The 70,619-nt window shown below is 44.1% G+C and overlaps 2 protein-coding genes across 4 annotated transcripts in view; both read left to right on the forward strand.

Moving 5' to 3' along the window:
• The first annotated feature begins 2,920 nt into the window (after nucleotides 1–2,920).
• On the forward strand, nucleotides 2,921–36,772 carry TTL (tubulin tyrosine ligase). 2 transcript variants are annotated; one of them, XM_059079099.2, is made up of 7 exons: nucleotides 2,921–3,264; nucleotides 6,602–6,680; nucleotides 12,609–12,841; nucleotides 18,338–18,473; nucleotides 19,510–19,779; nucleotides 26,477–26,620; nucleotides 33,311–36,772. In XM_059079099.2, the coding sequence occupies exons 1-7, from the start codon at nucleotides 3,108–3,110 to the stop codon at nucleotides 33,423–33,425; spliced, it is 1,134 nt and encodes a 377-aa protein (XP_058935082.1). In that variant the 5' UTR covers nucleotides 2,921–3,107; the 3' UTR covers nucleotides 33,426–36,772. The 2 variants fall into 2 exon arrangements, with proteins under 2 accessions (XP_058935082.1, XP_066863338.1); XM_067007237.1 differs by lacking the exon at nucleotides 2,921–3,264 and adding an exon at nucleotides 5,304–5,368.
• Nucleotides 36,773–45,088: 8,316 nt separating this feature from the next.
• The window catches only part of POLR1B (RNA polymerase I subunit B), a 25,961-nt gene continuing 430 nt past the window's right edge, over nucleotides 45,089–70,619 (forward strand). Inside the window, exons 1-15 of one of the 2 annotated variants that reach the window (XM_059079077.2) lie at nucleotides 45,089–45,381; nucleotides 49,026–49,193; nucleotides 49,448–49,594; nucleotides 51,041–51,173; nucleotides 53,927–54,063; nucleotides 54,971–55,194; nucleotides 55,770–55,941; nucleotides 59,223–59,394; nucleotides 60,151–60,432; nucleotides 61,577–61,710; nucleotides 64,711–64,881; nucleotides 65,459–65,615; nucleotides 67,696–67,892; nucleotides 68,518–68,771; nucleotides 69,596–70,619. The exon at nucleotides 69,596–70,619 is cut by the window's right edge and continues 430 nt beyond it. In XM_059079077.2, the coding sequence (XP_058935060.1) occupies nucleotides 45,151–45,381; nucleotides 49,026–49,193; nucleotides 49,448–49,594; nucleotides 51,041–51,173; nucleotides 53,927–54,063; nucleotides 54,971–55,194; nucleotides 55,770–55,941; nucleotides 59,223–59,394; nucleotides 60,151–60,432; nucleotides 61,577–61,710; nucleotides 64,711–64,881; nucleotides 65,459–65,615; nucleotides 67,696–67,892; nucleotides 68,518–68,771; nucleotides 69,596–70,478 (3,462 nt within the window). In that variant the 5' untranslated portion in view covers nucleotides 45,089–45,150 and the 3' untranslated portion in view covers nucleotides 70,479–70,619. Of the gene's footprint in view, nucleotides 45,382–49,025; nucleotides 49,194–49,447; nucleotides 49,595–51,040; nucleotides 51,174–53,184; nucleotides 53,300–53,926; nucleotides 54,064–54,970; nucleotides 55,195–55,769; nucleotides 55,942–59,222; nucleotides 59,395–60,150; nucleotides 60,433–61,576; nucleotides 61,711–64,710; nucleotides 64,882–65,458; nucleotides 65,616–67,695; nucleotides 67,893–68,517; nucleotides 68,772–69,595 lie in introns of those variants that run through there. The other variant, XM_059079079.2, reaches the window with a different exon arrangement.

The following is a 70,619-nucleotide window of genomic DNA, read 5'->3' on the forward strand; positions in this document are numbered from 1 at the left end:
TGCAATGTTGCCTTTGTTCTAAACAAAGTGACTATATATGCATAGGCTCTTTCCATTGGTCTATTTGTTTCTCCTTGTACCAAAATCATACTTTTATAATTACTAGAGCTTTGTACTTAAACATTATTTTACAGTTCTTGATATCTGGTAGTGTTAAGTCCTCCAACTTTCTTGGTCAAGATTGTCTTTGCTATTCTCGGTCTTTTGCATTACCGTGTAAATTTTAGAATTCCTTGTCAATTCTCAAAAATTGTTCTGTTTTCTATTTCCTTGGCTTCTTCCCTTACTGTTTCTTCCTTTCCACTTACTTTGGATTTGATTTGATATTCTTCTCTAGTTTCATACAGATGACAATAGAGATGAAAGCTTAGATAATTGATTTTTTTCAGTCTTTCTTTTTCTAACATATGTACTGGAGGATGTAAATTTCCATTTAAGCACAGCTTTAGTCTGTGTTCTACCAGTTTTGATACACCATATCTTTATTACCATTCAGTTAAAAAATTTTTTTTCATACTGTTGCGATTTCTTCATTGCCTCATGGGCTATTGAAGGGTTTTACTTGATGTCCAAGCAGCTTGATTCCACTGCAGTCAGAGAAAGTGCTCAGAATTATATCAGTCCTTTGAAATTTGTTGAGGCTTACCTTATAACGCAGCATATAATGAGTTTTGGTAAATGTCTTACAACGTTTTGCCCCACTATTGTTATTGACTGTGTATCCTGCCTCCAAGAGAAGGAGAAGGCAAGTGCAAATTCTAAGGTCCAGACTAGGAAGAAATGCACAGTACTTCATTTACATGTAGTAAATGCAGATATTCATATATCCACATGGCTAGGCCTAATGCAAAGGAGGATGGGAAGCTGAATTCTCAGACAGGGTGTTCCCTCTGTAAGATATAGCAAGAGAGCTGCACGCTGTCCCACACAATCTTCCAGCTAAGCAACTCCAGTTGGGGGAAAAAAAGAGAGTCTTTCTCCATAGCTCAGGTAGAGAAATCCCGGAGAGAATCAGACTCGCCAAATCTGGATCACTCTCCTATGTTTTACCAATCACAATGGCAAAAGGGGTGGAGTAGTCTGTTGGACCAAGCCTGGATATTCATCTTCCTGTGCCCAGAATGGACAGCGTCAATCCCAACAGAATCACATAAAATGCACTCCAAGGGGAAAGATGGATTCTATTCTTAAGGGGTGCTGTACAAGAACTAAAACAAACAAAAAAGATGTTCACTACAAAGTGTAGGTGAGAAAAAGGAGAAAAGTACTACTGGATTTGGAAATTCAGAGGTCGCTGATGTTCCTAATGACATCCGTGGCTGTGGAGTGGCAGAGAGAGAAGCCAGCTTGCCGGGGTGAGTGGGTGATGCAGGAGGAGTGAGTGAGTGAAGAGGAAGGGGGCACGATGAAAGTGGGTGTCACTTCCGAGATGACTGGCTGTGAAGAGAAGCAGCTACAATGTCTGGGCCTGAGCTCCCCCAAAATGTGGCCCTGGTACAGGGGTTTGAGAGCAAGTAGTTTATTTGGGAAGTGATCCCAAGAGAGGCGGGATAGTAGACCAGGAAAGGAAGGACTCCGACAAGAGAAGGTGCGTGAATGAGCAGGTTACAAGCTGTGGACAACTGGAACGCTTCTGCAGACGACCTCAAAGTAGAGGGCAGGATATATGCCTCCCTGCCGGTTCGTTCACTGGAGGGGTGAGGAAGCTGGAGGACTGTCTACCAACTCTTATTACTCCTGGATGTCTGACTGCTGGGGGCGGGGTTGGGGGGGGGGGAATGTAACCAACCCGGCACTCCTGAGTCTGCCCCATTCCTCCTCTGAGCGAGCTTCCCACCGACAGTGAACGCCTCCAGGCGGTTGCCGAGCTGGAGGCTTGGGCGTAGAACAGGCGAGTACTCGCCGCTGGGAACGTGGGCAAAATGGGAGAGAGGAGAGCGCCTTTACGATATGCTAATTAGACACCATGAGCACAGGGAGAGCAGGACGGGGAGACGTCCCAGGATGTTCTTTCTCTAAAGGAGAGTAAAAGATATGAGGCGCATGGCTGATGCGGCTATCTTATGGGTAAGTGTAGGAAGTTTACGGGAAATCTGACAGAGTCCTTTCGCTGTCCCTCAAATGCACCCAAAATCGTTTCCTAAAAGGAAGTCAGAGTGAGATCAGGACCGAAGGGGCTTTGAAGAACCCCGCCACGCACACACTCGGAAGGGGAAATCGTTCCGGAGAAGAGAAAGCGAGTGACCCAACGCCGGTAAATCGCAGGGCGGAGTCCAGGGCTCCCCAGGGGCCTGTGTGCCAGCGCCCGGCGGAATCTGAAGTCACCCCCTGGCTGTGTGCCACGCAGGAGGTCTCAGCAGGTGAAAGGAGCATTCGACCCAAAGGGAAACCAACAGCCACCGGAACTCTTCTGGTTCTCCGCCGTCTTTAAGCAGGAAAGCCAAAGAGGCGCATCTTGGACGCAGGATGGGGCAGTAGAACTTTCTGGTTTTATCCATAAAACGTCCCTTTGAAACCGTAGGTGGGAAGCTACCGGAGCAAGCCCCCTAGAAAGGGATCTTCCGCTGGCACCGCCGTCCCCCTCCGCCCCCCTCCGTCCCCCTCCGTCCCCCTCCGTCCCCCTCCGTCCCCGGCAGTGACCCTGGGCTCGGGAGGACTGCCCCACTCTCCGGACCCTCTGGGGACCGGCTCCCGAGGCTGCGGCTCCAGCTGCGCGCCCCTCCTCCAGCCCCCGCGTCCTCCGCCGCCGGCAGCCGGCTCAGGGAGGGTGCGGGGCGCGCCCCGGGCGCACAGGCTCCCCCCGCCCACCCGCCGCCGGGCTGGCCGCGCGGAATCACGGGCCGGAGGCGGGGCTGCGCCGGCGGTGGGCGCGGCGTCCGGGCTGCGCTCGCCGCTCGGGCCGACGCGCAGGCACCCGGGCGCGGGCCGCCAGGGGAACCCTAGCTGCGCGGGGGCCGCGCGCGCGGCGGCGCGACCGGAGCGTGCGGGGCGGGGTTGGCGGGGCCGGATCCTGGCTGGCGCCCGGGCGGGTCCTAAGGTGACCCGCCGCCTGGCCGGCTGGTTCCTGCGGCGGTTGCCAGGGCGGCCCGGTCGCGCGGTCCTTCGCCATGTACACCTTCGTGGTGCGCGACGAGAACAGCAGCGTCTACGCCGAGGTCTCCCGGCTGCTGCTCGCCACCGGCCACTGGAAGAGGCTGCGGCGGGACAACCCCAGGTTCAACCTGATGCTGGGAGAAAGGAACCGGCTGCCCTTCGGGAGACTGGGTGAGCTTCCCCGTTTCGCGCCCTCCCGCTCCTCCCGGTAGAACGAGCGCTTTTGTCCTAAGGTCAGAAACCTTCCCCTCTGTCGTTCCTCGGGCGGATTAAAAAAATGCATCCCTAAAGGGCCAAGCCCGTCGTTTTTCATGCCTTCTCGGGTCCCAAATCGAATTCGGGGCGGGAGTGGCGGTGCGGGCCGCCGGGACGGCGGCTGCCTCCTGACAATGACCCGGCCCTGCAGCCCCGGGGGCGTCGGCCTCGGGAGCGGGGAGCCAATGCCGCGCGTTCCCCGGATTCCACGGTCCCGACGCCCCCAAATCGGGCAGGTCGGCTGGGCAGATCGCCGGGCGGGGCGAGGCTCCGCGGAGCCGGCAGCTGACATCAGGCTGGAGTCATCTTGCAAATTTTCTCCACCTGGGATTCCGCCCTGCCTGTGTTGGCTCGGGAGGGGAGCTTGTGCGTGTTGAAAACCCTGAGGATTCAGCTTCCCGAAGGCTCAGATAAAGAAAGCGTCAGGGGATTTGGAAAAGACCTCTGGATTCCGAAAACGGGAGCTTCAGCAGTGAGCCCAGCCCGGGGAAGGGCGGAAGGGTGTCTGATTTTAGACCTTCTCTTAGTTTCACCAAAGAACACGTTTTCACAGTTGGCGCATTGAATGCAGATTTTACGTGACTCAGGTTTCTCTGCCCTACTCTCTCCGAGGGAGTTCCCTTCATTCACACGGTTGAAGCTGGCACCCCCATGTCTGCATCTTCCCCTGTAGGAAGAGGCAGGGGGAAGGAGAGGACCAACGGCTCCTTTTTAGATGACGTAATCCAGAAGTTGTGCAGATCACTGCCATTTACATCCCATCGACCTACACATAGTCTCACGGCCTCTCCCCCCTGCAGTCATCCGGAATTATAGCCTCACTCGGGGTCGCTGTGTGCCCTGCCAAAATTCCCCTGGGGTGGGCACCCCATCGTACTGCCAAAGATAGAAGGGGAGAAAATAATGAGGAAAAGTCATCTCTGCCTTGGAGGGCATCCCAGAGAGAACAGTGTTCTGTGTCCAGGAGAGGAGACAGTTTTTAGAAATAGGTGTGGTCAGCGGGTTGGACAGGTTGAATAGGCAAAGACTGAAAATAGCCATTTGGAACTGACTAGCCCTTGGTGAGCTGACAGAGCACAGTTGGGTGGGAGCCTGTAGACTTGTAATGACTTGAGGAATGAAGGGGGTTTCGGCCTAGCCTTCCTGATATTTTTTTCTTTGAAATGAGACCTTGGACAACTTTTTATTGTTACACAAATTTATGATGTATGATGGGGACTCCATGGAAGGGCTGCTTCCGACCCCCAGATATCTTCGAATACAGAGAATGTGCCTGGAGATTGATTGCCTTTTGTTAAACTGTCTCCCCAGGAAGCCCTCAGCGAGAAGAATACCTTCCCTGAAAGAAGAAAACCTGCTTATAGTTGAGAACGTTTATTTCCTCCTTGCTCTGTGTGCTTCTCTGCCTGCCTGACTTTCCTCTTTGGACTGGTCAGTGCCTGGCTGAAAGAGCTTAGGTGGAATCCTAAAATTAAAAACTGACAAAAATGGCTCTTTGCAGGGGTGTTGGGCATTTCTGTGGGGCTCAGGACTAGGGTGTAGGAGCAGAATCCTAGAACGTCCAAATCCTAAACAGGTACCGTGAAGTCAGCAACTGCTCAGGAAACATTTGGTTTTTATGGGAAAGAAAACAGCATCCGATGGGGAGTTTGGGATTAGCAGATGCAAACTATTACATATGTATAACCGGATCGCTTTGCAGTATACCAGAAACTAACACAACAGTGTAACTCAACTATAGTCCGATATAAAATTTTAAAAAAGAAAAATTCTAAAAAGAATGTCAGCCAAAATAACCCCTCATACTTCAATAAAATAAACATTTTTTTAAAGGTTAGCATCTTTAAAAAAAAAAAAAAGAAGAAGAAAAAGAAAAACAAAACAAAAAAACCAGCATCTCACAACCAGATGGTTATAATATGCCTTCATTGTTAAGGATATTTACCTTTCACACAGTTTGAAACCCAAGGAGGCCCAGCGGATAAAGGCCAAGGAATGCTGCTGCCTTGGTGATGTGAAGGTGGGTAGTTCAGATGTGAACTAGTCCATCTGTCCAGGGAGATGGTGAGAACTAGTTAGCGCCTGAAACTTTTTATTTGATTATATGCTGTTCTCGGATGAATTAGTCTTTACCTCTGGCATCTTCAATTCCAACTCCCATTGTTGGGTTCTACTTTTGTGTTGCTGAAAACTGCGTTTTGTTAAGATGTTAAACATAAATTGAGGCTTTTGTAGAAATTATCATACTCAGTGAAGTAAGTCAGACAGAGAAAGATAAATATTATATGATATCACTTACATGTTGAATCTAAAAAATAGTACGAATTAATTTATTTACAAAATAGAAACAGACACACACATAGAAAACAAACTTCTGGTTACCAAAGGGGAAGAGGGGGGAGGGATAAATTAAGGGTATGAGACTAACAGATGCACACTACTACATAAAAAATAAACAAAAAGGATTTACTGGATAGCACAGGGAACTATATTCAATATCTTGTGATAACCTATAATGGAAAAGAATCTGAAATATATATGTGTATAACTGAATCACTTTGCTGTACATCTGAAACTAACAGTATTGTAAGGCAACTATATTATAATAAAATTTTTTTTTTATTGAGGCTTTTGTTTTTATTTGTATCCTTTTGCCCTAATTTTAAAGAGGAGGGGGCACGCAGTACAGTCCATTGAAAATGGGTTTCCCTGTGAGAGGACACACAGAACTACCTCCCCTCAGCTTCTAGTGGCCCCCCTAAAAGCTTGCACAGGGAGACATGCTTGAGAACAGCAGGATCTTAGTTCTGCTGCCTTCCTTGATGACTGTAGAAAGCAAGGGTAGCAACATCAAAAGCCTAACTGTTTAAGTCCTCACTGTACAGAGATGACTAAATCCACATGTGTTAAGACAAGTGTGCGACACAGTGGGGATCCAGGAGAGGTGGAATAGAAAATACTCTCCCACCTAAAGAAGAAAAAACAGAGGCAGCAGTGGTCTTTGGCAGACTTACGATGGCGGTATCCCAGTAGCCACTCTGGGGAGGGTGAGAATTGCCCGCGAGATGCTGAGCAAAGGGGCGTAGAGGGGCTGGGCGACTGAATCGCTCCCTTTCCAGCACCTGGTCCTGAAAGGGGAGAAAGACAGGCTAAGCATGACCGTGCTCTCCCTCCTGCGTGCTGGTGCTGACATTGTCATGTCCCTCGTGAGAAATTGTCTGTTTCCCTTCTCAGCCTCTTCTTCTCTTCACAGGTCATGAGCCTGGCCTGATGCAGTTGGTGAATTACTACAGGGGAGCTGACAAACTGTGTCGCAAAGCTTCTTTAGTGAAGTAAGTGTTCCTTAAAACCCGTGTTTTCCATTTTCCACCTGAACCTTTTGAGCTTTCATCCTGAAGCACTTAAGCCAACGTGTGAGATCGTCTTTAAAGGGAGAAAACACTTACTTAAAAAGCCAGCAAAGATCAGCTTTTCGTCACAGTCCAAACTCGGCTGTACGTGCCTGGTGAAGCCTGTCTGTCCCTGAAGTTGAGGCTGCCTAGAAGCAGAGCCTGAGACAGGGCTTCTGGCATAAGTGATTTATGAGGGGAGGGCTTGCAGGAGAAACGCGCTCAGAACCAAGGGCAGGGCATCTGGGGAAGACGCGAAGCAAGGAGGTGGTTTCAGCTGAAGTCTCGCCTCAGCCTGACTCCGTGGAGCTGGAACAGCAGTGAACAGCCCCTCGACGTTCTCTACTCTGAGGTCGCCCAGCCACCGGCTGCGGGCGGGACACAGCTTCCCCGGCGCTTCTAGGCACGGGCTGGTCCCTGGAGAAGAGGCGCGCCTAAGCCCTTGGCAGCCAAAGCTCAGCAGCCAGGGGTCCCTCAGAAGGGACACCTGGGCAGAATATACCGGTGTCTACTGCACCACCCATCTCTGAGCAGTGGGTTTACAGCCAGGTGCCGAAAGAACCGTGTCATAAGGTGGAAGGAAGCAGCCTTATACAGTGATTAAGATCTCGGATCAGCAGCTTGGGTTTTAATTTCGGCTCTTAGCAGCTTGGGCAAATTTTCTGATCCCTCTAAGCCTCGGTGCTTCCCTCATAAAGAGGTTGTGGTGCATGTAAAGCGTGTAACACAGTGACACAGAGTGGGCATTTGACGCTATGCCTTAGTGTCCTTTTCTGTGAAACGAGGATAATAGTAGCAGCTACCTCAGGACTGTTGCGAGGGTTAGTTGAGTTACTTTCCACGCAGGCTCGGAATAAGGCGTGTGTCAGAGTTCACACTGTATAAATGAAAGGTGGGTGTGGCCCGTAAAATCAGGTCTCTAGCATTCCCTCCACAGTGGCTAGTGAACGTGTGTGTGGTAGCCAAACGAATCATTTAGGTAAGAAGACACTAGAAGACCTGACCCAAAGCAAATGCTCTTTTCCCCAGTCACACAGCTTTCCGGGCTCTAACTCTTTACTAGTTTGAGTGCTCATAGGAACATTTCCACCTTTTTGTTCAGACTCACTGCCCCCACTAACTTATTTATCCACTTCTTCCTGTGATGGATTTTCATGATTTACCAGCTATCCTGAAGGAGAACGAGGCTTTCTGAAGTCTTCTTAACATATTTACACATTTAGAGTGCAAACAGTTGTTTCAGCAGAACTAGAACACGATTATTTATCCAGATTGTCCATTTAGAAATTTTTATAAAATGCTTACTCATTCTTTATTCTGTGATGATTTTTTTTCCTAAAGATAGAGGTTGAATTCTGGTTTTGAAGTAGAAAGCAGAGGGTGCTGTTAAAAGTAATGTTCTCTATATTTGCATACTTGGCAGCTATGATAGGGTGAAGAGAGCACAGAGCTGGAGTCATGAGCAGGTCTGAATAGGTATCCGGACCTCCGTGACCTTGGACGGTGCCACTCAGAATCTGTGGGGACGGAGGTGATCACAGCTGCTCTTTGCCGTTCTGCAGCATGTGGCGTGGTCTGTCATGGCACCTTATAAATGACGACATGACCTAGGCAGACTAGGGGTTGTCATTCTCATAAGCTTCCTTCGTTCTCTCAGGTGTCCTGCAAGGGACTGTAGTAATTCCGGGAGGGGATGGTTACCTTTGTCATTTTATCTCTCTCCCATAGTTTGTATGTCTCAGAAGAGCCCCAGAAAGTTAAAAATGTCATCTCAGGTGGCCGTGGGAGAAGACAGCCAGGTTGCCCACGGCCGTAGCAGGACGTGTTGAGCCAGGACGGTTCTCATCTGTACAAATGGGCCCCGTGGGCAGTGTGCTTGGTCATCCCTGGAGGCTTCCCAGGACCTTGATGGGGTTCCATGCTGGACCCTGTACAGCAAGCGCCTGTCACTTTGGAGAGCTTTAGAAATTCATCAGGGCCCCATGGCCATAGTCTCAGAGCACTCAAGGGCCGGCCTCCTGGCCCTGGTTGGAGCTTTCTTTTCCTCTTGTGAGCGTTTCTCACACCTCACGTGAGATGTGACTAAACCTCCATTTGTGGCTGCTTCCCAAATGGGCCTTTTTCGGAAAGGGAACAAATGCTAGAGACTTCCGGTAGAAACTGAACTGGCTTCTGTACAGGAAGTGAGGGCTTCAGATGAAGGGCCTTCTCCAGACCAGCGCTGGCGAACAGAAATAGAATGCTGGCCACATGTGTCATTTTAAATTGCTGAGTAGCCCCATTAAAATGAGTGCAAAGAAACCGGTGCAATTTATTTTAATAATATATTTTATTTAACCAAATAAATCCAAAATGTCATGTAATTAATATTAAAAACAACTAATGAGATACATTCTTTTTTTTTTTCCGAGTCTTCAAAATCTGGTGTGTATATTTTACATGTATAGCACAACTAAGCTCAGATATTAAATTTTCATTGGAAGTCCTATGTTTAGATTTCATAAAAATGTATGGTTGAAAAGGTAGATTTACTTAACGCAAGTCATTCTGACATATGTAAAAGTTTTTCAATAACTGTATTAAATACCAAAATATAATTTTCCTTTAATATTCACATGTACATTGACAAAGCAGGTTCATAACATTAGAAGAGTTGATTTGACTTTGAAGCAAAAGCATATCATTTTTAAAACTATGTCCAAGTTAAGTAAATTCACCAACTCATGTGTCAACTCAGTATTAATATTGAGTTCAGAGGAGGTATTGAATAAATTGAAAAGACACTCTAAATTTATCATTATCAACAAAGTGTTCTTCAAATTTTTCTTTAGTTTTTGCAGCCAGTTTGCATAATGATGTCTATTACAAGGAAAATCTTATGCATACTGAGTCATAAAACTATGTAAAATCATTATTATTGGCTTATATTACGAAGTTGGAACATAAATTCTCACACCTGTTGGGCTACATCATAAGTAAGATCTTTTTTCCCAACTTCCTTGGAGCTTTAAATTTAGCTTGTGCATATGCAGCGGGGTTATAGGTGAAAAAAATGTAAACCACACTGCATTTTTTATCTTTGATTATTGAATGAAGTAATAATTGCATGAAAAGAATGATTGGACAGGCATTCCTCTTATTTTAAGAAAATGTGAATTGGAGTTTACAGTACAGGGAAACCTTGTAAAACTCTTCCATCTCTCAGTCAGTGAGCATTGGCAAAGAACACAGGGTCATTAAATTCATCATCTTGTGGTTCTTTCATGGTTCTATACCTGCGAACCATTGTAGCGTTTGCCAGCATATACGGAACCATTTTAACAACTGTATCCATACTGAGTGCAAATGTCTTTAACATGTATCATGCAATGAAGCAAATGTTTCCAATACGTATGGTACAACAAAATAAAGCAATAAAGCAAACGCCAGTCTATTAAAATCCCAGTAAATCCAGATTTTAACCCAACCTAGCTGAAGTAATGTCTGTCATGATAGAAGCTGACTTTTCACATGTAGATGAAATTCTTCTTGGACAAATGTAAAAGATTAGAAAATATCTTCACCACGAGTTTATATTTTAGGCTGCAATTTGACAATATTTTTTTCATAGATTTGGAAATCTTTTGAGGCAGAACATACAAAGTATTAAATGGGCAGCATCTCTTATGTCACCCAACTTATCTAAAGCTAAGGAAAAATTTCAAAATTTTCCAGTTTTGAGTCAATCTTTAATATTGTTAGAAATGCTTTGTACTCTATGGGCAATTATTGATGGCTTAACTAAAGATTGTTCACTTTTTATAAAATATCTTTTTTAGTCTTTTCCTCAAAGTAATTTCTATTACCACATTTCCATCTAAAAGGATGTTCGTTTTGCGTGTGTATGTAAGAATCCATGGCACTTTAGAGCTGACCAAAGTTACAAGCTCAGATCCTAAGAAAAATATGTTTAAAGTCTTTTTGTAAAATGCCTCCTTACACAACAAACTTCATTTTTCCTGCCACAGCAAATTGCAATTGCCATTTGTTAGGAAACTTGTGACATGTCTTCTTCTAGCGCTTATTTTTTTCTTTATTGTCTGGTCATAGTTCTAGCTTCTGCATCCCCACTCAATTCCATGTCAGTAGAATGCCTTTGTTTTAAACTTAAAAGTTTGTCCATGCTCATTTTTTTAACTAGAAGACTAATTATACGTTATTTACCAATTGTGATTTACCTAGCTATCACTGTAACTTGGCTGTGTGCATAATAAACACATTATAATGTTTCATCAGTGCCTGGAAAAAAATTCACATGAGCTGAATCCGTCTGTTGTCCCCCAGTAGAACAGTGATGCATTTATGTCTAATTGCAGAAGTAGCACATGCGCCTGACATACACGCCACCCTCTAACAACAACATCTGAGGTCACATGGTTGTTAAAGTGAAATGTCATCTGCCGAGACAGTAATGTTGTGCTTGGTGGAAACGTATTTTACAATGCTTCAGCTTTTAAATTAAAACTAAACAAAATGGAAAATTCAGTTTCCGAGTTGCATCGGCCACTTTTCAAGTGCTTGGAAGCACTTGGAAGCTCCACGTGGCTGGTGGCCGCCATATTGGACAATGCAGCTAGAGCTGAATGGTCAGTGAGTTAGAAATGTATTGAGTTTTTGTTCCTTTGAGTTCTTTAAGTTAAATTCCATTGCCTCTAACGTAAAAATGGCTTTATTTAAAATCTCAGTTTAAAGTTTCTTTTCATTATTTCTGCCATTGGCTCATAGGCTGGGTTTTGCTGATGAATCATAACCCAGGCTTTAACAGTTCTGTTCTAGATAGAAGAGGGAGTGCAGCTCAGGGGAGGCCTGTGAATGTCTTTGGGCAGATTTCTCCCTCCTCTGATTCCTGGGGAGCAAGGGTAGGTTTTTTTCTTTCTATTTTCTTTCTTTTCTTTTTTTTTTTTTTTTTGGCTGCACCTCACGGTTTGAGGGATCTTAGTTCCCCAACCAGGGATTGAACCTGGGCCCTTGGCAGTGAGAGCACGGAGTGCTAACCACTGGGCCACCGGGAAATTCCCAAGGATACGTTTAGAATTAGGACATGGGAGTGATTCAGGGTTTGCATCCTGCTTGTTTCTTACTACCTTTGTGATCTTGGGAAATTCACTTCTCTGTGACCCAGTGCCTCATCTGTGAAATGTGATGCTAGCACCTCCCCCCAGGGGTCTGATTGGAGAGGAGATACAGTGTGAAGCCTTTGTGTTTATTAATTGCCTGCCCAGGGTCTTTCTTTATATTCCATTATATTATGGGGTTTTTTTTGAGGGGGGGGCAGTAGGTATGTTTAGTTACGACCACTGGAGCCCCAGGTTCCATTAGAAAGATTCTTCCTTTATTCTGTCACTGAAGCCAGGCTGAGCTAAAAGCAAGAAATGAACGAAAATGTCTTTAGGTAATTCAGATTCCTGAGTATTCGCCTTTTCTCTCCAGAGTTGGGCCAAGGTGGTATTTTTGCTAGTAATCCAAATAGTTTCCTCAGTTCTCCACTTTGTTTTTTTAGGGTGGGTCTAGCTCAGCTACAGCATGTTGGGTGAAAAGATGTTGGCTCAGGATTACTTCAAGTTAAGTTTCCTTAGAGATGCATTTTAAAAGGAGCTAAAGTTCTGGACATTAAGCCCCTTTTGAATTCACTGGAGCATGCCTATAAGGTCGTGGGTAACAGCTGTGAGCTGCCCTGTGGTGCCTTGGAGGTCTGCCCCGTGAGTGGGCTAAGGAGACCTAGCCCTGGTCGTGCCCTGCTTCCTTCAAGAGCTCTGGGGCAAAGCACTGGCTGTTCTGAATAGAGGGACAGAGGGTACTCAGAAGAGAGACTGACCCTCTGTCATCTGCCAGGCTCGTCAAGACCAGCCCAGAACTGGCTGAGTCCTGCACATGGTTCCCGGAGTCCTATGTGATTTATCCAACTAACCTCAAGACCCCAGTTGCTCCAGCTCAGAATGGAATCCACCCGCCAATCCATAGCTCAAGGACAGATGAGAGAGAGTTTTTCCTGGCTTCTTACAATAGGAAGAAAGAAGAGGGAGAGGGCAACGTTTGGATTGCAAAGTCATCAGCTGGAGCCAAAGGTGAGTCGGCACTGCGGCCTCTTCTCCCTTCCCTGTAGATTCCCACTGTGTTTTGTTTGTTTGTTTTTAAGCACAGCAGCAACAATCATTTGTGAATATTTACTATATACCGTGTATCTTTCTGACTTTTTTTTTTTTTTTTTTTTTTTTTTTTTTTTTTTTTTTTTGCGGTATGCGGGCCTCTCACTGTTGTGGCCTCTCCCGTTGCGGAGCACAGGCTCCGGACGCGCAGGCCTAGTGGCCATGGCTCACGGGCTTAGTTGCTCCGCGGCATGTGGGATCTTCCCGGACCAGGGCACGAACCCGTGTCTCCTGCATCGGCAGGCGGATTCTCAACCACTGCGCCACCAGGAAAGCCCTCTGACTTTTTTTTTAACATCTTTAGTGGAGTATCATTGCTTTACAATGGTGTGTTAGTTTCTGCTTTACAACAAAGCGAATCAGCTATACATGTACATGTTCCCATATCCCCTCCCTCTTGCATCTCCCTCCCTCCCACCCTCCCTACCCCACCCCTCTAGGTGGTCACAAAGCACCGAGCTGATCTCCCTGTGCTATGCTGCTGCTTCCCACTAGCTATCCACCCTAGGTTTGGTAGTGTATATATGTCCATGCCACTCTCTCACTTCGTCCCATTGTGTTTTGCTAGATTCAAACGATGTCTTTAGATGAGTGGCTATTCTAATCTGAATCCTCGAGGGTGGAGACCTCGTTTCATTACATAGTTTAAAATATCTGTGTGCTGGTGACTTAGAAACGTGTATCTCCAAATCAACTAAAGTAGAATAAAATAAAATAAGAAAGTGAAATAAAGTAAAACAAAATAAAAAAATAGAAGTATCTCGAAAATAGAATAAACTCGAGCTGAGGTCTTTCCCTGTAAGCTCCACATCCAACAGCAGGCATTTTCAACTTAACATGTCTGATATAGAACTCTTTATTTCCTTCCCAACTTCAGCCACCCCAGCCTGCTCCTCTTTCCATCTTCCCATGGAGTGTATGATTCCACTTTTCACCCAGCCTCTGAATCCCCAAACCTAGGAGTCCTCCTTGGCTGCTCTTTGCTTTACAGTCTATACCTAATGCATCAGTAGGTCTTGCTAACTACCTTCAAAATAAAGTCTGCAATGGACTTTTTCTTGCCGTTTCCCCGGCTCTCACTTCAATCAAAGCTCCTTTTCTCTCTATCCTGTGTAACTGCAGCACCTGCTCACAGCAGCTCTCCTGCTCTTGGACAGAGTGATGTTTTAAAAATGGAAACGTGATCGTGTTACTGCCCGCTCAAGACTTACCAGCTGGCTTCCCAAGGCAACTAGAATAAACTCGAGTCCTGGTGGAAGTCTCCGTCACTTGATATTTGCCTGTATCTCTGATCTCATCTCTTATTCTTGGCCTTGCTCCCTGTACTGTAGCCATAACACCTGCCTAGCATCCCTGAAATACCCTAAATTCATCTCTGTACCTGGAATGAGCTTTCACGGACTATTTTTATTTCTCAGCTCAGATGTTGCCTCTTGTCAGAGAGGCTTTTCTTTTTCTTTTTTTTTTTTTTTTTTTAGAGAGGCTTTTCTGATCTAAAATAACCTCTGTGCCCATTGCTTTCTATCCTTTCCCCTGCTTTATTTTCCATCCTTGCACTAACCTCTTCCCAGCACTCTAGTGCATATTAGTTTATCTGTTCATCTCCCCCATAATCCTGCACAATCCATATAAACACAGGCTTTCTGTCTTGTTCATCTCTGTACCCTCCCCATAGGCACTTAATAGATGTATGTTGAGTGAATGCAGAGAAGGCATAAGGTATGTCATACTAACTCAGGCTTAAAATGTAGGCAGCTGCCAATGTAATGATCACATAGACACACTCCCTCTCTGTAACCACCATCATATGCTCTCTTAAAAACCACTCCATTTTGAACTTACTTCTTTTATTGCCTTGGAAGACCATCTGGCCATTGGTACTCATTTCTGTCCCTGGTCCAGTGGACCTCACCTTCTTTTCCACCAACCGTGAGACAGGAGGGCATCACCTGCAATCTCCTGAAAGTGGGAGAGTTGGGACTCTTGCCACAAGCCAGGTACCTCACCTACTTCTCCCTCCCCTCCTGGGACTTCTTCTCCAGGAGAGTCCCCTAGCTTTGTTCTAATAGTAAGTGGGGGAATTGAAAGAGGAAAGAGTCATCCACAGTATTCCAGATTCCTCCTTTGGATCGGGGCTGAAATCAGGATGGCCATTATGAGGCTATCATGTGTCCTTGTGTCATGGACTTGACAGGCGCGAGAACCATGAGTGAGGCAGGGCCCCAGGTAGAAGGCTCTGTCAGGTCGTGGCAGTGATCCCACCTGGGTGGTCCCTGGACCCTCACCAACACAAGATAGACAGTGCTGCTCAGCAGCAGAGAGAGGTAAAGAGAGGATAAAACGCCAAACACAGAAGATATTTTGCTTTCGGAGTTGAGGAGATAAGTGGTGTGGATTTGTTTTGTTTGGGAATTACAAAATGAAACCAATAGGCTGAATGAATGAATGACTTTCATTCTTGTTAAACAAATACTTAGTGCCTGCTACATGCTGGGTGTAGTTGGCTTAACTTCACGCTATATCCAGATCAAGCTGCTGTTCACCACCCCCACCGCCACCCCCGTCTTGGAGCTGAGTCACCTTCACCTGTCACCTGGAGCATTGCTCCCTGTCCTCCTGTTCTTGGCCATTCTCCAGAGTCTACACAAAATACAGCAGACAGAGATCCTGTTAGAGCACAATCAGACCATGTCACACCTGTTCTCAGCACTGGCTCTGGGGCCAGGACAGCACCTGGCATGCAGCAGACGTTCAGTATATGTATTGAGTGAATGAGTGAATGGATGGATGGATGGATGAATAAGAGAAGTAATGAACGTTTGGAGGGGGATAAAGAGAGAAGCGAGGCGGACATGGTTCTCTTGCCCTCAGGGGCCCATAGTCTAGTCAGAAAGAAGGCTAATGATGCATTTATTTCCAGATTAGCTAAACGTTGAGATGGGAACAAAGAACCCAAAAAACCAGTGTGACTGCGACCTTGAAGCTCCTAGGAGAACCCCAACTTCACAGCTTAGTGAGGATATAAACAAATATCCTCCAGCTTTAGTTAGTGAGGATAGAAACAAACGGTATAAGAAACACAGTTAACAAACACATGGAAACGTGCTACACTGGTATACAGTACTTACAAAATAAATGTGGATTTTGTGTATCATTTTACATCTACAAAATAAGAAAACAAAACCCTTCAGTGGTTGTGTTGCTGAGTTTGTTGTGAACTGCTCCCTCCCGGTGGCGATACACAGCCCTTTGAAGCAGCAATAGGACCACACGGAGCAAGAAGAAAGAGTTCCTTTGCCTTGGGCTCACTCGTCTCATTCCTGAACATTTACTCCAGGGAGATAGTGAAAAAGTCCCCAGGGTGATCTACAGCAAAGGCATTTACCACTGTGTTGCCTGTAATAGCAAAATTGTATTTAGGAACACCCCCATTGTCCAGCAGTCAGTAGACGTGCCATTTTTTTACATCCACACAATGGGATATTTCTTTGGCCACTAACATTGGGACGTTAATGCAGATACAGTGAAAATATTGACTGTATGAAGTGAAAAAAGAATATGAGGTGAGTTGGCTGTGATTGAACCTGTCTTTGCCATATTACATAAAGGAAGGTAATATGAAAAAACGAAAAGAATTATGTTAGGAAATAAGATGATGGGTAGTTTCAGGGCATTAGTAGGAAAATGGTGTTTTAGGATGATTATTCTAAAAAGAGGATGCAAGGTGCTGTGGAGGAGGAGAGACTAAAGTCTGTACTGAAGAACTGGCAAGTGAGAATAAAGAGGAACCAGGGAATCTGAGGGCAGTTCTTAAGGGAAATGAACAGAATGAATTAGGTTCATCCAAAAAGAGAGGAAGGGATGTTTCCCAAGTTGATTTGCTGTTTCTTGTTTAAGAGGCTAACCGGGTGGTGGAGGGAGTGACAGAAATGGGGTAGTTGAAAAAGGGGTTGGCTTTTAGGAAAGATGAATCGTTAAATTAACTTGCTGTACGGCAGAAATTAACACAACATTATAAATCAACTAGACTTCAATTAAAAATATATTGGAAAAAAAATAATTTTTACTGAAAGCATGAGACCCAAGTAGAGATGAGCTGTATATCTAAAGTGTAGGGGGGTGACTTCCCTGGTGGTCCAGTGGCTAAGACTCCGCGCTCCCAATGCAGGGGGCTCCGGTTTGATCCCTGTTCAGGGAACCAGATCCTGCACGCCGCAACTAAGAGTCCGCATGCCGCAACTAAAGATCCTGCACGCCTCAATGAAGATCCCGCACGCTGCAAACTAAGACCTGACGCAGCCAGATAAATAAATAAATACTTTTTAAAAGCGTAGGTGGGAGGTCCTAGAACTAAAAAGTGAGTCCAACAAGGTTGCAGGATATGAGATCAACACACAAAAATCAATTGCATTTCTACCTCTGTCACCTATTTATGCCTTGCTCTCCGCAGTCTGGCCACATCCCATCTTGTATGCTCCAACCTTATTTTCTTTATACAGTTTCCTTATGGACTATTTCTTATTGAAAATTAATATCTTTAATGCTAGTAGATGGAAAATAATGGGTTGTGTTAGTTTCAGGTGTACAGCAAAGTGAATCAGTCATGCCTATACATAATATCCACTCTTTTTTAGATTCTTTCCCATATAGGGCATTACAGAGTATTGAGTGGAGTTCCCTGCGCTATACAGTAGGTCCTTATTAGTTATCTATTTTATATATAGCAGTGTGTATATGTCCATCCCAATCTCCCAATTTATCCCTCCCCCCGCCCTTTCACCCCTGGTAACCATAAGATTGTTTTATATATCTGTGACTCTGTTTCTGTTTTGTAAATAAGTTCATTTGTACCATTTTTTTAGATTCCACATACAAGCAATATCATATGATATTTCTCTTTCTCTGAAGTAAGTCTGACTTACTTCACTCAGTATGACAACCTCTAGGTTGGTGGTCACTTTGAATGTATCCAGTTTTTTCTAATACAACACTACAGGAACGTTCTCGTACATTTGTCTTTCTGCCCTAACCTCCTGATGTTTCTAGTAGATATAGTGTTTCCAGTCGGTTTATTGGTCACAAGCAGCATACAGCCTTTACTGTGGTAGCCAGTGACCAAAAGTAGAGTGGCCTTTATTTATGGTGCTTAGACCATTCGAATATCCATAAAAATGAAATTTCATGGAGCCTGCCATGACAGTGTTTACAATCCTACATGGAGAGAGGGTTGGATAACCCTGGTGCTTTTGTAGGGAGAGGGGAGAGTGAGAGCGATGGAAGGAGGGAAAGGATGGAGAAAGAAAAGCAAGTAGGCCAGTAACAGCCTCCTGTCGGTTTTTACCTGCTGTCAGAATTTCCTTTCTGGTCCTCTTGGGGTGAACTGGACTGATTATGGTTTGCTCTTTGCCCTGTTAGGTGAAGGCATCCTCATCTCCTCGGATGCTGCGGAGCTGCTGGATTTCATAGACAACCAGGGCCAGGTGCACGTGATCCAGAAATACCTCGAGCGCCCGCTGCTTCTGGAGCCCGGTCATCGCAAGTTTGACATCCGGTAATGCTTCCGTGTCTGGAGTTTTTGTTTTACAAATCTGGAAGAAATGCAGTGGCGTGTGATGAGGAGGGCGGCATGGACTATAGGGAAGTATTGGACTTCGCTTAATGTTCCCCAAGTTGAGGGCAGCTGAACAGAACCAAGCTTCTGTTTTTCTTTCACTCTTTTCTCTTGTCTTTCTAGAAAATGTTACTAAGATGATGAATTTTCTTTTTTTCTTTCTTTTTTTTTTTTTTTTTTTTTTTTAAATATTCTCTTTAATGAAGATGACTTGTGGATCCAAAGAAAGGATATCAGTGTGTGGGGCTTGCTTTATGAAAGAAGCAGAGAGATATACATAGAACACATACATAACACAGTCACAGCAGATCGTGTGCTCCTGCCAAAGAGCATGTCCTCACTTTATAATCAGTGTCCCACTTTTTAAGGTTTTCATGAACACACCTCAGGGGTCTGGACTTCACCTTTCCGAGCAAAGGACCTGCAAGGAGAAGGAGGTTGCATGGTGCTTCCAAAAGCTGAAAGCCCTGCCCCAGCTTGCCCTAGGCCTTACTGTCATCTCCCCATCCAGGACTCTTGTCACTTAGGCGCCTTCACATTGACTTGCTGCTTCTCGAACACCAGTGCTGTCAGATCAGCTTCAGCAGAAAGTCTTCCTAAGATTACTAAAAGAGCAGACGTGGCAACTGGAGGTTTCATAGATTAACTGTAAAAACCAAGCCACTCAGATCTCTTCGAAATGCTGTATCTTTGGAACGGCTCAAAGTCTCCTTGTCAGTTACGGTGAAATGTTTTCTTTGCCTCGTTATGGTGATAACCCACTATCTTGGCTAACTGTCATGGCTTGCCTTGTATATTTTTTTTTTATTAATTTTTTTTGGAGTATAGTTGCTTTACAGTGTCGTTATTGGCTTGCCTCGTATAATTTTAGAACATACCTCCTTCCTCTCTTTCCTCCCAGAAAAATCAAGGTGTGGGGATGATATATATAATATGCAGAAACTTTGGGTGACTTGACTATTTTATTGACTTGCAGAAGCTGGGTCTTGGTGGATCATCAGTATAATATCTACCTCTATAGAGAGGGTGTACTTCGGACTGCTTCAGAGCCGTATCATGTGGATAATTTCCAAGATAAAACTTGCCATTTGACTAATCACTGCATTCAAAAGGAGTACTCAAAGAACTATGGGAAGTATGAAGAAGGGAACGAAATGTTCTTTGAGGAGTTCAATCGGTACCTAACAAGTGCTTTGAACATCACCCTGGAAAGTAGTATCTTACTACAGATCAAACATATAATAAGGTAACTTATTCATATCTCTTGGTTAAATGTGTCTTAAAGGAGCTTTGGGAGTTTGTGCCTTTCAAGGAATTATTCCATTTACATTGTCTAAGAACAAAAATTATTTGTTACATCCTTTTATTATCCTTTTAATATCTGTAGGATCTGTAATGCTGTCACTTTTTAATCCTTATGTTGGTAATTACCTCATGTTGGTAATTTATATCTTCCATCTTTCACTTGGACAGATTGGTTAGAGGCTTATCAATTTTATGCATCTCTTCTAAAAGTCAGCTTTTGGCTTTATAGATTTTCTTTGTTGTTTCTGTTTTCAGTTTCTTTGATTTGTGTTCTTAATTATTTTCAGCCTTCTGCTTTTGGGAAGTTTGATTTGCTTTTCTTTTTCTAGTTTCCTTAAAGTGCAAGGTTAGATCATTGATTGGAGAGATTTAGTTTTTTAAAAAATGTAAGCATTTAAGGCCATCCATTTTCTTATAAGTACTCATTAGCTGCATCCCACAGATTTTTCTGTGTCATGTTTTTGTCTTCATTTTATTTTTATTTTTAAAAATTTTTGTTTATTTTTGGCTGCTTTGGGTCTCTTTTGCTGCACATGGGCTTTCTCTAGTTGCGGCGAGCGGGGGCTACTCTTTGTTGCAGTGAGCGGGCTTCTCATTGTGGTGGCTTCTCTTGTGGAGCGTGGGCTCTAGGCGCGTGGGCTCAGTAGTTGTGGCTCTCAGGCTCTAGAGCGCAGGCTCAGTAGTTGGGGTGCACGGGCTTAGTTGCTCTGCGGCATGTGGGATCTTCCCAGACCAGGCCTCAAACCAGCGTCCCCTGCATTGGCAGGTGGATTTTTAACCACTGCGCCACCAGGGAAGTCCCTCCTTTTAGTTTTATTAGGTTTTTGCTTTGTACATTTTGAAGATCTGTTGTCAGGTGCATATGCATTTAGAATTGTTATCTCTTTGAGGGAAATTGATATCTTTATCATTATGTAGTTTCTATCTTTATCTCTGGTAGTATTTCTTATTTTGAAGTCCATTTTGTCTGATATTAATATAGCCACTCCAGCTTTCTTTTGATTAATGGTATGTCTCTTTCCATCCCTTTACCCTTCTTCTCTATTCTATTCTATATTTAAAATGGGCTTTTGGTAGACATCGTATCATTGGATTTTGTTTTCTTTTGCTTTTAATCCAATATCTCATCTCTGGTTTTGGTTTTTTCTTTTTTTTTTAATTTTTGAATTTTATTTTATTTATTTTTTTATACAGCAGGTTCTTATTAGTCGTCACTTTTATACACATCAGTGTATACATGTCAATCCCAATCGCCCAATTCATCATCATCTCTTTTTTAATTGTTGTGTTTATACCATTTGAATTTAAAGTAATTACTGACTTGATGGGATTTATGTCTACCATTTTATTATTCATTGTCTGTTTGTCCCTTCTTTTTTGTTTGTTTGTTTTTCATTTCCCTGTTTCCTGCCTTCTTTTGAATTATTTGAACTTTTTTAGAGTTCCATTTTAATTTTTCCACTGAGTATTTGGCTATATCTCTGCATTTTGGTTTGTTTTAGTGGTTACTCCAGGGTTTATTATATACATACTTAATATATGATAGATTGTCAGGTTGTATTAAAAAAAAAAAAAAAGACCAAACTGTATGCTCTCTACAAGAAACCCACTTTAAATATAAAGGGAGAAAAATATTCTTTTACATTTACCCAGGTATTTGCAGTTTCCTTTGCTCTTCCTTCAGTCCTAAAGTTCCAAGTTTCATTTCCCTTCAGACTTCAGCATTTCTTTTTTTTTTTTCTTTTTTGCTACCCGGGCCTCTCACTGTTGTGGCCTCTCCCATTGCGGAGCACAGGCTCCGGACGCACAGGCTCAGCGGCCATGGCTCACGGGCCCAGCCGCTCCGCGGCATGTGGGATCCTCCTGGACCGGGGCACGAACCCGTGTCCCCTGCATCAGCAGGTGGATTCTCAACCACTGCACCACCAGAGAAGCCCCAGCATTTCTTTTAGAGCAGTTCTGCTGGTGATAAGTCCTCTTAATTTTCCATCATCTGAGAATGTCTTTATTTTACCTTGTTCCTGAAGGATTTTTTTCACTGGAGTTATACAAATATAATATCAAGCAAAAAATTACAAATTGGTCCTATTCATGTAAATTGAAAAACAAGCAAAACTAAGTAATACATTATTTGGAGGAATGTACATATGTGGTAAAAATCTAGAGAGAAACAAAGTAAAGATAAACACAAAATTCAAAATAGTGGTTAACTCGAGGGGAAGCAGGAGGGACCCAAGGAGGGGGTTTAAAGGTATTGAATTGTAAGTATATGGGTAGTCATTAGTGCTACATATATTTTAAAATCACAAGTCATTATTTTTATTATTTGTATAGTTAATATCGTGTTAGATTTCCCCATACATTTTAACCCTTTATGTTGCTTCTCTTTTTTTCTTGCATGTCCTTGCTTTTGTCTAGAATCATTTTCCTTATTCTTACAAAACTAATTTTTAGTGCTTTTAAAGTAAGCTTTTAAAGGTGATGAATTATCTCAGTTTTTATTTATCTGATAATATATTTATCATTTTTTAAGGACATTTGCTCTGAAAACAAAGATCAGCAATTGACTTACTTAGCACTTTGAAGGTGTCATACCATTGTCTTGTGGCTTCCGTCATTTATGTTAGGTCAGCTGAAATCTTAGTATTGCTCTTAATATATCTTTTCTTTGTTTTTAAGATTCTTTCTTGTTGATTTTATAAATTCTACTATAGGATGGGTATAGTTTTTTTGGTACTTATTGCTGCACAGTTTTCATGGTGCTTCTTGAATCTGTGGCTTGATATCTTTGATCAGTTTTGGAATATTCATGCCATTGTCTTTTCAATTATGACTTTTGTCCTGGTCCTTCTTTCCTTACAAGTCTCTGATTACATGGATATTAATCCTTTTCACTGTCTCACATTTCTCCTGTGGATTTTGTATGTCATTTTTATCTCTTTTTTCAGCTATTAAAACTTGTTTTTAATAGCTTTTAAAAAGTTAAAAGCTGTTAAACACATCTGAGTTCTTGATCTTAGTTATGTGCATTTTCATTCTAGAATTTCCATTTGACTTTTTTTTTAGATTACAATTCTCTGTGAAATTCTCCTACTTATGGTTTATATTTTCTTGAACATATTAATGGCAATTCTTTAATGTCCTTGTCTGATAACTCCAAATCCTGGATTACCTATAGCAGAAGTCAGCAAATTATACCCTGCAGGCCAAATGTGGCCCACAGTCTGTTTTTGTTTAGCTTGTGAACTAAAGATGGTTTTTACATTTTTTAACAGTTGTGAAAAAAAATAGAAGAATTTGCAACAGAGACTGTATATAGCCTGCAAAACCTAAAATAATTCTATCTGGCCATTTGTAGAAAAATTTTGCCAACCCCTGACTTACAAGTCTGTTTCTGTTGTCTGTTTTTCCCTCTTGGTCCTGTTTCTTAATATGCCTGGAAATAATTTGTAATGTTATTATTCATTTATTGCAGCATATTAAATCTAGTAAGTATTTTTAAATTAAATTAAATTTTATTTTTTTAATTGAAGTATAGTTGATTTACAATGTTGTGTTAGTTTAAGGTATATAGCAATAGTAAAGATTTTTTTTTGAGGTATCACATGCAAACAGTAAAGTTCACAAATCTTAAATGCATAGCATAATGAATTTTTAATTATGCATCCATTCACCTAATCATAATGTAAATCAGTATATAAAACATTTACAGCATCCCAAAAGACACCCTTGAGATCCCTCAAGTATATACTCCCTAACAAAGATAGCCACTCTTCTGACTTTTAATGCCATAGATTCCTTTTGCTTGTTCTTAAACTTTATGTAAATGGAATTATACTATATTTCTTGTTTTGTGTTCAGCTTTTTTCAATATCGTTTCTATGTCGTATTCCATTGTGTGAATGTTCCACAGTTTATCCCTTCTGGAGTCGATGGACCTCTGGGTTTTCTCTCTTATCTTTTAGACCTGTAATCTATCTGAATTGTTATGTGTCAAGTGTCATGTTTTTCCACAAGTATATCCTATTGACCCCAGGTCACTAGTACATATGACTGTCCTTTCCCCACTGCGTTTTGGTGTGCCTTTGTTAGAAATCAGGTGGCCGTTTATGTGAGAGTCTGTTCCTGGGATCTCTATTCTGTTCCGTGGTCTGTTTATCTACCCTGTCGTTACCACCCTGTCATGATGACTGAGCCTTTTTCCTTAATGTATTCTTACAGAGTCTAACAGAATAATTACGGGGCTCAGAGTTCCATTTCTTCAGGGATTATATGTGGTTAGAATTCTGACACCAGATAAGTCAAGTGTACTGAAGAAAGAATTCATATTTTAGGCAAAAGATTTATTTGGTATTTGCTATATCCCCTCTTCCTCATTGTTCTGTGCCCTTCAGAGAGTGTTGCTACTCTGGTGCTATTAACTCTCCTCACCGTTCTCATGTTCTTTTTTTCCCCAGCTAGCTTCCCCCAAACTTCCCACTCCAGCTGAAAAAAAAAGCTGTACTATATAAAGTCTCTGATGATGGAAAAAAATTCTTTAAAGTGAATTATTAACTTGAACTCCCAGCAGATAAAAAAATATTTCATTTTGATTTGGTTCTGGCTTTGAGTTTTTCCTACAAGTGTTGGAGTATAATGTTTCTTTCAATTTTTATCCTTCAGTATTGTTGTTTTTTTTTTTTTTTAAATCATGAGCACCTATTAAATTAACATTTTTTTCTTAATTATATTTTAAAGGGCCTTTTAATAAAAACAAAAGTTAAGGGTATTCTCTCATAGAACAGAGATGAAATATAGAAAAAAATGTGATATGTGGCTTGCAGGTTAGAGATGAATGGGAGAAGAAATTTTTATTCCAATTGGTTCTTTTTTTTTGCGGTATGCGGGCCTCTCACTGTTGCGGCCTCTCCTGTTGCGGAGCACAGGCTCCGGACGCGCAGGCTCAGCGGCCATGGCTCACGGGCCCAGCCGCTCCGCGGCATGTGGGATCTTCCCGGACCGGGGCACGAACCCGCGTCCCCCGCATCGGCAGGCGGACTCTTAATCACTGTGCCACCAGGGAAGCCCCCAATTGGTTCTTAAGTGACTAACTGTCCAAAGTGATTTTTAAAGGTTTAAACACATCTATAGAAAATTTTTCCTCTTTGGGGAAAAAAAGAAGGAAACGGATGCTTGGGGTGGAGGGAGGTTGAGGGGGGAGCAAGAGCCTGGTGCCAAGTTCACAGAAGCCTCAGTTCTTCTTTTAAAGTCGTAAGCCAAAAGCTACTTATAAGGACACGTCTTTCTTTTTCTTTTTGCGCATACGGCACGTGGGATCTTAGTTCCCCGACCAGGGATCAAACCCACGCCCTCTGCATTGGAAGTGCGGAGTCTTAACCACTGGACTGCCAGCGAAGTCCCCTTCTATTTCTTCTTCCTCTTCTTCTTCTTTTTTTTTTAAGGACACATCTTTTTCCTTCTAAATATACAGCTGTGTAGAAGGACAGCTATCTCTGGTAATCTTAGAGTCATCATAACATATACTGCATTTCCTAAGATAAATATTTTGCCCCAACATCTAGTTGAGGGAAAAATCAGTGAAGAAAGCTTCATAAAACAGAAATGGCCTAGGTTTTTTCTGGGATGGTTGTGCTAGGTAACAGTTCTTTATTATTCATAAACAATAGATTCATGATTATCATCATTAATGTTAAATTCATAAAATACATTTATTAGATGCTTCCTAGCTACCAGAAGTCATGCCAAGTTCCTTATGTAATTATGTCACTGACCATCTCAGCACTGGGAGTAAGTATTATTTTTACTCCAACTTAACAGACAGTGAAGTCAACACTTGGCTTAAAGAGGTTAAAAAGTTTGTCCGAGCTTCTGGCTTCAGCAGCCTGACCCTCGGGCATCATGTACTTTTTCATTATGTCTCTGAGATTCACTTTTAACTTTTCTGTGTCACTAAAATCCTCTAATTTTTGCAAACAGTAGTTGATCCTAATAATAATCCTATTCTGTATTTCAATATCTTGTTTCTTTATATAAAGCTTCAAAAGCAACTATTTGGCACTTGAACTGGAGCTAGTGAAAGAAATGAAGTTGGCATTCTTTTTGCAAATTCTGCTCACCACTAAATGGTGGCCCGTTCTTTTAATATAGCAAAAATCGGTAGAAATGTTTTGCTTATGATAAACAAATGTGGCAGCAGTCCACCTGTTGGAGGAGTCCACATTTGTAGGGAGAATGGTGACTCAGCACTTGCTGGGAAAGCAGCCACTACTTGTAAGAACAAGAGTGATGGCAGAGTTTTCTAACGAATAAGTCACATCATCTTGACTTTAAAAGAGAGAATTGGGCTTCCCTGGTGGCGCAGTGGTTGACGGCCTGCCTGCCGATGCAGGGGACACGGGTTCGTGCCCCGGACCGGGAAGATCCCACATGCCGTGGAGCCTGTGCTCCACAACGGGAGAGGCCACAACAGTGAGAGGCCTGCGTAACGCAAAAAAAAAATAAAATAAAATAAAAAAGAGAATTAAGCCAAAGCCTAATTTTCATCAGCACATTCGACGTAAAATCATCCAAGCACCTGTCCCAGCGGTCCTTCTCCCTGGACCACCCCGTCCTCAGTGAGCGCCCCCTCTGCCCTGCAGGAGCTGCCTCATGAGCGTGGAGCCCGCAATCAGCACCCGACACCTCCCTTACCAGAGCTTCCAGCTCTTCGGCTTCGACTTCATGGTGGATGAGGAGCTGAAGGTCTGGCTCATTGAAGTCAACGGCGCCCCTGCTTGTGCCCAGTAAGCCTGAACACCACTGGGTTTTTGTCTGTTTGTTTGCTTTTATCTAAAAGGAGATTTACTGCGTTTCGTGCAGTTTGAAGTCCATGCAGCAAAGGAGACTAGCACAATTTTTAAATGCGTTTAAAAATTAAATTAAAAATGGGGGGTGGGAGGCAAATACACGAAGCCCTAGTCTCCTCGAGTCCCTGGAAGGAGAAGGGTTTGGGTTAAAACACGTGGGAAGTCAGTTCTGCAGGGGGAGCAGTCTGTCTTGGCAAGGTGGTGAGCTCCTGTTACCTGGCTGTCCAACCACTGACCCTTTGAGTGCCGTCAAGGAGGATGTACCAGCGACGGGGGGTGCTTTGGGAGGACCCCGGCCAGCGGGGCGGTGGGGGGGGGCGGCTTTGCTGAGTCATTTCTTATCCCTTTTCCTCCCTGTGTGTGTTGAGTACTTAGAACCTGTGGGTGGTGGGTGCCGTGAGAGCTGTAAACCAAGCTAGTAATATCAGCAGAGGCCCTCCCTCTCCTGGGACGAGATGATGAGTCAGCCTCGTCCTGTGAGTCAGGGAGAAAGTGATGACCAAGCAGTTCAGAGGCTCCCTGGGCAGGAAGTGGTCTGAGAAGCTACCATGGACACGGTGGAGCTGAGGCTGGGGGGTAAGAGGAGAGTGTCATGTGTGCTAAGGGGGAGGGAACGCAGAATCCAGTGGGACCTTGCTCTGGGCCAGGCTCTAGGGGAGATGCACAGATGAACAGACCCTTGCCCTCGGGGAGGGCAGACCCTTGTTCCTCCTGGGAGGAGCCTGGCTGCAGCGTGGCGTGAGTGTCCGGGGGTGAGGAAAGGTGAGGGGGGAAAAGGTGAGTTGGGGCCCCACTGTGGGAGGCCTTACGTGTAAGGGAGTCATTTGGACTTCATCCTCAAAGGCGGTTGGTTCTTCTGAGGATCCACATTCATCGGTGTCAAGACCCTTTCACGGTTCCCTACGTCCACGTCTGGGAGAAATTGAGGTGGTCTTCCGACGGCGTAGGACAAAGGCCTGCACCTCCAAGGGGCAGTGTTAACACATAAGCAGTTCTGTCATTTGCCTCCTGCTTCGGGGCTGTGACCTGGCAGGTGGGATTCCGTCTCATTCATCCGTGCCTGCAGCTAACGAATACTTGTTAGATAGCCCTAACCCGCCAGGCCCCCCGGACGGACGGACGGACCGGACGGACCGGACAGGGCTCTGGGTTCACAGTCATGAGTGGAGACCCAGGCCCCGCCCTTAGTGGAGGGAGACTGGGCGAGACAAAGGACAAGACAGATATAGATTACAAACTGGGACACACCCTTTCCTAGGGTAAAAGATGTTAGAAGGTAATATAATTGAGCAAAAAGTCCCCTTGGGAGGTGGTGTTTGGAACCGAGATCTGAAGGAGAAAGGAAAGTTAAGGAGACCAGGGGTGGAGGAGAACAGAGGGTTTCACATTCTCCCTTCACCAAGTCCACAGGGGTGTCCGTCTTCTCCTGTCCTTCCTGTCAGAGGTTTGTCCCTTCCTTGTTTTCTGGACCCGATCCCCTCCCTCCGGGCAAGAGGACAGGATGGGGAGGCCTTTCTCATCTGCTTTCTCCCTCTTTGCTGCATCGTTCCCACCAGCATGCGGTGGGAAATCGGCAGGTCTCCCCAGGGGTTAAGAAAAGTCCCCCTCTGACGCCCCACCCGCTCCCGTGGCCACCCCGTCCCTGTCCCCTTCACAGCCACACTAATGGAGAAGCCACATGTGCACGCGCTGCCTCCTTGTTCTCAGTCCGCATCCATGCTCTGGTCCACTCCAGACTGGCTTCCAGCCCAGCCGCTGCACAGAACCTGTTCTTTCCAGGTCCCCAGCCAAGTCCAGATTATTGCACTCCAGGATTTTAAAACCAGCAAATGACGTCGCAGCCCAGAGTTCCAGGCCAGTATCCGCGCCTGTCTTCCCGGCATCCCGCAAGGATGTGTGTGGATGTCCAGTAGGCACCCCACCCGCCCAGAGTCACCCATCTCACTGAATGTCCAGCCCCCCTCTTTCCAGGTGCTGAGCCCCAAACCCGACCGAGACCCTGCCCCTGCCTTTCCGTGACCCTCAGGTTCTGTCCACCAGGGCTCGGTCAGTTCTGCTTCCAGCCTCGCCAGCCCTCTGCCCCACCCCGCCCGCTGCCTTTGCTCTCCCGGACATCGTCCTCCATCTTCGTTTTTTTTTTTTTTTTTTTTTGGTTTGGGGCTTTTTTTTTTTTGCGGTGCGCGGGCCTCTCTCTGCTGTGGCCTCTCCCGTCGCGGGGCACAGGCTCCGGACGCGCAGGCGCAGCGGCCATGGCTCACGGGCCCAGCCGCTCCGCGGCACGTGGGATCCTCCCGGACCGGGGCACGAACCCCCGTCCCCTGCATCGGCAGGCGGACTCTCAACCACTGCGCCACCAGGGAAGCCCCATCTTCGCTTTTCCAAGGAGCCTGTGAACTGGGTCTCCGCTCCTGCTCTTCCCCCAGTGGAGTCTGTTCTCCCCTGAGCAGCCAGAGCGATAAACGGAAACCAGGCCCTGCTGTTCTCCAGCCTTCTCCCTGCGCCTGAGACCAAAACCTGACTCCCCTCCACCTGCAAGGCTACTGCCCCGCCTACCTCCCCAGCCTCACCCAGAGCATCGTTTCCCTGATGAAGCTTGCCTGCTGTGGGGCCTTTGGCTTGCTCTTACCCTCCCCACCCCAACCCAGTCTTACCAAGGCTGCAATTATACTCCAATAAAGATGTTAAAAAAAAAAAAAAAAATGGCACCTCCAGGAAACCTTCCCTGAATAATCCCATCTTTTAAAAAAAATTTATTTTATTGAAGTAGAGTTGATTTGCAATGTTGTGTTAATTTCTGCTGTACAGCAAAGTGATTCAGTTATACATATATAGACATTCTTTTTCAGATTCTTTTCCATGATGGTTTATCACAGGATACTGAATATAGTTCCCTGTGCTCTACAGTAGGACCTTGTGGTTTATGCGTTCTATATATACCAGTTTGCATCTGCTAACCCCAAACTCTCAATCCATCCCTCCCTCCCCTCCGCCTTGGCAACCACAAGCCTTGAACAATCCTTTGATTTTCTCCAGCCAGAGCCTTTGTAGTTTACTTCTGTACACTAATTGCCATCAAATCAACCCATTTTTGTTTTCTTTACAGAATGTATGCACCGTGAGGGCAGTAGACTCGTTTTTCTTGTTGTCCTTGGAGTCCCAGCACCTAGCACCGTGCCTGGCACATCCTAGTCTGCAAATAGTAGTTGGACGGACATAGTGTGTGTTCCTGGTTAACACTCTTACTCACCTGACTCCGTAATTGCTTAGGTTTTATTTACATAGAGACATCTTTCTATCTTCCTAATACTCCCTAGTGACATTGGTGCTTCAGTGCAAGACCTTATTTATCATTAGGCCCAAACTTACACATCAGCCAGGATGGGGTTTCAGGGAGCAGGGAGGTTTTGTTTGCTTACTGTGAAGAGCTTTGGGAATGTTTAAATGGCAACTTTAAGTGTTTAAAGACAAGGATGCCATCATATCTTGATGGTGAATCAAGGACCAGAATCTAAAATGCAGTCAGGCATTCAAGTACACAAGGTAAGAAGGTAATAAATAATCCCACTGTCTTGTAGGCGAAAGTGATTCTGTTTCAGTTTATTCCTTTTCTCCAGGGTAGCTCTTTGATTCCAAGCGTAAACTATCCTAGGTCAAGATACAGACAATCTGGTGCAGGCCCTCATAACTGAACACTTTCCATAGAGGTTGGACCCTTTATTTACCATTGCTCTTAAGGGCTTTGGCTCAAGGGTGGACCTCCAGTCTCTGGATTGGAAAAGGTGAATCTGCCTCTTTTGTTCCGTGTAAGGAATGAAGGCTAGGGAGGACAGAGAAACAGCAACTTCTTAGTTCATTTGGAGTGTCGAGTAATGGCTGTGACCACTTTCCCCAAAAGTAGCACCCACCCACCTGGTGGAAACCCACCTGCTCTCTGAGGTGCTTTGCAGAATCAGGTCATGCTGGAGCCCAACAGAGGCCTCTGGTGATAAACCCCTGGGCATCAGGGTTCACTGTCTTCTCTGGGCTCCATCTCACCAGCTCCCACACAGCCACTCACTGTCTGTTGGAGTCCCTTTGTTCAGAGTCCTGATGCGAGCGGTGGGGTCCAGGGAAAGAGCGGGGATTTTAGGAACATGTAAAAATGAGTGTCCTCAAGGAGTCCACTGGAGGACGGAGACAGACACTGCCCAGTTAGTTATTATAGGAATCATACTGCCTTACAGTTGCTGTAATAGAAAAGAAACAGATTCCATCTTTTTTTACAATTTTTTGGCCGAGCCTCATGGATTGTGGGATCTTAGTTCCCCGACTAGGGATTGAACCCAGGCCGTCGGCAGTGAAAGCGTGGAGTCCCAACCACTGGACCACTGGGAAAGTCCCTCAGATTCTGTCTTTTAGGTGCATGATTTTGAGTGGGGAGTGTTCTTGGGTCCTTGCTTCCTAAAGGACGAATGGGGGGAGAGGGTCGATGGAGATGATGACATGATGGCATAGTCAAAGGAAGTCTTTTTAAAATAAATAAATAAATAAATTTATTTATTTATTTTTGGCTGTGTTGGGTCTTCGTTGCGGTGCGCGGGCTTCTAATTTCAGTGGCTTCTCGTTGCGGAGCACGGGCTCTTGGTGCACAGGCTTCAGTAGTTGCGGCACGCGGGCTCAGTAGTTGTGGCTCGTGTGCTCTAGAGCGCAGGCTCAGTAGTTGTCACGCACGGGCTTAGTTGCTCCGCGGCATGTGGGATCCCCCCGGACCCGGGCACGAACCCACGTCCCCTGCGCTGGCAGGCGGATTCTCAACCACTGCGCCACCAGGGAAGTCCCGGGAAGTCTTTATTTCAGGAAGCACAGTTTCCATTGTTGTGTACATGTTAAAATAGGACTTACTCATCTTGCTGTATGAAAACGAGCAGGATGTTCAAAGGCCCACTCTTGCCTGTATGTCAGGTACCTCCTACACCAGAAATGTGGAAGGTATGAGTTGACCAGGTTGAAGCTGCGTCGCCCCCCCCTCCCCCCAGCACCCCCTTTGGAAAATGCCTCCTCTATGTGGCTAGCGACAAGCATCACAAAACACCAAACACGGTGTATTTGGACGGTTGTGGCTCTTGGTGACTTGCCGAGTCCCAGGTTTAGTAGCCGCTATCACTCCCTTGCAGGCCTCCTGGTCACTAGCCCTTCAGCAGTGGGAGGTTGAGTGGTGTGGCCATACCAAACCGTTGACAATGGGCCTTGATTCATAGACAGAAGGGGCAGAGGCTGGGGAACGGGGGAGAGGGGAGAGAAGGAAGAACAGACATCCAGCAGGAAAGATGAAGGTCAGCTGGCAGTTAGGACTTGCTGAGACAGACAGTGGAAGCAGCATGGCTTTGCATGAGCTTTCTTCCCAGAGGGCCTTACAAGAGGTTAGAACATACAAGTTCCAGCTTCAAGGGCAGTAGAAGGTGACGGGGGGGTGGGAGAAAGTTTCTGTGATGGGGAGGTTCATAGCAGAGATTTGCCATTGCATCAGGAGGGATGGGAATTCGGTCGTGAGGATTTCCTACCTGATGGAGATTGGGACGTAGCATCTTCTGGAAATCAGGGCAGTGAAGCCCTCTGTTCCTCTAGGTCGAGCTGGCCTGGCCGCCTACCCTTGGCTCCAGCCCCCACCCGGATTCCAAATGTGTCTTGAGTGAGTTGGGAAGGCACATCAGGCCTAGAGCGTCATCCCAAATGGGGGTTTCCTCTTTGGACCATATGTCTCTGGTTTTTCCCCGGGTTAGAGACAGTCCCGAGAGAGCCGGCTCTGGGGCCTCATGTGCTGCCATGTGAAACGGGCGCAAATCCTATAGGCAATAAGTGAGTGGGGAGCTAGAGGGCCTCATCGCTTCTCTGAAGAGACTGGATGGGAGGTCTTCCTCCTTCGCTCTTCTGCTATGGTGGTTCCGTTGGCCTCTGGCTGAAGTCCAGACCCCTGCACGTGGCATCAGAGCCCTGCATGGCCTGGCCCCTGCCTTGTCCCTAGCCTCGCACTGCGATGGTCCAGTTCCCCGGATGCCCTGAGTTCTCTCTCCTCAGCAGGTACCACTTCTTCCATTTGCACTGCCCCTGTTCTCTCCCGCCCCAAGTCTCTCTTCCTCCCTCCCCTCCTTTCTCTCCGCATCTCTCCCTCGGTCTTTGTGTCTGGCTCCCCCTCCTTCCTCCTGTTTCCTATCCCATCATCCATTCTCTGGCCGACGTGATTCCCTCTTCGGGTCTCGGCCGAGCTGTCACTCCGGGGAGTCTTTCTGGAAGGCCCCTCAGCCACACCGCGTGGGCACTTTCCCCTGGGAGAGCCTGCGCCTCCAGGTGTGCCCGCCCCCAGACAGGCAAGACGGCCCCCGTCCTCTTTGGAATTGCCTGTCTTCCCCGCAGTTCAAGTCCGAGCAGGAAGTCGTCTTGTCTGTCCACCTGCAAGACCTTCCAGAAATATCTGTCGAGTGGCTGCTTTCTCTTCCTGCAGTACCTCCTGCAGGATTCGTATGGTCAGCAGACACCCGTCTTAGAAACGTGAGGTGGAATTTTTAGGGCAGATCCTGGAGAAAAAGCGTTGACTTTTCGCTTGCACTTTCGATGAGCAACCTCAGTAATAGCTCTTTGAACCCGTTTCAGGAAGCTCTACGCGGAGCTGTGCCAGGGCATTGTGGACATAGCCATCGCCAGCCTCTTCCCGCCCCCCGACTCGGGGCAGCAGCCGTCCCAGCCGGCCGCCTTCATCAAGCTGTGACTGAGGGAGGTGCTCGAAGATGCCTCGGAAGAAGCACGAGGGGGCCCTGCCCCGGGGGAAGGAGAAGTGTCCGAGTTGCTCGTCATCAAACCAAACAGGAGGAAGAGAGACAACCCACAGAGACGGTGCTGGGAGAAGAAAAGGCAGCTTCCCCGAGGAGTGGTTGTTTGCCCAGGGGTTCCCAGCTGGAGCTCTGGGCACTGCTACCGAGATTCGAAAACTGCAGCAAATTTCGCCAGTGGGAGAGCAGAATATTCTTCTGAGGGACAAAAACAGGGATGTGCTTATTTTACGTTCTCATCCTTTGAAAAATCTGATTTTTATCCTAAGGTAGTGCTGTGAGCAGCTCCTCTCCTGCCCGGGGTGGCAGCCGTTGGATCTGGTTGGTGTCTGTCCACCTGCTGCATTAGTGCCTTAGCTCTGTGCCCAGCTACAGCCTCCTGTCTGGGGCAAGAGCGGGATGTGAGAGCACTTGGGAGGTCGCCGGTGTGTCCCCCGCTAGTCCCACAGGCATCTGGACAAGCGCGCACCGACCATCCTGCGTGCTGGGCTCTGTGGACGCTGCCACGCCATCAGGGGGTTTGCTCATCCTGGTCCTGAGGGCATCTGGCCGGTCACTGGCCAGGGTTGGCGTGGGCTGGGCACCAAACAGCAAATGCTGCTCTCAGTCTGCTCTCTGCATGTTTTAGAAACCTAGCAGCAAGTTTGCTGCAAACCCATAAGCATCCAATAAGCATGAGAGAGGAAAAAACATAACATCCTGCTTTACTTAATAGCTGCGTGGGGGTGGGGGGGAGTCTTTGAAATACGATTCTCAGTTCTCTTTGTTTTAACCAGAATTTTACATGCCCTTTGGCCAAGTTCCCTTTCGTTCTGTTTTTTTGGGGATTTAACTTTTGTAAAAACCCTTCTAGGGGTCAGGAGAGGGTAGAATTCCCCTTCCCTCCACCCCAGGGGGCTCCTCCCCATTCTGTTTTTCTTGCTCTTCTGGCACCGTCTGTGGGAGCTGGACAGGCAGGTTTTGTTCCAGGGAAGATTCTCCGTCCCGCTGTGCCTCTCGACATCACGGAGAGGCTCTGAATCAGTGTGTGTCTCGCCTGAGTGGGAGAGAGTCTCTTAAAATGGGGAAGATGAGGTTTCAGAGCTGCACTCAGCATCTCTTAAGTCAGCAGAGGTTAACGGTGTCCCGTTCGATGTAGTTTCTACTCACAGGCGGGACGGATTTTCTGCAGACTTTCCAGGAGGCCCTGTCACGAGCGAGAGGAAGCCCCGTATGCCATCTGTGTCCAGTGTAAGATCAGTGAACGGGGCGCTGGGAGTCACGGCAGACCCACCGAACAGGCTCCCTCCTCCCCGGGGCACAGCGGGGGTCTTCCCTCTGGCACGTGTGTGCTCCGTTATTCGTCTCTACTTGGCACCAGAAAAGAGTTCTGCAGCCAGGGGAGACTTTTTTTTTTTTTTTACAAAGAAGAAAAAGCAGCACCTCAAACATCATGAGCTGTGGGAGCTTACAGTGAATAAAGGAATCATGATGGAAATGATTCAATGGCTGCAGCAGTGCGTGTGGGATGTGAAAGTGTTATGTCCGGGCTGAAGTGGAGGAAGGGCCAGCTGGCTCGGCCCTCCCGAGTGTTTGGAATTACAAAATAAACGTGCGGGCGGTTACCCAGAATATATAGATAATGAAGTTTCCATCCAGAGCAAAGTAAGACAGTGTTAAGGGAACTGTGAAGGCCCAGCACAGCTAATGGGTTAGTGCTGGGGGCTTCTGAGCAGATCATGGTGAGGTGCTCACCTACGCAGAAAGTGTAGGGTGATGGGGAAAGCGTGGAGGTTTTTGTAGTGCTATCACATGCGAACGCAGATTCGTAATCTTTTGGACCTGAGTTGCAGGGACATTCGAGAATTTTCTCTTACGGTGTCTCGATGGTGACAGAGCTAAGAGTACAGGTGTAGGAAGTCTGTGGATCTGGATGGATTTTCTAAGAAACCTGAATCAATAGCAATATATGTGAGGGAAGGAAGGCTTTAAAGAGAAAATTCTGCTTCGTTCCTCGCATGGTTTCAAATAAGTATCTATTTTATGCATTTATTTCTGAGCAGGTGGAATGGTTGGCTCAGAACTGTTCCGTATCCTTGCATGATATCCCTGACATGGGTGGTCATGCCTCGCCCCCAGTCAGTCTTCCTACCTGTAATCTGTGTTCGCGTCTCCGGTTGCTGGGGAAGGAGGTGGTGTTCTTGGAGGCGTCGATTCTGAGCTTGACTCTGTCACTGGCTGCACGGCATCAGAGGAGCCCGTGAACCTCTCTGTGCCTTAAGTTTCTTATCTCATGGGAGGACTTGTTGCCTGACCCAGGGACTACCTCAAGGGCATTTAGTGAGGACACATGAGATTAGGAAGGCTGGAGAACCTCTAGTACCAAGGTTATCAATGCTGGCTATTTGCTGGAATCACTTGGAAAGCTTTTGAAGAATGTTGGTATCCACACCCTCCCCCTCCCTCCCCCCTGACCCATTAAGTCAGAACCTCGGGCATCAGCATGCTTTGAGATGGCTTGAACCGCTGATTGAGAAGGAAGGACAAACACATTATTACCTTGGAAGAATCAGATAAGGTTTAGGGCTTTTCAAAAAAATTCCTTTTAGAAGGTTGGGCATTCCTTTAAGAATGACCGGATGCTGATGTGATACAGCCAGTGCTGAGTGCCGTCCAAGCTTTTTCTTTGCTCCCCATCACGGCCTTTGGAAACTCAGCTGTGCTTTCATCTACTTAAACAGTTTGTGAAGCCTTGTCAGCAAATATAAACAGACATGAATTTATAAATCTGCTAAGTATGTGTTAAGATTATAAATGAATTATTGAGAGAAAATCCCCTTCCCTCCCTCTGGACTCCCGTGGTAACTACAAACTCCACTTCCCCAGGACGTGGAAGTGCCTCAGTGTCTGTCTGATGCAGTGGAGCAGGTGCTGGTGGACTTACCAGCTGACGTGATGTTTCACGAATGCCTCAGGGTGATCATCCCAGACTTGGGACATCTAGTAGTGCTGGAAATGGATGGTATCCGCAGGACCCGCAAGCAGCAGTGATGCTACAGAGGGTGTTGCCCTTAAGAATTGAGGTCGTGTCAAGCGGGGGTGCATCCAGCCCTGCTGTGGGTGGTGGGGACTCTGCCAGAGAAGACTAGATGCCAGAGTGGGTCCCCACAGCACATGGGTACCATGGAGAAAACTATCTCTGATCCTGGACACAGAATCTGTACCTAGGAGGAAATGACTTCTGAAACAAGGCGATTTTATGAATGTTTAAAATGCCTGGAGCATTAAAGGAATCATATTTCAAGCATTTCTTTGCCCTTTGGTTCTGTCATCTTATCGTGAGTGTTGACTGTCCTAGGATATCACTGGTTATTTGAATGCATGATTCTGTTACCCAGAGGTAGGCATACTTTTTCTATAAAGGGCCAGGTAGTAAATATTCTAGGCTTTGCAAGCCAAACTGGTTCCCCTTTGCATATTCTTCTTTTTTTTTCACCCAACTCTTAAAAAATATTAAAACAAAGCCAAAAAAACTTGGCACACAGGCCATACCAAAACAAGCACATATGTGGCCATTGTTTGCTGACCCCAGAATGCTACTCAATACATAAGCCAGCAGATTGTCCTTTGAAACTGTGATGAGCTGCTCTAGGGTGAAGCATTGAAACAATTTCAGCTGCCAAAATCCAGTCCATCATGTCTCACATGTCATGTGTATTGTCTGAATTAGGCTGCAGATTGTGAGGTGAGACCCCTGGTTGTGAAGGAGTTATGTGTGCTTTAAACATGGAGGTAGGGCTTCCCTGGTGGCGCAGTGGTTGAGAGTCCGCCTGCCGATGCAGGGGACACGGGTTCGTGCCCCGGTCCGGGAAGATCCCACATGCCGCTGAGCGGCTGGGCCCGTGAGCCATGGCCGCTGAGCCTGGGCGTCCGGAGCCTGTGCTCCGCAATGGGAGAGGCCACAACAGTGAGAGGCCCGCAAAAAAAAAAAAAAAAAAAAAAAAAAAACCATGGAGGTAGAGGGGCTTCTGAAGTGAGGTTCCTTCCCCAAATAGCTAGAAGTTCAAGAAGTCCTTACTAAGACTTCACTAAGGACTTCTATGTAAGTCCCCATCTTAGGGCTTATTTTATGTGACCTGTCTCAGAGTGTGCCCAGTGTGAGCAGCCTTTTCCCTAGGTGCATTTGTTAAAAATAATCAGCAGCAATTGTTTAACATCTCAACTTACTGAGATGGCTTTAGCAGCTGGAATAAAGAAGCTGCTGACCAAAAAATTTAGAAGGGAAAGATGGGGAATGAGATGTCCATAAAACATTTTGAAAAGTTTCAACTTATTCCTAAAAATATGGAAGGCCACGCACAGGTGTAGGGCTGTGTACATGCCCAGGGGAGACCTGAATTCCCTCAGCATTCATCTCTGTCTGACTAGGAAGATCTGCACAAGCAGGAAGTGAAGACTAAGGCAGAGCTGTAAACTGCCTGAGCATGAAGGCATGCCCAACACACACACAGTCCTGTGACAAAGACTGGGAGGTGTACTCGTTCTAAGCATTTGAGGAAATCTCTGTTCAGTCATTAGTTGATCACTAAGCTAACTGAGCAGAGACTTCAGTGGCCACACACTAAAGAATACAAGCTTTACAGAATTAGTTCAGAAAAGTCACTAAATAAAGAACAACAAGAAACCCTGGAGAGGGAAGAGTGTCTGGTTTCCAAAGTCCCATCATATTATTAAAAATTTCCGATTTTCTACACAAATTATTGGGACATGCAAAGAAAAAAGAAAGTATGGCCCACAGAAGGAATAGTCAATAGAAACCATACCTGAAGAAGCCCAGGCATTGGACTTACTACCTAAAGACTTTAATTCAGCTATTTAAAATATGTTTAAAGAACTAAAGGAGACAAAGCTATAGCTAATAAGCCAACAAATGTGATAAAAATGGATTCATTTAAAAATACTCAATCCAAAAGAAGGCAGAAAAGCAGGAAACTTACGTTTTCCCTAAGACTAAATGGGACCAACAGACTACCAACAGCAAGATGAAAGACACAAACCTAACAAAATCAATAAACACATTAAATGTAAACAGTCTAATCACAAGATAAAGATTATCAGTTTGAATAAAAAAGACCCAACTATTTTTGCCAAAAAGAAATGTATGTTATCAACACAACATTGTAATCAACTATACTTCAATAAAATACATTAAAAAAAAAAAACCTAAAGGAGACAGAATGATGTGTCACCAGAGAGACAATATCATTAAAGAGAGAAATTGTTTTTTAAATAGAACAAAGAAATTTTGGCATTGAAAAGTATGATAATGCAAATGAAAAACTCAGTAGAGGTGTTCAAAAGCAGGTTTGAGCTTGCAAAAGAAGGAATCAGTGAATCTGAATTCAATTGAGATCATCCAGTCTGAGGAACAGAAAGAAAAATGAATGAATAAAAAAATGAACAGAACTCCAGAAACATGTATGTACAGCAACATATATGTAACAGGAATCCTAAAAGAAAGGAGGGAGAGAGAAGGGGACAGAAAACAAATTGGAAGGAGTAGTGGTCAAAAACTTTCCCACTTTGATGCAAACCATTAAAATGCATCCAAGAAGTTCAATAAACTAAGTAGGATACATTCAAAGAGATCCACACCAAGACACATTAACCACTAAGAAAATAACTTTAAATATATAGTAAAAAGGACAAGGGAACTAAAATGTTACACTAGAAAATATATATTTAACAAGAAAAGGCAGTAGTGAAGGGATGGGGAGGTAATGAGGCATTTACAAAGCAAATAGCACAATACAGACACAAATCCTACCTTATCAGTAATTTCATTTAAATGTAAATGAATTAAACACTCCAATCCAAAGGCAGAGACTGGCAACATGGATCAAAAAAAAAAAAAAACAACCAAAAAACCATGATCAAACTATGCTATCTACAAGAGACACACTTTAATTCAAAGACACAAACAGGTGAAAGTAAAAGGATGGGAAAAAAATATACCATGCAAGCAGTAACTCAAAGAGAGCTTAGGTGGCCATACTAATATTAGACAAAATAGGCTTTAAGAAAAAAAAAATTATTACAGGCAAAGAAAGACACTTTATAATGATAAAAAGATCAATCCATCAGGAGATATAACAATTATAAACAAATGCACCTAGCAACAGAGTCCCAAGATACATGAAGCAAAAACTGGCAGAACTAAAGAGAAATAGACAATTCAACAGTAATAACTGGAGCTTTCAATTTTCCATTTTCAATAACAGATAGATGATCAACAAGAACAGAAAACAATGTAAACCAACTAGATCTGACAAATATCTATAGAACACTCCACCCAACTATAGCAAAATACACATTTTTCTGAAGTGCACATGGAACTTTCTCAGGAATAAACCATATGCTACACCATAAAGCCTCAGTGAATTAAAAATGATTGGAATCAAACTACATATGTTCTGTGAACACAATGAAATAAAACGAGAAATCATTAACAAATCTGGGAAAATCACAAGTATGTGGAAGTTAAAAATGCCAAAGGAAAGAAATCACAAGGGAAATTAGAAAGTACTTTGAGAGATGAAAATGAAAACACAACAGGGCTTCCCTGGTGGCACAGTGGTTAAGAATCCATCTGCCAATGCAGGGGACACGGGTTCGAGCCCTGGTCCGGGAAGATCCCACATGCCGTGGAGCAGCTAAGCCCGTGCACCACAACTACTGAGGCTGCGCTCTAGAGCCCGGAAGCCATAACTACTGAGCCCGCGTGGTGCAACTACTAAAGCCCGTGTGCCTAGAGCCCGTGCTCTGCAACAAGAGAAGACACTGCAATGAGAAGCCCGCCCACTGCAACGAAGAGTAGCCCCCACTCACCGCAAGTAGAGAAAGCCTGCATGCAGCAATGAAGACCTAACACAGCCAATAAATAAATAAATAAATAAATAAGAAAGAAAACACAACTTATGGAAAGCAGTTAAAGCCATGCCTAAAGGAAATTTTATATCCTTAAATGACTATATTGTGAAAAGATCTCAAATCAGTAACCTAACCTTCCACCTTAAGAAACTAGAAAAAGAAGAACAAGCTAAATCCAAAGTAAGTAGAAAGAAATAATACAGATTAGAGTGGAAATAAATGAAACAGAGAATAGAAAAACAATAGATAAGATCAATGAGACCGAAAGTTGGTGCTTTGAAAGATCAACGAAATTGACTAACTTTTAGCTAGACTGACCAAGAAAAAATAAGGAATGAAAGAGGGACATTACTACAGCACAAATAGAAAGGATTATGGGGGAACCCGATGAACAATAATATGCCAACAAATTAGATAACATATGAAATGGGCACATTCCTAGAAAGACACAAAACTGATGAAACTAACTCAAGAAGATAAATTCTGAATAGACCTAACAGGAGATTGAATTAATAATAAATAATATTTTCACAGGGAAAAGCCCAGGACCAGATAGTTTCACTGGTTAATTCTACCAAATGTTTAAAGAGGAATTAACACCAATTGTTCACAAACTCTTCCAAAATATAGAAGAGGAGGGGACACTTTCCAACTCATCCTATAAGGTCACTATTAATACTTTAATACCAAAACCAGACAAAGATATCACAAGAAAAGCAAGCAACAGACCAATATCTCTTAGGAATAGAAATGAAAAAATCTTCAACAAAATACTAACAAACCAAATCCAGCAACATATAAAAAGGATTATAGATCTTCCTTGACTTATGATGGGTTATGTCCCAGTAAACCCACTGTAAGTTGAAAATACCATAAGTCAAAAATGCATTTAATACATCTTACCTACCAAACATCATAGCTTAGCCTAGTCTACTTTAAATGCACTCAGAACATTTACATTGGCCTACAGTTAGGCAAAATCTTCTAACACAAAGCCTGTTTTATAATAAAGTGCTGACTATCTCATGTAATTTATTCAATACTGTAGTGAGAGTGAAAAATGGAATGGCTGTCTGGGTATAGAATGGTTATAAGAGTATTGGTTGTTTACCCTTGTGATTGCCTGGCTGACTGAGAGCTCAGCTCACTACTGCTCCCTGGTATCATGAGAGACTACCATACTTCCTATCCCTATCCCGAGAAAAGATCAAAATTCAAAATTTGAAGTAAGTTTTCTAATGAATGTGTATCACTTTTGCACCACTGTAAAGTTGAAAAATCATAAGTCGAACCATTGTAAGTTGGGGACTGTCTGTATATACTATTGTATACATCATGATCAAGTAGGATCTAGCCTAAAAAGTCTACATTCATTTAACACACAAAATTCAATCAATATAATCATTTTTTATAGAACAAAAGATAAAAGCCACATGATCGTATCAATATACACAGAAAAAGCATATGACAAAACAACACTTTCTTCGTAAAAACACTCAAAAAACTAGGAATGAAATGGGAACTTCCTCAATTTGATAAAAGGCATCTTTGGAAAAACCCACAGACTACATCATATTTAGTGGTGGAAGACTGAAAGCTTTCTCCCTAAAATCAAGCATTAAACAAAGATCTAATCTTGCCACTTCTATTCAACATTGGATTAAGGGTTCAAAAGGAAGGAAGGAAGAAAGGGAGGGAGGAAGGAAAGAAGGAAGGGCATCTAGATTGGAAAGGAAGAAATATAACTATCTCTTTTTGCATATGACAAGACCTAACATACAGAAAATCCGAAGAAATCCACAAAACCTGTTAGATCTAATAAATGAGTTCACACAAGATTGCCAGAAACAAGATCAATATACAAAATTCAATTGTATTTCTAGACCCTACAAATGAGCAATTTGAAAATTAAATGAAGAAAACAATTCCATTTACATCAACATCAAAAAGAATTAAATACTTAGGAGTAAATTCAACACAAGAAGTTCATTTGTACACCAAAAACTACAAAACATCTTTGAAAGAAATTAAAGAACACCCAAATAAATGGCAAGACGCTCCATGTTCATAGGTTGGAAGATAATTACTGTTAAGATGAATATAGACACTAGATTGATCTACAGATTGAATATAATCCCTATCAAATAGCTCAGCTGCCTTTTTTGCAGAAATTGACAAGCCAACGCTAAAATTCATACGGAAATACAAAGGATCAGGAATAGCCAAAGCAACCTAGAAAAAGAACAGAGTTGGAGGACTTACACTTCCTGTTTTCAAAATTTATTACAAAGCTATATTAACCAAGATTGTATGGTATTGGTATAAGAATTGACATACACATCAAGGCAATAGAACTGAGAGTCCAGAAATGAACCATCATATTTATGATCAATTGATTTTTGACAAAGTGCTAAGACGGTTCAATGGGAGAAAGAATAGTCTTTTCAACGAATGGTGCTAGAACTAAATATTCACATGCAAAGGAATGAAGTTGGATGTCTTTCTCACACCGTGTACAAAAACTAACTCAAGATGGGTCAAAGGCCTAAATGTAAGAGTTGCAGCTAAAAAAACAAAAACAAAAACAAAACACAACTCAGAAGACAGCATAGCTGTAAACCTTAATGATCTTGGATTAGGCAATGATTTCTTAGATATGATATCAAAAGCACAAGCAACAAAAGGAAAAAAATAAACTCGACTTCATCAATATTAAAAACTTTTGTGTTTCGAAGGACTCAACCAGGAAAGTAAAAGATAATCCACAAAATGGGAAAAAAATAATTGCAAATCATATATCTGATAAGTAGTATAGAAATAATACAAAGAAGTATGACAACTCAACAATAAAAAAGACGACCCAATTTTAAAATGGACCAAGTATCTAAAGACATTTCTCCATTGAAAATATACAAATGGTCAATAAACACATGAAAATATGCTCAATATCTCTAGTCATTAGAGAAATACAGAAATCACAATTAGATACTACACATGTACTAGGGTGGATATAATTTTTAAAAAACAGAGAATAACAAATACTGGTGAGGACATGGAGAAACTGGAATCCTCATACATTGCTAGAGGGAATGTAAACTTGTACAGCTGCTTTTGGAAAAATTTGGCAGTACTTCAAAAAGTTAAACATGGAGTTACCATATGTCCCAGAAATTCCACTCCTAGCTGTAATACCTAAGAGAATTGAAAACATATGCCCATACAAAAACTTGTGCATGGATATTTCTAGCAGCATTACTCAGCCAAAGGTGGAAACAACCAAAATGTCCATCAACCGGTGAATAGATAAACAAAATATGTATCCATACAATGGATTCTTATTCAGCGGTGAAAGGAATGAAGTACTGATACATGCTAAAACATGGATGAACCTTAAAAGCAGTGGAGAGATAGTAAGGATGGTCGATGCTTTTTGTGTTCTGAAGGGGAGAATTCCTGTGGTAACTGAAAAGGGACAAGAGATCAGTGAGCTGTTTTTTTGTTTTAACAGCTTTTCCAGCAAGTTTGTATGCTGATGGAAATGACTGCTCCTGCCATCATTCCCTGCATTCTCCTGCCCTCCAGGAGACCCTGACCAAGGGAGAGGGAGTGAAGGAAGAGTTTTCCTTAAAAGAAGCAGACGTTGTAAAAGGAGAGAAGGCAGAATTTAGGTCACAGTTGCACGGATCTTGGGAGATTTGATGATGTCAACATAAGACAGAAACAGAAGATAACTTTTTAAAAGTGATATAAGAGGAATTCCCTGGCGGTCCAGTGGTTAGGACTCAGGGCTTTCACTGCCAGGCCGCTTTAATTCCTGGTCCGGGAACTGAGATCCTGCAAGCCACACGGCATGGGATGGGGGTGGGGGAGCGACAGAGGAGTGAAAATTACCAGCTGACCCAGGTAAAGGTGAAACTGGGGAAGGAGGACACTTTTGGGAGTGGTGAATTAATTCATTAATTGTGGTGATGGCTTCATGGGTGTATAAATAGGTCAAAACTTATCAACGTGCACTTTAAATGTGTGTAGTTTATTGCATGTAAATTATACCTCAATACAGAATACAGCTGTGACACACACACACACAACACACCAAAGATGAAGTTGAGAGACAGCTGCAGGCAGTCCCTGATAAAATCCGTATTCTGGGGAGATAAGTACTTCATAGGACTTAACAGATCCTCAAAGGATCTTAAGGCTGGAAGCCCCCTCGGACCTCCGCCTTCCCACCCCGCCGGCCCGCCCGGCTCAAGACTCCAGTCCAGACGACGCGGGGAGTGGGTAGAGAGGACGGACCACCGCTTGACCGTCTCAGTGATGAGCCTTCGACTTCAGAGCTGGGTAGAGAGCAGTCAGTTTGGTGCCCGACTGCTTTTTCCTTGAAGCCGAGACTCCGGCTGAGTGTCACCCCAAGGGTCTGCATCAGCACTGGATCGCAAAGCGGTCAAGGGAAGAGAGGGAAATCGCTCTCGGCCGGCCCTAATAGCACGAATGAGAGCCAAAGAGGTCGCACGTGGAATTGCGCGTGGAACGGATTCCCGCCTTTGGCGTCTCGCGGAAGGGGGATGTGGGAGGAGGCGGTGGAAGAGAGGAGGCCGGACGAGTCCGCCACGCTCTGACTCTGCACAGGTTTAAACTGGCCCATTCGCTCCACGGTATTGGTTTCAAGTCGACCCCGTAAAATCGGAGGACCCAGGGCCGGAGGAACAAGAGGAACTACATTTCCCAGCAAGCCGAAGGCGCCCGGCGCCGGCCATGCTTTCCGGCGCGTGTGGAGCCGTTGCTGGCATCCGGTGTGCAGGCGGACTCATGGATCCCGGCGGCCGGTGGCGGCACCTACCCAGCGGGCCCAGCCTAAAGCACTTGACCGACCCCTCTTACGGGGTCCCGCGGGAGCAGCAAAAGCCAGCGTTGCAGGAGCTGACGCGGGCGCATGTCGAGTCCTTCAACTACGCTGTGCGCGAGGGGCTCAGCCACGCGGTGCAGGTGAGCGCAGCGTCCTCAGGCGAACCCAGGCTCCCCTCAGCTCTGGGTTCGCCTGCGCCCCTAGCCCCTGCTCCAGGCGGGCGGAGGAGAGGGGCCCTGCGAGGGTAGGGGTGGGGGGCTTGTGAGGCGTTGGAGGAGGGCCGGGGGAGAGGTGATGGAGGCTCGGGGCCTGGGAGGGGGAGATCCAGGAGGCGGGGGGAATGGGGCCCAGGCCACGGGCAGGGGTCCCAGAGAGAGGGCTGGGAGGTCGCAGTATAATTTCAAATAGTTGTAACTCCTTGACCGTGCTAGGCTCAGCGCGGGTCTGTGTTGAGGAAGGTATCAGTGAGGCATAAAAGCGAGGTTCAGTAGGAACCATTTGGTCCACAGGAAGTGATTGGTACCATCATTACGTAGCATTTGCTGCACATTAAAGTGGTTGGTGTAGAGGGTGATGGTACCAGAGTTCAGGAGAAGATGGTGAGGGGAGGGTCTCATTTAGTAAGCATCCCCATGTCTCCAGGCACTGGGCTCTAAGGGTGAGGGAGAGGCAGGCCTGTAAGAGACAGTTCTTGCTTGGCATCATGTTTTGGATGGAGGAGGTGGAGCTGTGATGGCAGTCGGTGACGGTACACTTGAGCACTGCTGTGACAAGGGGCGGCCGCGTGGTACTCCGGGAGCACAGAGGAGGTCCAGCTCGTCCAGGTGTGTGAGAAAGGGCAGGATTACACGAATTGAAGAGGAAAGTGCGCTCCCTCCAGAGGAAGTGAAGGAGCAGAGCTCAAGGGGACTCTACCCTGTGCTTTTGTTGGGTAGGGCTTGCATTGTGGGAGGGGTGGAGAGAATGTGGAGAGCTGTGCCAGTCTCTGATGCTTGAACTCTATTCCGCAAATAATATGGAGCCATTGAGGCTTCTTTGAAGTTTAATTATTCCTTGACCTGGTTGCAGAAGACAAGATATTTTTGTCTGATGGGAAATAATAATTTCTATCATGCCTGGACTCATTGTATCATGTCTATGAGAAAAATTATACGTCTACTTAAAAGTTAATTTGGCCCTGGGGTTTATGAAAAGTGAAAAAGAGCCCAGTGTTGAGATGATCAAGGAAGGTTTGACCTAAAATGATGGAACACATGTACATAAGAGATTTTTATGGATAATGTGTAGACCAGCAGTTCTCAAACTTTTTGGTCCCAGGACCCCTTTCCACTCTTAAATTCTTGAGCGATTCCCAAAGAGTTTTTGTTTACTCCATTAGCAACTGAAATTCAGAAATCTTAAAAATACTAATTCATTGAAAAATAGACCAATTTTATATTAACTCTTTTTATAAAAAATATTTACTAAAGCAAAAATGAAATTAGTAGATGAATAATACTTTTGTGTATCTTTTTTAATGTTTGGCTTATTAGAAGACAGCTGGATTCTCAACTCTGCTTGTATAGTCAATCTCTTTTGATATGTTGTTTTGGTTGAAATACATGAAGAAAATCTGACCCAGATAATGACGCTGCAATTTAGTTTTTGAAAATGTTGTTCCATAAAGCACAGTAAGGTAAATGACTAATGTTTACAAAGCCAAGGGGAAAATAGCCTTCATCAGATCTTGTTTTGCCCAGTTTCTTTGGAGTGGATCCTCCATCTGCGAGTGCAAGTTGATGTCTGTCACATTTGTGAATTGCCTACTTGCTAAAGTTTATTTGTAACTCCCAAATCAGTACTCACCAACATCTGCAGGGACAAAAAATTTGAGTTGCCCATTGTACAGCCATCGCAACTCAGGTCCAGTAAGGCTACACTCTTGTTTTCTTGTTTCAAGTTCTTATACTAAAAATAATGAGATAGTAAGAGAGATACGCTCATTTTTTTCCCCAGCAGATTCAAAGTGTTTTTTTCTAAGTTTCTTCCATTTTTCACATTCTTATGGTTTTTTTTTTTGTTGGTGATTTTGCTGTTTAAAACAGCCATCATGCGTCGTGCTGAAGTGCTGTGTAATGTTCCTAAGTGTGAGGAGGCTGTGATGTGCCTTCAGAGAAAATGTATATTAGATAACCTTTGTTCAGTCATGAGTTAGTGCTGATGGCTGTGAGTTCAGTGTTCATGAACCACGGTATGTATTAAATAAGATGTTCTTAAGTAGAAACACATAAAGGGACTTCCCAGGTGGTCCAGTGGGTAAGACTCTGCACTCCCAATGCAGGGGGCCCAGGTTCAATCCCTGGTCGGGGAACTAGAGCCCACATGCATGCTGCAACTAAAAGATCCCGCATGCTGCAACTAAACATGCTGCATGCAACAAAGATCCCGGGTGCCGCAGCTAAGAGCCGGTGCAGCCAAAATAAATAAATAAATAAACGTTTTTTTAAAAAGAAAGAAAGAAACCCACATAAAGCAAGGTTATGTATTGATCAGTTGATGAAATGCTGTGATCAGAGACTGGCAGGAACCTAACTTTGTATTTCCCCTTAGAACAGAGGTTCAGAATTCACTGATTCAGCGCTTGTGGTGACTTTATGGACCATAACTATCTTGAATAATGAGAATTGGCTGTGTTGAGATATAGATAGTGCAGCAAATGGCTGGAGAAAGCGAATCTTCTAATCTCCTTTTGTAAACTAATGCTCTATCCTGAAATAGGAAATATGTTAAATTTTTATTTTAGAATAAAATACCGAATTCTAAAATACCAGCTTTAGATAAAATTTTAAAGTTTAGAAAAGGTCAGTTGAACTCACATGAGGTGGAAGAACCTCCCTCGTATTCTTAGCTCCATTTTTTTTTTTAACATCTTTATTGGAGCATAATTGCTTCTTAGCTCCACTTTTGGCATTGCTATTTTAGCACTAAGGCCAGGAGGTTGTTCAGAGTTAATACTAGGAGAACTCGGTGATGCCCCTTCCTCAGTTCAGCAGCGCTCCCCCCAGGGAGTGGTACAAAGAAGCAACTGCTGTGGAAGGGGAAGAACCAGCATGACCATCACCAACCCCTTGCATGGCTCTGGCTTCAGTGTGAGGCCACCGTGGAATGAAATGTACAAAGATCAGCCTAAAGAATGGCGTTATTAGAGTGTCTGTTGCTAAATCAGGAGGGTGTGTCCATATCCTTGCTCTGTTAGCAGGAGTCCCATTTGTCTTGCTATGCATGCAGAGGGTACAAGGTAAGAATGGGAGGGGTGGGGGAGAAATTAGGAGTTTGAGATTAACATATACGCACTACTATATATAAAATAGGTAAACAACAAGGACCTACTGTATAGCACAGGGAACTAACTATACTCGATATCTTAAACTATAATGGAAAAGAATCTGAAAAAGAATAGATGTGTGTGTGTGTGTGTGTGTGTGTGTGTGTGTGTGTATTATATGTAAGAATAGAGAAGTCAAGCACTTGGTTCAGAGAACAGCTTTGTTCTGTACACAGCTGTATCCCTAGAACCTACTACAGAATCGGACGTGTAGTAGACAGTCAAAAAAAATCTTGTTAATGCATTACAGTTTTAGGTACTTAGGATATGAATAGACTGGATGTAGCTTTAGCTGTTTTTCAGATGTGTCACATTAGCATTATAGCCATCAATGCTTACAGAACACATGGGATTTGAAAGAGTCTTAGAGGAAAAATACCTTGGAAATGCAAGCAGTTAACAGTGTGAATTGTGTTTCAGGCCATCCCTCCCTTTGAATTTGCTTTCAAAGATGAGCGGATCTCTCTTACTATTGTGGATGCTGTCATCAGTCCACCCACAGTTCCGAAAGGGAGCATCTGTAAAGAGCTCAATGTTTATCCAGCAGAATGCCGGGGCCGAAGGAGCACCTACCGGGGAAAGCTGACAGTGAGTACAAGAGACAGTGTATGACTTGCACACTGTACATTTTTGAGAAGAAGCCTGGTGCCTAATACAGTTTCTACCAGAATTCTACTTTCTTAGTGCTGTCATCCAAGCGATCCCATCTTTTAAATCTAAAGCATAAAATCATTTAGTTTATGGTTTTTTCTGCCTTAATCTTTTCAAATACTCATTCTTGTAGATCTGGATATTTCCTTCTTTACTAAATAATTTTTTTTTCCTCTCTTGTTTTCATTTAGGCCGATATCAGCTGGGCAGTGAATGGAATCTCAAAAGGAATCATTAAACAGTTTCTTGGCTATGTTCCCATCATGGTGAAATCCAAGCTTTGCAACCTACACAACCTTCCTCCAAAAGCCCTCATCCAGCACCACGAGGAAGCAGAGGTACCTGCAGGGGTCCCATGCGGTAAAAGGCCAGGTGACAGTAGAAAGCACCTGAGCTGGGAGTGAGAGGACAGGAAGCTTGTCGGGAGTGGGGGAGGGGTGTCCTGATGTCTTTCTCTGCTTCAGTCTCTGGATAGGTAACGTGGGGCATTGATGTTTTGTCTGCACACTGCATAGGCCTCATAATGAGTCTCAGATGAGACAATGTATGAAAAAAAACCACTCCAGTTAGAGAAAATTATTATTATGGGGAAAGAATTGGTAGGTTTTTCCTACCAACTGATACATATTTAGATATGTATTTGGTTTTTTTAAAGCTGTCTTAACCCACATATCTGTGGGTAAAATGTCTGCTTTACCCACAGTCAGATTCTGTGGACGTATTAAATGCTTCATATACCTTCCATTCAAGCCCTGTTAGGTGACTTTGAAGTATTAAGTTGAAGTAATCAAGACATGCAGACTCTGCTTACAACAGGGGGGCTGTGTTGTGTGGTGGGAAGAGGGATTTGGTGGCAGATCTGGATTTGACACCCAGCTGTTCCCGCTTACCAGTCCCGCACCTTTGGGAAATTTAATCTCCCTGAGCCTCAGTTTTCTCTTCTGAAAATGGGCATATAGCTCTCTCTCACTATGGGATTAAATGTTATGCTGACATAGAGCACTCAGCGTGATATGCCTGCTTCATAGTAGCTCCTTATTTATTATAGAAATGTTCTATTAACTTATTAAAAATTAAATATTAAAAATATTTTCCTATTTAGCTAATCCAAATTTCTGGTTTCCAGAGCTTTCATACAGTCAAAAGTTTTTTTTGTTTGTTTTTGTTTTTGTTTTCTTTTTGTGGTACGCGGGCCTCTCACTGTTGTGGCCTCTCCCGTTGCGGAGCACAGGCTCCGGACGCGCAGGCCCAGCGGCCACGGCCCACGGGCCCAGCCACTCCGCGGCATGTGGGATCTTCCCGGACCGGGGCACGAACCCGTGTCCCCTGCATCAGCAGGCGGACTCTCAACCACTGCACCACCAGGGAAGCCCCAGTCAAAAGTTTTTTAACTTATTCAAGAAACCATACTTGTCTGGAAGCTAAACGATTACTGTTTTCATCTTTAGACTTCTCTTTGGAGTAACTTGTTTTTGTTTTTTAACGTCATTTGAAGACTGCAGTCATTTTAGGGACAGAAAGGCAGGTTAGGTCCAGGTCTGGTAGAAGAAAATGCTATGATTTTCTTCCATAGTTTTCTCCCAAGTCTCTACAGCCTTTTTAATGTACTTAAGAGGACTTAATAAAGTCTACAGTTTCCAAGGGATCCACAGTTCCTCTTGGCCTAGTGCACCTCTTCTGCACATCTGTTTAGGAATGAGGGTGGTGATTGCAGTTGGTCAGTTTCATGTTTACGGGTAGTTATATATCTTTGTTTAACAAATTTTACTTCATCTCTTTGGCAGGAAATGGGAGGCTATTTTATAATCAATGGCATCGAAAAAGTCATCCGAATGTTGATTATGCCTCGCAGAAATTTCCCCATCGCAATGGTAAGACCAAAATGGAAAAGCAGAGGGCCTGGCTATACTCAGTATGGTAAGTTGTAGTGATTTTTTTGGACTGTTCTTTTAGAAAAATTTAAGCTATTTTATTGGGTCGGCCAAAAGGTTCGTTAGTTTTTTTCCTTAAGATGGCTCTAATAGCAGTTAGTTGTCTTTAACTTCATTTGAAACAGTTTCGTTAGATTGTATGTGACAGCTGTCGTATCAGCGTGCATTTAAAAAAAGACATCAAAATTAGTGAATTTTTGTGTAGCCATTTTAATATTGAAGGTGGAAGAAAAAAGCAACATTTTTCAGCATATTATGTTTTATTATTTCAAGAAAGGTAAAAATGCAAGTGAAACGCAAAAAAAATTTTGTGCAGTGTGTGGAGAAGGTGCCATGACTGATTGAACCTGTCAGAAGTGCTTTGCAAAGTTTTGTGCTGGAGATTTCTCTGGACGATGCTCCACGGTCGGGTAGACCAGTTGAAGTTGATAGCGATCAAATTGAGACATTAGTTGAGAAAAATCAACATTATAGGACTTCCCTGGTGGCGCAGTGGTTAAGAATCCACTTGCCAATGGAGGGGACACGGGTTCGAGCCCTGGTCTGGGAAGATCCCACATGCCGCGGAGCAACTAAGCCCGTGCGCCACAGCTACTGAGCCTGCGCTCTGGACCCCGTGAGCCACAACTACCGAGCCCACATGCCACAACTACTGAAGCCCGTGCGCCTAGAGCCTGTGCTCTGCAACAAGAGAAGCCACCGCAATGAGAAGCCCACGCACCGAAACGAAGAGTAGCCCCCACTCGCTGCAACTAGAGAAAGCCCGCACGCAGCAACAAAGACCCAAGGCAGCCAAAAATTAATAAATAAAATAAATAAATTTTAAAAAATCAACATTATACCACGCGGGAGATAGCTAACATACTCAAAATATCCAAATCAAACGTTGAAAATCATTTGCATCAGCTTGGTTTTGTGAATTGGTTTGATGTTTGGGTTCCACGTAAGTTAAGTGAAAAAACTGTCGTGATCTTATTTCCGCATGCGATTCTCTACTGAAATGTAATGAAAACGTTCCGTTTTTAAAATAAATTGTGATGGGTGATGAAAAGTGGATACTGTACAATAATGTGGAACAGAAGAGATCATGGGGCAAGTGAAATCAACCACCAACCACACCAAAGGCCGGTTTTCATCCAAAAAAGGTGATGTTGTGTATATGGTGGGATTGGAAGGGAGTCCTCTATTATGAGCTCCTTCCGGAAAACCAAACGATTGATTCCAACAAGTACTGCTCCCAGTTAGACCAACTGAAAGTGGCACTCGACAAAAAGCATCTGGAATTAGTCAACAGAAAACAGTCTTCCATCAGGATAATGCAAGGCCGCATGTTTCTTTGATGACCATGCAAAACTGTTATAGCTTGGCTGGGAAGTTCTAATTCACCCTCTGTATTCACCAGACACTGCTCCTTCAGATTGCCATTTATTTTGGTCTTTACAAAATTCTCTCTCTTTTTTTTTTTTTTTAAATTTATTTTATTTTATTTATTTATTTATTTTTTCCGGTACGCGGGCCTCTCACTGTCGTGGCCTCTCCTGTTGCGGAGCACAGGCTCTGGACGCACGGGCTCAGCGGCCGCGGCTCACGGGCCCAGCCGCTCCGCGGCACGTGGGATCTTCCCAGAGCGGGGCACGAACCCGCGTCCCCTGCATCAGCAGGCGGGTTCTCAACCACTGCGCCACCAGGGAAGCCCTATTTATTTATTTTTGGCTGCGTTGGGTCTTTGTTGCTGTGCGTGGGCTTTTTCTAGTTGTGGCAGGCGGGGGCTACTCTCCGTTGCAGCGTACGGGCTTCTCATTGCAGTGGTTTCTCTTGTTGCAGAGCATGGGCTCTAGGCACGCAGCCTTCAGTAGTTGTAGCACGTGGGCTTGGTAGTTGTGGCTCGTGGGCTCTAGAGCGCAGGCTCAGTAGTTGTGGCACACGGGCTTAGTTGCTCGGCGGCATGTGGGATCTTCCTGGACCAGGGCTCAAACCCGTGTTCCCTGCATTGGCAGGTGGATTCTTAACCACTGTGCCACCAGGGAAGCCCCCGAATTCTCTTAATGGAAAAAAATTTCAAATCCCTGGAAGACTGCAAAAGGCACCTGGAACAGTTCTTTGCTCAAAAACGTAAGTTTTGGGAAGATGGAATTATGAAGTTACCTGAAAAATGGCAGAAGGTAGTGGAGCAAAAGGGTGAATACGTTGTTCAATAAAGTTCTTGGTGAAAGTGAAAAATATGTCTTTTATTTTTACTTAAAAACTGAAGGCACGTTTTGGTCCACCCGATATTAAAAAGTAGATGCATCCAAACAGAGTCTTTGATATTTTTCTCCCATATATGTATAATTTTTTGTTTTTCTGTTAAGCATTTCTGTGTTATAATTTCATAGTGGGAAACCTTACTACTGTGTTCAGTTTTTTTTCAAACTGAATGAACACAGGTATTTGTGTTACTGCTTACGGTGCTGAAGGATGGCTGGCTTGGCCAGGTGTAGGTACAGGCCTCAGAACTCTTCTGGTTCAGGGTATGTGGCACTCCCCTCGGTCTCTGGCTGACAGTGACCTGGCCTGTTTGGTCACTCTCCTTGACAGTGCCTGGCTTCACGAGATAGCATTTTGCATTCATGAGCCCTATAGTTAAACAATTCATTCTTATAATTGAGCTAAAAATCAGTCTCTAATTGTAGCCATGCATACTATACTTAATGGTAGTATTGCTGAGTTTCTGACTGTTTGCTCTGTTTGTTTAAATAGGAGTTTCAATGCACTGTGTGAGGGAAGAACATTCCGCTGTCAATATGAACCTTCACTACTTGGAAAATGGCACGGTTATGTTGAACTTTATTTACCGGAAAGAACTGTTTTTTTTTCCTTTGGGATTTGCACTTAAGGTGTGACTTACTGAATATACGTCTTTCGTTAGGGAGTGAGTCATTGGAAGGGTGTCCTGTGCAGGATGGATAGGTTGTCCTCATCAGGGTTCGTGCTGTGCTGGCATCTACTGCAGCTCCATAATAAGTTACCTCAGGGAATTTCCTGGTGGTCCAATGGTTAGGACTCCTCGCTTTCATTGCCGAGGGCCTGGGTTCGATCATTGGTTGGGGAACTAAGATCCTGCAAGCCACATGGTGCGGCCAAAAAAAAAGTTAACTCACAAGGCAGTGGTTAAAACATCTCTAAACATTTCTCTCACAGTTTCTGTGGTCAGGAGTTTGGAAGTGGCTCCAGATTTGGGCAGTTCTGGCCAGGGTCTCCGGAGGTTGCCGTGAGATGTCAGCAGGGGCTGCTGTTGTTTAGAAGGCTTGCCCGGGGCTGGAGGATCCCCTTTCGAGGCGGTTCCCTCATGGCTGGCAAGTCACTGTGGGCTGTTGGCAGGAGGTCTCAGCTCCTCTCCACGTGGGCCTTTCCACAGGCTGCTTTGAGGCAGCTGTCTTCCCCAGAGAGTTAGCCAAGAGAACAAGGCAGGAGCTGGAGTGCCCTTTACGACCCTGCCTTGAGAGTCATGCTTCAACTTTTCCACCATATTCCATCGGTCACACAGGCCAGCCCTGGCTCAGTGTGGAGGAGTCCAAGGTTGTGGATACCAGGAGGTGAGGATCATTGGACTATCTTGGTGTCTATCATAATCATACAAACATTGCCCTGATTTTGAAGAGCTCACTTAGATTCAGCGATAGTGGAGTGCTACTTTTTCTCGGGTATCAAAAAAAAAAAAAAAAAAGAACAGAATGGTTACTAAATGATTAAGATGGTTTAGTTATTAGCATTTTTAAAAAAGAACCTCTTTTTCTTTTCTAGGCACTTGTCAGCTTTTCCGATTATCAGATTTTTCAGGAGCTCATCAAAGGAAAGGAAGATGACTCTTTCTTTAGGAACTCTGTTTCTCAGATGTTAAGGATTGTAATGGAAGAGGGATGTTCCACACAAAAACAAGTTCTTAGCTATCTGGGTGAACGCTTCAGAGTGAAACTCAGTCTTCCTGACTGGTACCCAAATGAACACGCTGCAGAGTTTCTCTTCAAGTATGTGTGCTTTTGTTTATTGGGGGTGGAGGGTGTCCATGCTTCCTTGTATTGATGTAGCTGGTGCTGGTGAGTCATCTGGGAATCAAAATGGCCCTGGGGGTAGGGCTCTGGCTTAGCAAAGTAGGGCCTAGCTTTGTTTCTGCAGCCATCCTCGCCTTTCTTTTTTCTGGTAGCTTCATACCTTCTGTTGTACTTTAAAACTTTTGAAATAACTTCAGACTTCCAGAATTGCTGCAAAAGTAGTACACTGGACACTCTCGTTCCCTAGTTCTTAACATTTTTACCTCTTTGCTGTGTTGCTTTCTCTGTATATCATCAGCGTTTTTCTTTCTGCATCATTGAAAGTTGCAGGCATCATGTCCCTTTATTTCCCCAAGGCTAGGACTTTGTCTTGTGTAACCACTGTGTAATTTTAAAGGAGCCCTGCTCTAGACCAGCACTGTCCGATCTGTATCCACGAGCCACATGCTGAGCATTCGAATGGCCAGTGCAGCTGAGAAGCTGAATTCAGTAGGACATCGAGTAGTATCAGCAGCTGAATCATTTTAAGCTTTTTCTTTCTCTTTTGGCAGCCAGTGCATCTGTATCCACTTGAAATCCAACACTGAAAAGTTTTATGTGCTTTGTCTCATGACCCGGAAGCTCTTTGCTTTAGCCAAAGGAGAGTGCATGGAGGAGAATCCGGACAGTTTAGTGAATCAAGAGGTCCTGACCCCCGGGCAGCTCTTCCTCATGTTTCTGAAGGTAAATGCAGGCTGCTTCACCCCAGAGCAGCCGTACCTCTTGTGGGATGATGGGGCCATTTCCAGCATGTTTAAAATTTCTAGTTTGGGCATTTTATGTAGTCTTTTTTGTTTGTTTGATTGATTGTTTAGCAGTAAGGGACTTACAGATCTTAGCTTGGCCAGGTTCAGAAATTGCTTTAATGTTTTTATAGAAGCTAAACAAAAACGATATCAAATCTTGGTCATAACATTAATGGTAAAGTGTAAGAGGCCTATATACACACATACGGTCAGTCCCCATTGTTCACAGAGCCTGTACTTGTGGATTCACCTACTCGCTAAAATTTATTTGGAACACCAACAGTGTCAGCACTCATGATCATTTGCGGATGTGCACAGAGTGCTAAAGAATTGGAGTTTCCTGATGTTCACGGTCCCAGCGGAGGTCTGATGAGCTGTAAACAAGGGTCTCTACTGCCCTGTTTTTCACAGTTTTGTGCTTTCTGTTGGTGATTTTGCTGTTTAAAGTGACCCCCAGGCTCAGTGCTGAAGTACCGTCTAGTGTTCCTAAGTGCAAGAAGGCTGCGACGTTCCTTACGGAGAAAACACTTGTATTAGACAGGCTTTGTTCAGGCATGAGTTACGGTGCTGTTTGCTCTGAGCTCAGTGGTAACAAATCAACAGTATAAACTAAGGTGTCTCTCAACAAACACACAAAACGAGGTCATGTATTGATCGGCTGACGAAAATGTTGTCAATGACCAGAGACTCCCTGAAGTCTAACCCTGCACTTTCCCTAGGAGCAGTGCTTCTGCGCTCGCCAGTGCAGTGTTCACAGAGACAGGATAGGACAGGATTACTGTAAATAATGAGAACGCTGCGTGTGTCGGGAGAGAATGTTGGCATGACACAAAAATAATTTTATAAGCAAGTTGATTTGGTGGCATTTTATATTTTGAATATCATCCCTAAAAAAAGATTTAATCTAAGAGATAACAGAACAGCGGCAGGGAGAAGAAGGAGAGGACTGAAGTAAAAAATCTCCAAGTTCCTAATCTGGTTAATAATTAAATTCTGGGCTTCCCTGGTGGCTCAGTGGTTAAGAATCCGCCTGCCAGTGCAGGGGACACGGGTTCGAGCCCTCGTCCGGGAAGATCCCACATGGCGCGGAGCAACTAAGCCCGTGCGCCACAACTACTGAGCCTGCGCTCTGGATCCCGTGAGCCACAACTACTGAGTCCGTGCGCCTAGAGCCCGTGCTCTGAAACAAAGAGAATACACTGCAATGAGAAGCCCATGCACCGCAACAAAGAGTAGCCCCCGCTCACCGGAACTAGAGAAAGTGCAGCAACGAAGACCCAATGCGGCCAATAAGTAAATAAATAAATAAATTTATTTTTAAAAAATAATTAAATTCTTACCTGAAGGTAGTAACTTTTGTTTCTGTCTGCTCTGTCTATAAAATTAGATTGAAAAATTTTGGTAGCCTAGAATTGCCCTGATAAAAATTCACGTCAGGCAGAAGTTTCAGTCATCTTTAAAGACTATTATTACGTTTCCCTCGTCCTTAAACTGAAGCATGTGGGTTCGTTGGGAGCCGGCCATTTTAGCAGTATCTTCAGTTGCACGACATTACCAAGGTGACCTGTTTCAGCAGCAGAGGAAAGGAAGCTTGAGGCTTTTTCAGCGAATTCATTGCTTAAAAGTGTCTGATTTCCTTACCTTTGCCTCCGTTATACTCAAGCTTTTAAACCTCTGAATTCGGGACATGAAAGCAGTCTTCAGAAAGGTACACGACAGTGACCTGATAGGAATGACAGGCTCGTATAACCATCTCAGTGAGAGATGCCACAGAGACTGAGGTCCCTGTGATTGGGTCCGAGGCTGCTTAACAGGGTTGGGGAGTGAGGGACGCCGAAGCGATGCCCCTCTGAACTGTGAGAGCAGAGGGGGGGGTGCTCTTCTTCCTCCCCAGCGCCGCCTCGCCCTGTGTAGGCGTCTCCGCCCATCTCTTCAGATGAGCCCTTTTACCAGAGAGGCTGGTGAGCCTCGTGGGAAGGCTTCCTGGAGGGCTCTCGCTTGATTCCGCTTGTACTGCGTGTGCAGACCGCACAGGCAGGTCCACAGTCGCTCACCTGCAATTCCAGATCCAGAAAGTATGAGAACCAAAAAAAAAAAAAAAGAAGAGAGAGTTGGCAGCAAAACTTGATCCAAGCCAGCAGGAGGCTGTTTATAACTTTCATTTGCTACACTTAGTATAACAGTTCGTGTCTCAGGGTAGAAATGTGTTTGATGATGAGCCAGTGCCTCAGTCTCCGTCATGGGTGTTAGGTAATAAAAGGTGGGTGTGCCTGTCACCTTTCTGAAGCCTAAAAAATTCTTAATACTGAAATGCATTTGGCCCACGGGTTTTCAGAGGTCCGGTAATGCAGCGCTTCCTGAGGAAAAGTCTGTCGTGAGGCCGAAGTAAACGTGCAGAGCGCCAGCTTGTTGTACGTGCCCAGTAAATGCTAGCTAACCTCGAAGAGGCCACAGGCAGGCCTCTGACCCAGGAGGAGAGTTTAGCTCACTCTTTCCGCCTCCCCGTCTCCAGTTCCAGAGCATTTTACCCGCATCTCTGTTCCTCATCTCTGACTTCTTTCCTCTTTTCCCTTCCTTTTCCTTTATGTTTCAACTTGTATATGAGAAGAACGTGTCGGTCTTTCCTATTGGCTTGTCAGGGGTCCTGTGTGTTGGGTGTCATTTGGGGACTTCAGGCTCTTCCTAGTTGTTTCGTTCTTGGGACAGCAGGCTACTGCTTGGTCTCAGGGCTTTGTTGTTGTTGGCCTGTTTCTGGGGTTGAAGGTCTTTTGCTTATTTGATAAGAGCATTTGAATTAAAAACTTTTCTAAGGCTCAAGCAAACCAGTGTGGATAATCTCGACTGGGAGCGATTTTGTTCCACCCCAAGGGACTTCTGACCGTGTCTGGAGACCTTTTTGTGGGTAAGGGCCAGGGGTGCTGCTGTAACATCCCACAGCTCACAGAACAGCCCCTCGTCACAAAGAACTATCCGGCTAGATGTCTATGGTGCTGAGGCGAAACTCAGCGCTGCAGAAGTCTGTACCTTCTGTCTTAAGAAATGCCTGAGCTATAATAGCACTTTGAAAAGCTGTTTTTTCAGGTTTATAGTTTAGAAGTTTTCCGTGTCAAATGTATGAATCGGTGGGCTTTTGTTATGGATGTGCAGGTTATGTAAGAGTAAATATCCAACTTGTGGTAATGAAAATACCTAAAAATTTACATTTTTTTCTTATTTCAGGAAAAACTGGAAGCGTGGTTAGCATCTATTAAAATAGCTATAGACAAGAAGGCTCAGAAGACCAGTGTGTCCTTAAACACTGAAAGTTTGATGAAGATTTTTAATCTGGGAACAGACCTTACAAAACCATTTGAATATCTTCTTGCTACTGGGAATCTACGTTCTAAAACAGGTGAAATTAAATAGAGAGGCTTCATTGAGTTATGATTTTCAAATTAGTTGCTTAATGTAGATTTATATATTGCTGAGAGGGATTCTTTTCAAAAGTGAACTTCTTACTCTCATTAAAGACAGCTTTCACATTGTAAATTTTGACAGGTGTATATTGGGCTGTAGACAGGCTGTCTGTGTCGTTGAAATGTAATTTTAATGATCAAATGCATTTCCTGTGCCTCCTTCTAGAAAACTAAAGAAAGCTTAGCTCTCTAAGGGAAGGTTCACTAGATGGGTTGTCTGGGAGGGTTTTAGACATGCCCATCCCTAAACCAGTTGTATTAGAATGACTGGAAAACTTTAAAAAGTGGTTATTGGGGGCCGAGAAATCTTTTTTTTTTTTTTTTTTTTTAGAACAGATGATACTGGTGCATATTCCTTAAGGGCTAACAAATGCTTGTGTGTTATCCAGCCCTCTTGGATGAATCCCATTTAATTACCTGCTATTTTATTACTCATTTAATGTTTTCCCACAAAGGAGATAGTGTAGAGGAGATGGAGAAACAGTCGAGGCTAATAGAGTTTGTGAGACCTGGGGATTTTTACTATGTTTTTAAGCTCTTCCCTTCACCAGAGCTGAGTAAACTTTGTGATAAGCCACTCTGTGATCTCTAGTGTACTCTGAGGTTTTACCTTATTAGAGCCTCCAGTAAAAGATAGGCTTTTTCTTTTTCCTTAGGTTTAGCCCATTTTCAATGACATTTGTTTTATTAAGGTCTCGGCTTCCTGCAAGATTCTGGACTCTGTGTCGTGGCTGACAAGCTGAACTTCATACGCTATCTCTCCCATTTCCGCTGTGTGCACAGAGGGGCAGACTTTGCCAAGATGCGGACCACCACAGTGCGCAGGCTGCTGCCGGAGTCCTGGGGTTTCCTTTGCCCCGTGCACACCCCCGACGGGGAGCCCTGTGGCCTGATGAACCACTTAACCGCCATCTGCGAGGTCGTCACACAGTTCGTGTACACAGCATCTATTCCAGCTTTGCTCTGCAACTTGGGTAGGTGGTGTACAGCAGTCTTGTCTTGTTTGCTTGTGTGCGTTTTAACAGGTGCAAAGCTATTAAGTTGTGCTTCTTTGGGGGTGGAGCAGAGAACTCTTGTAAGGGTGATGGGTGAAGCACCGTGGATAACCTGTGACATTTTGTGAAGCACTTGCTGTCTTCAGAAGGTGTTGATGGCTCGTGGAAGAGTGTTCTTTATTTAATTAGAGTCGATTCTTGGTATTTGCAGTACTTCTGTAAAGTCACCACTGGCACTGAATTCGCAGATACTGAGCCGTTTTTCCTGGGGAAGCAAAAGATTAGGTTCCTGTGAGCCTCTTGTCACAGGAACAAGGAACACAGCCTCTTGAGCGTTTTCATCAGCTGGGACACAGTCTTGCTTTATGTGTGTTTCTGTTTAAGGATGCCTTATTTAATGTATACTGTTGATTCATTAATATTGAGCTCTCAGCCAACAGCGCTGTAACGATAAGCTTATCTAACACGTTTTTCCATAAGGCTCAGCACGGCCTCATGCTTAGGAACCGGCACTTTCACACTGTGCTTGAAGGCCATTATAAACAGCAGAATCACCAACGAAAGCACAGAGATGCAAAAAACATGGCACTGAACAGAGTGCGGAAAGGACGCTTGTTTACAGTATGAGCCGAAACAGACAGCGTGTCAGCTGTTTTGACCTCAGCTGGGAACATGTGTATCCGGCGATTCAAAATTTTCACTGCGTGTCCTCAAATGATCAAAACAGCGCCACTAGTATTGATATTGGGGTTACAAATAAATTTTAGCAAGTAGGCAGATTTGTGATATGTGAACAAGGAGGATCAAATGTAATTAGATTTTTTTAGAAAAAAAGTTAGTATGTTTACATGGCTCAGAAATCAAAATACAGAAGGTGTAGAGGGAAAAGCCTCCCTTAAACCCGTCCCCCTGTCCCTCTCCTCACCGGCAATTAGGGACGGTAGATTTGGGGGGTCCTTGCTGAGATGATTTAGATATTTACTCAGGCAATACAGAAACATTCCGGCTTAGAGACAAGGTGACTAGATAGCTAAAACGATGAAGCACTTGTTGAGTCTGGAGGGAAAGTTAAATGTTGGGAAAAGCATCCTGATGTGATCATTCCGTTCCGTCACTTCACCAGGCGTCACTCCAGTTGATGGAGCTCCACATCGGCCGTACAGCGAGTGCTACCCTGTCCTGCTGGACGGTGTCATGGTTGGCTGGGTGGATAAGGAGCTTGCTCCTGGCGTTGCCGATTCTCTCCGACATTTTAAGGTGATCTTGAGTCTCTGTGAATTGTTCTGTCCTTCCGTCCTAGGTTTTCAGTCATTTGCTAGTTGTTGAGGTGGCCCCAGGGCATTCCCGAGTGTCAAGGGGACCAAGTCCAGAATCACGTGTTACATGTAGTTGGCCTGTTTCTTCTCCTTTAATCTGGAACAGTTCCTCAGCCTTTAATGTCTGACTTTTTTTTTTTTTTTTTTTTTGAAGAGTACAGGCCAGTTTTGTAGACACTCTTGTTTTATGTAGCTTTCTTATAATGAGATTCAGGATATCTTTTCAGGAGGCACTTGATGTTGGCTGGTCTTCTGGCTGGCGACATTAACTTTGATCACTTTAAGATTCTCTTCTTTAAGTCCACTGTACTATTACTCATTTTTTTCTGTAATAAGTAGTATGTAGAGAGAGATTTGGAAGCTCTGTGAAAGCCCTTTTTCCTCATCAAATTTTCACCCACTAGTTGATGAGTTCTTTGCAAATTTTATTACCATTCCATTGATGATTCTTTGCTGAGTTACTTATTACTGTAATGGTTGCCAAATGGTTGTTTTCGAATGCCATCATTTGTTCTATGTTTATTAGCTGCTACTATGTAAGGGAGAGTTTTCCTGTTTCCATTTATTTATGTGTTCATTTATTAGCGTGGATTTATAGATGCTTATTTCATGAGTGTTCTCTTACTATCATTCATTTTGATGCTCAAATTGTATCAGATTTGGCCAGTGGGAACTACTCTGGACTGGTCCCTGGGTTGTTTTGTAGATAGAACAAAATGTATCATTTTAACAGTTTTCACGTGTACACAGTTCAGTGACATTAAGTACATTCGTATTTTTGTGCAACCATCACCATTATCCATCTTCCAAACTTTTTCATCTTCCCAAACTGTACCCATTCAACAGTAACTCCCCATTCCCTCTTCCCCCAGTTGCCGGTAACCACTGTTCTACCTTGTTCATGACTTTAACTTTGCTAGGTGCCTCGTGTAAGTGGTACATAATAAACCGTACAATATTTGTCCTTTTGTGTCTGGCTTATTTCACTTAGCATAATGTTTTCAGAGTTCATCTGTTCTGTAACGTGTTAGAATTTCATTCCCTTTTATGGCTGAATAATAGTCCTGTGTGTGTGTGTACACACACACACAGTTCTTTTGGGTGTATTCTTAGAAGTGGAATTGCTGAATCATATGGTAATTCAATGTTTAATTTTTTGGCATCCATGGAGAAAGAAATTGTGAGATTTTCCCCTTAGATGCATTAAGTGTATTATATTAATTCATTCCCTAACAATGATCATTCTCTAATAATAATGATGAGTGATGAGTCTTAAATTCCTGAAATAAATCCCACTTGGTCATTATTTTAATACTTAATAAATACTGATACTTTCTTAAAGACTAATATTTTATTTAAGATTTTTTATAATCAACATTTACAAATTTCTGCTTTATAAAAAGAATTAGAAAGTTTTCCTTAGTTTTCAGTGCTCTGAAACAGTTTGTGCAGCATCGGGTCATCTGGTCTTAGGTCTTCTAGAATTCACCTGTGAAATCATCTGGCTCTAGTGCTTTCTTTGGGGATAGCTCCTTGATACCTTTGTTTCTAATATAGAAGTTGGTCTTTAATCTTTTCACCTCTGCTGTGGCCTGTTCTGGTAAACTGAATTTTATTCATTTCATCTTGGTTTCAGAGAGATATGCAAAGCGACCCATGGTTTTAAAATTTTGTTCCAATGGTTTTTTTTCCCCCTTTGCCATTTTTTTACTCAATATATTCACCCCCCCTTTTTAAAAATTAGATCAAGTAGTGGGTACTGTTAATTTAAGAACTGATAATTGTTTGATTTATTAATTTGAACGTTTTTCTGTACTCTGCCTCATTAATTTCAGGTTTTACTTTCGGTTTGATTTCTTGTACTTTTGTTGTTGTTTTAGCTTTTTTTTTTTTTGTCGGTAGCGGGCCTCTCACTGCTGTGGCCTCTCCTTTTGCGGAGCACAGGCTCAGCAGCCTTGGCTCACGGGCCCAGCCGCTCCGCGGCATGTGGGATCTTCCCGGACCGGGGCACAAACCCATGTCCCGTGCATCGGCAGGCGGACTCTCAACCACTGCGCCACCAGGGAAGCCCTGTTTTAGCTTTTGAGCTAAGAATTAATTCATTTATTTTCATTCTTTCATTTTATTGATAATTTAACTGTGAATTGCCATAAGTTCTGCTATACTGGTTTTGTTGTTTTTTCACATTTCTGTAATTTTAGTTTGTATATCTCCTTTCACCCAGGAGTTCATAAAGGTTTTTTTTGCTTGTTTTTTGTTTTTTAAGTCCCAGGTAGAAGGGCCTTCTCACTGAATACATTTTAAAATAACACCAGTAATCTGTATTTGATTGATTGATTGATTGATTGAAGATTGTTTTAGTATTTATTTATTTGGCTGTGCCGGGTCTTAGTCGAGGCACACGGGATCTTCGTTGCAGCATGCAGGATCTTTTAGTTGCGGCATGTGACCTTTTAGTTGCGGCATGTGACCTCTTATTTGTGGCATGTGGGATCTAGTTCCCTGACCAGGGATCGAACCTGAGCCCTCTGCAGTGGGAGTGCAGAGTCTTAGCCAGTGGACCACCAGGGAAGCCCCCGGTAATCTATGTTTTAGACATCAGAGCATAGAATTTCATTTAGTATGTCTACACACGCATTCTTGATTTACCTTTTCCCCAGTCTCAGTTGTACGCAGTTTGCCTGATACTGAGACTGAGCCCCCAAGAAGGTAGGGCTTTTGCCAACTCTGGATATGGGGCGAACAGCCGTCTGTGTGGGGTTGAGACTGACAGGGTACTAGGTTTGTTACCTGCAAAACTGATTGAATTCTAAAGATGCTGCTTTTTACATTCGATCTGCTTCTCCACTATACCCACCTCCTGGGTGGCAGGGGAGACAGATGTAAAATACTTCATTTATTCTTAATTGAACTCTTTTTTTTTTTTTTTAATTGAAAACAGGTTTTGAGAGAAAAAAGAATTCCTCCCTGGATGGAGGTGGTCCTGATCCCCATGACAGGAAAACCAAGTCTGTACCCAGGATTGTACCTTTTTACCACTCCTTGTAGACTGGTGCGGCCTGTGCAGAACTTGGAATTGGGCAAAGAAGAACTAATTGGAACTATGGAACAGGTACACAGACTATGTGTGATTGTATAGTATGCAGCTTTCAGAGACTTAGTAACCATTTCTTTTTTAAAAGTGTTAACTGTTATAATCACAGTCGGGGCATTTGAGAGAAAGTCAAAGCTTATTTTCTGCCTCTTCTGTGACCAGCATGAAGCAGTTTTCATGCTCATCCAACTTGAGAGAGGCCTGGCAGTCACACTGCTTGCCTTTCCCATCCCGCTCAGCTCCCCACTTCCCTTGGCAGCCAGCTCTGCCTTGGGTGGTGAGACTGAAACATTCCATTAGAATCACTCTCAGTCTTTGCCTACATTTCTGCCGTTGGAAAACCCTGGGCTTCGTGCTACTTAAAAAAAAATTTTCCTCCTTCCTGTCTCCCTTCTCAATTGGACCAGGGTAGATTTAGGATGAAGTGTGTAAGCCGTGGGGTACTTCCAACTGGATCCCTTCAGGGTTCATGGTACTAGGTGGGGAGTTTTTTCTTTCAAGTCTGTGAGAACTAAACTCTGAGACGTAGAGCTAATACGTGTTAGCATTCACAGTTATTTTGTGCCTTGAACTCCTCGTCCTTCCTCTTTTCCAGATCTTCATGAACGTTGCTATCTTCGAGGATGAGGTTTTGGCTGGCGTTACCACCCACCAGGAGCTCTTCCCTCACAGCCTGCTGAGTGTGATCGCCAATTTCATCCCTTTCTCTGATCACAACCAGAGTCCGAGAAACATGTACCAGTGCCAGATGGGTAAGGTGGAGGGGAGGGGAAGGTGGTGGTAGTCACAGAAGAAAAGGGCTTGCATTTTTAAAAAAAATTTATTTATTTTATTTATTTTTTATTTTTGGCTGTGTTGGGTCTTTGTTGCTGCACGCGGGCTTTCTCTAGTTGCGGTGAGCGGGGGCTGCTCTTCGTTGCGGTGCGCAGGCTTCTCATTGCGGTGGCTTCTCTTGCTGCGGAGCTCGGGCTGTAGGCGCTCGGGCTTCAGTAGTTGTGGCTCGCGGGCTCTAGAGCGCAGGCTCAGTAGTTGTGGCTCGCGGGCTTAGTCGCTCCGCGGCATGTGGGATCTTCCCGGACCAGGGCTCGAACCCGTGTCCCCTGCGTTGGCAGGCAGATTCTTAACCACTGCGCCACCAGGGAAGTCCCTTAAATCTGTTTTTAAAAATTAAATCTGTAGGGTTTCCTGCCATTATTTCTAAAAATATTGCTTCTGCCTCATTCTCTCATCTCCTGAGACTTCAGTTGTGCATCGTATACGTTATGCCTTTTAGTATTGTCCCATAAGCCACTGGATTTTTGTTCTTTTATCAATCTTTTTTTCTTCAGATTGGGTCATTTTTATTAATCTATCATATTCACTGTCATCTAGTGCATTTTTATTTCAGCAACTTAATTTTTTAGCTTAGAGCTTCCATTTCTTTCATTTTTATAGTTTCTGTTTTATCTGAGAGTCTTATCTTCATTCATCGTGAACATATTTTCCATTACAAGAGCATAGTTATAACAGGTATTTTAAAATCATTGTCTGCCAATTCCAACATCTGGGTCATCTCAGGATCAGTCTCCATTGATTGCATATTTCTTTTGAGTCTTGGGCATGTTTTCCTGTTTCTTGGTATGTCTAATAATGTTGGATTGGATTGTGGACAGAAAATATGTTGTAAAGACTAGATTCTATTCTGTTCCTCGGAAGAGGGCTGGTTTTTAGATTACTGGAAGCTGGCTGAACAGCTGTTGAAGTGCACTCTTTAGCCTTAGGTAGGCGGCTCATGTCTGTCCCACCGCACATAGTGCTGGACGGAGTCCACCAAAGATTTGGACTCACGTTTATATGCAGAATGTAAGGCTCTCCCTTTATGGTTCTCTCCTTTCTGAAATTTCCCCCCTTAGCTTCCAATTGCTGTCATGCTCTGAACTCTATTCCTTGATTCTTCAAGCCAGTAAGACTGGGTTTCTGAGCTTTAGCCACTACACTGACTGAGTCATCAGGCAAAAAAATTAAAAACAAGAAACAAGACATTAAAAACTGAAAAAACTGGAAATTCACTCTGAAGTTTCTTTTGTCCAAATGTTAATCCCTCTCTAATTTCTATTTTTTATTACATTTCAGTACTTTCAGGTATAGTGTACATGTGTGTAGTTGATTTTCTTTTCTGGATTTTATACTTACATGTTGGGGGTGATATTGTAGGAGTATCTCTCTATACTGGAAACTGGAAGTCTCCCTTTTTAAAAAAAATTCCCCTGTGTATATATTTATTTTTATTTTATTTATATTTATAGTTTTTAAAATCATTTTGTTTTGAATTGATTCTCTGTACTGTAAGGTAGTAGTACAAAGAAGCATCTTACCTGCCCCCTGTACCTACCTCACTATGCACAATTTACAAATACCGACATCTTACTGTGTGTGTGTAAGAAAGTAATCTAACTAGATACTTACTGTCACTCCATCTCTCCCCCCAGCAGTAGTAATATCCTGTAGTTTGTATATATATCCTTTACATCCCCTTTTTATGCTTTCATTACATTACATGTGTGTCCATTAAACTAGGTCTAGAATCGTTTGGGATGTGTGGCCAACGTACCTGAATGCATCACATTAAATGTCATTCTGCACTTTTTCTCATTCAGCATTGTTTTCAAGGGTCACATTGATACACATTTGTCTACTTCATTTTCACCCCAAGTATTAGTCTGTAGTAAACTTAACCAGCATGATTAATTTATCTATTCATTCCCCTATGATGAGTATTTAGTTTCCAATTTTACACGTCACCTTCATAATCAAGGAGGGAAAAACGAAATACTAATTTTTTTCCCTTTGTAGGTAAGCAGACTATGGGCTTTCCACTCCTCACTTTTCAAGACCGGTCCGATAATAAGCTGTATCGTCTTCAGACTCCACAGAGCCCTTTAGTGAGGCCGTGCATGTATGATTATTACGACATGGATAACTATCCAATTGGCACGAATGCCGTTGTTGCTGTCATTTCTTACACTGGCTACGATATGGAAGATGCCATGGTAAGTTTTACCAGGAGATGTCGTTCCATCCTTTTTTGTTTTTAACTTCTTTGTTTACCATCAGATCACTGAACAAGTATTTCTCGTGTGCCCAAATGCCTAGTATTTGGTGCGTGACTATTCCGTTAAATAGTTAATTCCTGGTCTAAGTTAAAAGTGACAAGCCTTGAGGGATATCACTAAATATTCATAAGTGTATTTGAGTGCATAGTATGAGTAGATGTCGAATGAATGTAGTCTTGGAAATATCTACCTTTATACGTGTCTGGATTTTAATAGTTAGCAGAGGTGATTTAGGAAATGTGGATAGTTTTAAAATCGGATGCCTAAACCAGTTGTAATTCTAACCAGCTTTATTTTGAAAACTCTCATTTGGTCTCAGTCTTTTTCTTTTTTGGAGGTATGTGGGCCTCTCACTGTTGTGGCCTCTCCCGCTGCGGAGCACAGGCTCCAGACGCGCAGGCCCAGCGGCCATGGCTCACGGGCCCAGCCGCTCCGCGGCAAGTGGGATCTTCCCGGCCCGGGGCACGAACCCGCGTCCCCTGCATCGGCAGGCGGACTCTCAACCACTGCGCCACCAGGGAAGCCCTGGTCTCAGTCTCTTAATGATTCTTTGACTTCACAGATTGTGAATAAGTCCTCTTGGGAACGAGGCTTTGCCCATGGAAGTGTCTACAAGTCTGAGTGTATAGATCTGTCTGAAAAAATCAAACAGGGAGATGACAGTCTGGTGTTTGGAGTCAAACCTGGTGACCCACGGATTCTGCAGAAGTTGGACGATGACGGATTGCCATTTATTGGAGCACAGCTGCAGTATGGAGACCCATATTACAGCTACCTAAACCTCAGCACTGGGGAAAGCTTTGTGATGTACTATAAGTAAGTGCGCATAACCAGTGCTATTTTTGTGTGTGTGTGTGTGTGTGTGTGGTACGCGGGCCTCTCGCTGTTGTGGCCTCTCCCGTTGCGGAGCGCAGGCTCAGCGGCCATGGCTCACGGGGCCAGCCTCTCCGCGGCATGTGGGATCTCCCCAGACCGGGGCACGAACCCGTGTCCCCTGCATCGGCAGGCGAACTCTCAACCACTGCGCCACCAGGGAAGTCCAACCAGTGCTGTTTTTTAAAGGCTATTTCTGAGTGAAATTGCTGGAGGTCAATGCAAGTTATTTTTCAACAGGAGAGTTTTTGGAGTAAATGTAAGTGGTAGCTTAGTTATTAACTGAATGGACATTTCTTAAATGAGACAAAGTTCTGTGGTCTGTTGTACTGCCTTTGTTTTTCTACTTTTCTTGTCAGTCTACTACAATTGATCGGTTATCTGTGATTTATTTTAAAACTGTATTATTCAAACTTGAGCATCTCTCTTGGACATGCTGTCAGTAATGTTTCCTAGCTAAAATGTTGAGTTCATTATACCTCGATAAAAATAAAATTTTTAAGCTTATTTTACAACTGTACAGTTGGTTTCAGTAGTAGATCTTCAGCTGCCTTTCTTGCTAGTATTCTTTCAGATGAACACAGTTCTATAGTGAACATAATCAGTAGCCCTATCCATCAATACTTTTAGGGATACCAGCTCTATTTGTATTGGAGAATAGAGGTGAGAATAAGTTTTGCAAATATCCTTTATGAAGCACTAAATATATCAGTAAAACTTAGTATCTCTATATATTTTGACATTTTGTCTGGTTTATTTTTTCCTAGGAGTAAAGAAAATTGTATTGTGGATAACATCAAAGTGTGCAGTAATGACACTGGAAATGGCAAATTCAAGTGTGTCTGCATCACGATGAGAGTCCCTCGGAACCCAACTATCGGGGATAAATTTGCCAGTCGTCATGGGCAGAAGGGCATCTTGAGCAGACTGTGGCCAGTTGAGGACATGCCATTCACCGAGAGCGGGATGGTTCCGGACATTCTGTTCAACCCTCACGGTTTTCCGTCCCGCATGACCATCGGTATGTTGATTGAGAGTATGGCAGGGAAGTCTGCGGCTTTACATGGTCTCTGCCATGATGCTACGCCCTTCATCTTCTCAGAGGAGAACTCGGCCCTGGAATACTTTGGTGAGATGTTGAAGGCTGCTGGCTACAACTACTACGGCACTGAGAGGTTGTATAGTGGCATCAGTGGGCTGGAGCTGGATGCAGACATCTTCATAGGTGTGGTTTATTACCAACGCTTACGCCACATGGTCTCAGACAAATTCCAAGTTAGGACAACAGGAGCCAGAGACAAAGTCACTAACCAGCCTATCGGGGGAAGAAATGTCCAGGGTGGAATCCGTTTTGGGGAGATGGAGCGGGATGCTCTTTTAGCTCATGGTACCTCTTTTCTCCTTCACGACCGGCTCTTCAACTGTTCAGATCGCTCTGTAGCCCACGTGTGTGTGAAGTGTGGTAGTTTGCTCTCCCCGCTGTTGGAGAAGCCTCCCCCATCGTGGTCCGCCATGCGCAACAGGAAGTACAACTGTACTCTGTGTAATCGCAGTGACACCATCGACACTGTTTCTGTGCCTTACGTCTTTCGGTATTTTGTAGCTGAACTGGCAGCTATGAACATCAAAGTGAAACTGGATATCGTTTAACTTGACCCTGGCTTTTTGGGTCAAGATTGCTATCAGATTAAAACAAAATGTAACTGTAGTTCATTGAAGCTCTTAATAGGTACTCTGGAGTTTTTCAAGGTTAAGAGTTCTCAACCAAGACCTGGCAACTAAGAATGCAGA

Source organism: Kogia breviceps, chromosome 11, assembly GCF_026419965.1.
Source record: "Kogia breviceps isolate mKogBre1 chromosome 11, mKogBre1 haplotype 1, whole genome shotgun sequence".
NCBI lineage: Eukaryota > Metazoa > Chordata > Mammalia > Artiodactyla > Physeteridae > Kogia > Kogia breviceps.

Coding starts and splice junctions, on each gene's coding strand:
- TTL (XM_059079099.2), top strand. CDS start 3,108: ATGTACACCTTCGTGGTGCGCGACGAGAACAGCAGCGTCTACGCCGAG. Junction 3,265..6,601: donor GCTGCCCTTCGGGAGACTGG/GTGAGCTTCCCC, acceptor TTCTCTTCACAG/GTCATGAGCCTGGCCTGATG. Junction 12,842..18,337: donor GTCATCAGCTGGAGCCAAAG/GTGAGTCGGCAC, acceptor TTGCCCTGTTAG/GTGAAGGCATCCTCATCTCC.